Raw genomic sequence first — 72089 nt, forward strand, 5'->3', positions numbered from 1 at the left:
TTTTTATATTTTAAAAATAGGTTTATATTTTGGGTTATGCTAACTAGAAAAAATAAAATAAAAATCATAATGATAATAATAATAATCTAGCCAATATATATTTCAAATATATGCTGTCTATTAATTTTTTATATATTTAGACTTTCAAAAACCTTTACAATGTATATTACAAAATGTACTTTATGAAGCAAGAAAGAAAATAACTAAATATTTATTTATTTACTTTTATTTTTTAATCCAATCCCCATATGGGTTGTACAGATACAGAACCTGAGCACTACAGATGCTTATGAAATACCATTTGGACACGCTTGAACCAGCATCCTAGTAAACAGCCTTGACCTGAAATGATCCGAAGTGTAACTTAAAGGGTTACTGATAAACCTTATCAGTCATAGTGTATAATATTCCTGCTATTTTTAGGCCAATCTAATCTCTTTGTGTTATGGTAATCTCTGCTCTGCTCATCTAAGCAAGTCTTGTCCTAAAAAGCCACTAGGAACATTATGCGTTATTGCCACCTGCTAGTTACATAAACGCAGCTAATGCTGGCTGTGAGGCGCACACTCGCTCAGGTGTGTCACTCATACATGACATCCGCAGGAATGTGTCATGCACCGAGCTTTTCTTCTGGAAGCTCACAGTCACATGTTGTGACACTCCTGTTTTCAGCTCTCGCTCTCTCACGCAACACGTTGTCTGAAAACAAATAAAAGCAAACCAAAAAGACACAATGTGGGTGCTTAGGTCAGGCAAACACTGCCATTCGCAATCAGCAGGTCAAAAAGAAAAACATCCCTCCCATTGTTGTTTTGTAATTAGAAACATTTGTAAATCTAAAGGATTGTACGCATGTATGTTTGTTTTGTTTTGTTTTCCATATTGCTTGCCCTATAGGGTCTCATATTTTTTAATTAATAAATTATTTTATTTATTGTTTGTTTTAGTTTAGTTTAGTTTTTCCCAATCAATTGTCTTTTGTAGGGTCATGATTTTTTTAGTTTTTTTGTTTGTTTTGCTTTGTTTTGATACATTTTCCAAGTCGCTTGTCCTATGTAGGGTCATGGATTTTTTGTTTATTTATTTTTTGTCTTGTTTTTTTTTTTTTTTTAGTTTAGTCTTTGTAGGGTCACAAAATTTTGTTTAGTTTTATTTTGTTTTCCAAATTACTTGTCCTATGTGGGGTAGCAGAGATTATTTATTTATTGTTTGTTTGTTTGTTAAATTCCTTGTTTGTTTTCTTGTTGATTTTAGTTTTATTTAGTTTTATATTGTTATTTGTTGTTTCTTTTTCAAATCTCTCTCTTTCTCTTTTTTATTAAGCACTTTTTCATTTTTTTCTTGTCTATTAATGTATATGCAGGGGATTTTATGCAGTGACTTCACTCACATTCACTATTTATGAACAATAAGAATTTATTGATTATGTTTTACTTTTGTCAGGTGAAGATGAGGAACAAGTAGGGAAATAAATGGATCACTTAAATAAATTTGGACAAATGGAAAAAAAAAATGTTTTGTTTCAGTTTTCTGTTTTATGTAATTAAATAGCAGGGGAACCCCCAGATTAAATGGTTGTATATTTAATAATATGTTTTATTTTTTTCTACTCTGCTGTATTGTGAAAACAGTCACAAAACACTGAACTGTTAATATTACCTTTAGTAACATAAATAAAATCTCTTCTTTAAGAAATGAAAACCTCTGAATCATGAGAGGACCAAGTAAAAATGTTATTACATACTATGCCATAGTCAAACATTCTTCATTTGCACACAAAACAGCACTGCCTAAACATGTGGGATTTTGGCAACACTGTCAATTCATTCAGCTGAAACTCTTCGAAGACAGTTGCGCTCCGTAATCAAAAACAACCCATACCTGCCAAACACACTCAAGCACACACCTAACGTATGCCAAATATGACAATATGCAAATCACAAATACACAGGCATTCTTATTCAAACAGGTCTGTGTTTCAAGATCTTCATGCTACAGAACTCAATTACAGTCTACAGGTTAGAGTTCAAACGGCTCAGTCTGCTCCTCAAGAAGACCCCAGCCTACTCGAGGGGCCGTAATCTCTTTACACACTCTTTAGGTCAACAGAGAGGCCTCTGTCAGCAGGACTAAGACACCAGTTTAATGCCAACCGAGCATTAAGGAGGATTCTTGGTTCACAGAGATCATCTCCTCATCAGACTGCATGCTGTCTGCTGGTCATTCATCGGTTGAGTTTAAACAAACCAATTAGAGAAGAGTTCACATCAACCGACTCAAGATAAGGCTTGTTTGGCATTCAATCAAAACAAAGCTTTTTGCAATTAAAAGGTCACATGATTGTGGTTTATGAGCAATCACTGAAAGAGACACGAGAAACGGGTTTAAGATGGCATGTGTTGCTGTCTGGCTTCTGTGTGTGACCTTGCACTGCTTAAGACTTTAATAAGATAGATACACAAATCAAAAGAAAAAAGCAAATCACTGACTTCAGCCCTCTAATTACCAGTAAATCACACTGGGGTCACTAATTAGGCAGAGCTGGATCCAGAGAGCAGCCACCATATGGCACCGGTGCCAATTGTCGTCGGGCCCCTCGCGGCTCCCACAGACTCACAAGCAGCTAATTGTTTTCTTTCCCTGATCCCCCTCTTTTCATTCGAGGTCTTTGTTATCTTGAGAGGACACGTTTTATGGTAGGTTAAGCCGCTTAGCTGATTTGAAACGGGTGCTGGTGGACGCTCGTGGGGTGCAGGAGCGGACGGGACTCCTGGTGAGGACGGAGATGTGTGTTTGTGCTCTAGAAGTCAGAGAGAGTTCACATTTGTTGATCTGAGAGTAGATGTTTGGTCTGCGATGCATACAAATACAATCTGGTGAATAATGTATACGCTGTAGTATGACTCGTGAAGAGAAATGGTCAGATTTTTGCAGGGTGACATGCCATGCGGCATTTACAGTATGCATTTACTTATTTACTTAATAAATAAAATATTTCATATGCACAGTATAAAGAAATAAGAAATATAGAAAAGTACGAGAGATTATAACAATATATATATATATATATTCATTCTTGTACTTTTATATATTTCTTTTTTCTTTTATACACTTTATATGATATAATGTTTTAGAATAATACATATATTTTCCTTAAAATATAAAAAAATATATATATTTCTTGTGTAGGTATATTATTCATGATTATATATTAGTTGACATTAGTTGAGTAGATCATAAGTTAATTGAAATTAAAAGGAAAATAATGTAGTAAATAAAAAGGTAAAAAGTACACAAATATAAATGTAACTTTATTTAAAAATTTATTTAACTAAACGTTTAAGTTAAATGTAGCTATAAAGAATAATAATAAAAAACATATTAACACAACAAACACTAACAAAGTGCAAGTGCACATGAAAACAAACATATGTTATTTTATACTAATATTTTATCCCACATTTTTTTTTTCTAATTATTATTTACACATTTATGACCTTATATTAACTGAGAAATTATGAAATGGAATATTTGTATGTTGTTGTTTTTTGTTACACCAGGCTAAAATGTTATTAACTTTACATACACCTTTCAGAATCTGCAAAATGTTAATTATTTTACCAAAATAAGAGCCCCTCTCTTAATGCATGGCTTTTCCTTCAGGAGCATCAGTGAGCGTTTGAACTTTCTGTAATAGTTGTATATGAGTCCCTCAGTTGTCCTCAGTGTGGAAAGATGAATCTCAAAATCATACAGTCATTGTTGGAAAGGGTTCAAAAACACAAAAATGCTGGAAAACCCAATAAATTGTGGGACCTGAAGGATTTTTCTAAAGAACAGCAGGCAGTTTAACTGTTCAGGACAAACAAGGGACTCATGAACAACTATCACTAAACAAAAAAACACAGCTTTGGATCGTTCAGGTAACAACACAGTATTAAGAATCAAGGGGATGTAAACTTTTGAACGGGGTCATTTTTATAAATTCAACTATTATTTTCTCTTGTGGACTATATGTAAACATCTTTTATGTGAAATATCTTATTCAGGTCAGTACTAAATAAACAATAACATGCATTTTGTATGATCCCTCTTATTTTGGTAAAATAATTAACATTTTGCAGATTCTGAAAGGTGTATGTAAAGTTTTGACTTTAACTGTATATATATATATATATATATATATATATATGTATATATATATACACACACACACACACACACACACACATATACATACTTGGAAGTGGTAACCAATATCAGCACTAAAAACATACATTCCCTTAATATAAATTTTAACCTAAAACAGTTGAACAAACATCATGAAAACCTAAACATGTTATTTGAATTTCATTGTCCTCATAGGTAAACATGCCACAGACAATCATTGTTGGACACATTACTGGACATCATTTTTTGAGTAACGACAAGATTTATATCCAGCAGATTTGGCTAACTGGAGCCAGTAGAGATTAGCATTGCCTCATCATTACTGTTGGACAGTTGAGGATTAAACAATGATGAAATACCACAAAACTTTAGGGAAGAATCCCCTAGCAGATGTTCACTACAGCCTGTGTACTATACAAAAGAAATATGATTTTCATATGAAGAGACATAGTTACACATCAAAAATTGTAGATATAGATCAATGTTTGCATTCCTTCATATCTGGTGTTATGTGTAGTCAAAGGTAAGTAATGTCCTTATGGATCACTGATCATAACAGGAACATGTTAACCCATGAAATCAATATTGATTGCTGAAACTAAGAAACCACTTGTAACCAAGTCACCCAATAAAAAAATTAATAAATAAATCAATAGCTAGCCACTGTCAATTTTGGAGGTGTAATGTTAACCAAAGTCTTGAAGTCAAGCTATTTTGTGGGAAAACCTCAAAAGAGAAGAGATGAGAGCAAGAGAGAGATAGATGGACATTTATGACTCAACCCCAATCCTTTTGTTTGTTCATTCTCTCCACACTTGTTGTGGATGGAGCTAATGCTACTGAGTGTGACTGATTGATCCACCCCTAGATGGACAGTAAAGATTAAGAGGATGACAAATAGGCATTTGCTTACACAGCGCTTGCTACTAATCCCTTTGTCTTCCTTTAGGGAGCCCACGGTAGCCTCAGAGTCACTCACTGTCCGGCACCAGAAGGAGGTTACAGACCTCACTGCTCTTTACAAAAGCATCAGACAAGACCATCAGGATAGAGATTGAAGGACTTTGAAGAAACATCTAATATTCGTACAATTCTCAGGACTGGACGGATCTCTTGGAGGACCCTCTAGGATTCCAGTCAACCTACCTGGGAAAAATATTTTGGCCCAAAAGCCAAATTCTTCTAAGGGTACACTTCTACGCTACACTGAATGGAGGATCCAATGTCAGAAATGTCCATGATACCATTTGCATCACCAACAGAGTCTTCCAGGAGCAACTCTACGGATGGAAGCCAAGATGGTGAGTAACTGCTTCTTCAGTTTAGCTTGTAGTGGACATGCAAGAAGTGGTAAAGACTCTTGCAAGCAAGTACCCTTCGAACTTTTTGGTATTCTTGAATTTCAGTTTGAATATCTTATAGAAAGTCCTAAAATACAATACTCTCAAGCAAGGTTTACTTTAGCAAGTATGGCATGCCAAGTTAATGCTGTCTTGTGATTATCAACTCCTAATGACTGAATTGGGTATAAGCAATTGCGATCTGGAATAACAAATAGTTGTTTCCTGTGCTTTCCCAGGTAAAAGCCCCACTCCTGGCAAGATCCTGAACTCGGGACTTCTTTGTAGAGTGTGTTCTGACACCAGCAGTGGGAAACACTACGGGATATATGCTTGCAATGGTTGCAGTGGCTTTTTCAAGCGCAGTGTGAGGCGCAGACTCATCTACAGGTGAGAAAACACCTTGCATATTCACTCTCAGAAATAAAGGTACAAAAGCTCTCATTGGGACAGTACCCTTTCAAAAGCTACACCTTTGTACCTTCTTTACCCCTAAAGGGTGCATTATTGTACCTTAAAGGAACATAATTGTACTTAAAGTTTACATATTAGTACCTTTTGAAAAGGTGCAGCTTTTCCCCAGTGGTAGATTTTGTACCTTTTTTCTGAGAGTGTTCAAAGTTGGGAGCAGAAATGCTTGAAGGTAGAGACTACCATAACCTTCCTGATAATGAAATTTACAGATGTCAAGCTGGTACAGGCATGTGTCCTGTGGACAAAGCCCATCGGAATCAGTGCCAGGCCTGTCGCTTAAAGAAATGCCTTCAAGCTGGCATGAACAAGGATGGTGAGTCAACTTCTTAAAAGCATCCTCTTCTTCCTCGTTGTCTTCACTTTCTAAACCTTTCCGTCCATCTCCTCTCAGCTGTTCAGAATGAGCGTCAGCCCCGCAGCACCGCTCAAGTCAGATTAGACGCACTGGATATGGACAAGGACAAGGAGCACCTCGCCACCACCCTGGAGCCCACCTCCTCGTCCACCTGCTCTGTGATCAACCGCCCACTGCTGGGCTCCTCCATCAGCTCCAGCATCAGCTCCACAGATACTAGCCAGCACTCCAACAGCCCCAAGAACGGACATCGCTTCATGGCCAGCCTGATGACCGCCGAGACCTGCGCCAAGCTGGAACCAGAGGACGGTAAGGAGTGACACCACCTTGGTCAACCTAGAAAAGTTTTTTTGGGGGAATACCATGCCTTTGTCCAAAACTTTGGAGATCCGGTGGCAACAAGGTACATAAAATATTTTCCTAAGGCTTACTTTGAACTTTAAATTTGTTGTAGAGGTATTTATGATGTTATGGTGCCACAGAAGGCAAACTGAAACATCCCTACACTCAGAAACAATTTGCAAAAATTGCACATTTGGGGGTACAACTGCTTGTCACTGATGTGGTACCTTTTCAAAAGGTACACATTTGTACCTTATTTATCGCTATAAAGGGTGCATATTAGCAGTGTTGGGGAAAGTTACTTTTAAAATTAATACATTACAATATTGTGTTACACCATAAAAAAATTATAAATTGCTTACTTAGTTACTTTTAATGGAAAGTAATGCATTTCATTACTTTATGTTACTTTTTGTCACCTGAGCTGGGCTTGTTTATTTATTTTTAATAACAAACAAAATTGCAAATTGCAAAGGTCCTTTCATGCCAAAAGTGAAATTAATAAACCTCAGAAGGAATTGCCTCTGCACTTACTCCTGATTTCTTTCGACAAAGAACAGGAGAGGTGTCAGTGAATAAATGGGAAAACAAAGTAGCTTGTGTTACTTATTTAAAAAAAATGGACTTAGATATTTTCTTGTAAATTTAAAAGTAAGGCATTACTTTACTAGTTACTTGACAAAAGTAATCAGATTACATAACTCACATTACTTGTAATGCGCTACCCCCAACACTGCATATTAGTACCTAAATGGTGCATTTTCGTAATTACAAGGAGCAATTTAGTACCTTTTTAATATGTACTTAGTAATATGTAACTAATATGTAATTAGTACAATAGAGTGACAGCTTTTGTACCTAATAGGGTACCCTTAAAAGGGACAACTTTGTACCTTATTTGCCCCCAAATGTGCATATTAGTACCTTAAGAGTACATATCACTACTCTAAAGAACTTTGTACCTCATAGACATAATATAACTGTACCTTTAGGAGTACAACAACTACCTATATGCAAGTACCCTTAAAGGGACATCTTTGTATCTTAAATACCCCTAAAAGGCGTGGGGTATATAAGGTACAAATATATCCTTTTAAGGGTACTTTCCTCATAAAAGTTGTACTCCTAAAGGTACAGTTATATTCTGACAGTGTCTAAGCTATAGCGTATAAGTCATTGACTGACTTCATAGCGAGGCAATAGTGCCGTAGGTTTCGGACAGGGCTATGCTGGTCTATACTAGCCTGGAGCAGCAGGGATGTTTATGCTGGTCTAAGCTGGCCTTTTCAACTGTGTTTACAGTGGATGAGAACATCGATGTGACCAGTAATGAACCTGAAAGTTCTCCGGAGTACAGCAGTGCTCTCTACCCCTCACGTGGACCAGAGAGTGTATATGAAACCTCAGCCCGCCTGCTCTTCATGTCTGTTAAATGGGCAAAGAACTTGCCGGTGTTTTCCCATCTACCATTCAGAGACCAGGTGAGAGTCTATTACTTCTCACTCTACTACCACCAGATGAGTATTTTCTGATTTGTTAATCCAGAAACAGAGATTTCAAGCCAAAGAAACCATAGTTACGTTGTTGTTAGTTATACGGTATAATCTGCAAGTGCCGCTCAAAACAGCAAATATTGTTGATTAATTTGCCTAACTTCAATTTACCATAAATTTTAACCCAGCACTCTTTGTGAATTTAGGTGATTCTACTTGAGGAAGCATGGAGTGAGCTGTTTCTTCTGTGTGCAATTCAGTGGTCGCTACCTCTGGACAACTGCCCCCTGCTGTCTCTGCCAGACCTCTCACCCCCAGGACAGGGCAAGGGAAGCCCCTCGGCCTCGGACCTGAGGGTCCTGCAAGAAGTGTTTAGCCACTTCAAGCCTCTGCTAGTGGATCCGACTGAGTTTGCATGCTTGAAAGCCATTGTTTTGTTTAAACCAGGTAGGTTTTTCCCTCTTCTTGCCACAAGGGGGCATAACTGATAGCCTACATTACAAGAACTGAATTAGTAGGGTATAAATGTTGTTCTGGGTGAGTAATCTTTGCATTCTTTAACAGAAACACGAGGACTTAAAGACCCAGAACAGGTGGAGAACCTACAAGATCAGTCCCAAGTGCTGCTAGCTCAACATATCCACACTCTTTATCCCAATCAAGTCGCCAGGTGAGCAAATATACAAGCATGCATTTGCATAAAGAAGTTAAACTGTATTTTTGAGAGTGGACACAACTAATGAAAATTATTCTTATGAATCTCTTTCCTTAGGTTTGGCAGACTATTGCTTCTCCTTCCATCCCTTCACTTTCTGAGTTCGGAAAGAATCGAGCATCTTTTCTTCCAGAGAACCATCGGGAACACACCCATGGAGAAACTACTGTGTGACATGTTCAAAAACTGAGGAGCTCTTTCTGAAAGACTGTTTTTAGAGGAATGAAATCCTCAAGAATTTAGGTGCTTTGCTTTACTGCCATGCTAGTTACGATGCCAATGAATTTGCCTGAATACTAAAAAGAAAGTGCAAATGTATGTAAGCCACATAAGTCTTTTGCATAGGTTGCTTATTTTGTCTCATAATTTTATATGTCTCTTTTTATTTGTGTTACTGTAGTTTTTATACCTATAATATTGCTATGCATCTCCATTATTTGGAATCTCAGATATTTGGCACAGCCTGTTTATGTATATCATGTTGAGAATGCAAATTGCCTGTCAAGGCCATTATAATGCAAGATTATTTAGAATATGTTTAATGATCAGTTCAAAAGAAATTGTTAACAAATACCCCTTTTGAAGGGGGCACTTTTGTAAAAGTTGAAATATATGCCTCATATTTGTAGGACGTATAAATAAAATATATTATTAATCTTTCTGAATTTAATTTTTTAATGATGATATTACCTTTCCAACCGTGATGCATGTCACTTCCGGTCCTCTAGAGGGCGGCATTTCATTGGCCCTCAGCGCACGACGTCACGTTAGAGGTCGCAAAACGCGGAAGTGCTTTTTGTTTTTGGCATTTTCGACATGGATTGAGCTCAAAATAACAATAATATAAGTTCATAGGCATCACGGAGGGAGCGATCTCTTCTGACACGGCAGGACAATGTTCGGGAAGTCTTCGGGGTACGAGTATCAGTGTCTGTCGCAGAGAGATTCAGTGTACAGTGGCGCTCCTGGACTGTTTTCATCTCACAGTAATTATGATCAGAGAGGACATTCATTTGATTATGTGCCTAAAGTCTCTCAAAACGACTTCACAGGTATTCATTCCACGGTGACACACATTACGGTGCACATATTAAATAAGTAAATATAACTATAGCTTAGAATTATTAGCGTGTGTGTGTGATTCATACTTAACCAATGTAATACTATTATAATGCTATATTATAATGTTATGCTATGACATATTGTTTATCATATTTGTATTCTTTTGTTATTTATGTATATACAATATTTATATCTAAAATGTATAACGTTATATGTGGGTGTATTTATTAATATAATAATACATTTTAGTATTATATATATGTATAGCTATATTATAATAATATATACATATTTTTCTATATATTATTCAGTAGTTTCAATTTCTCTCTCACACACACACACACACACATATATATATATAGTAATATTTATACATTATATGACACAATAATCTTTGCTAATTAATAATTATTAATTTCATAACAGATAAATCTCAGGGATTGTTGTCCTGGATTTGCAACTTGATCGTAACGTTCCTGGTTTTTCTAGTTACCTTCCTAACTTTTCCCATATCTGGATGGTTTGTCCTAAAGGTTAGTTCGAAGCACATTTTTAGGAGAGTTTTAGCCTTTTTTAAGTGCTTCTTAAATGTATAGTACCATTTTCAGGTTGTACCGAACTATGAGAGGATTGTTGTTTTTCGTCTGGGCCGGATCCGTCCTCCTAAAGGTCCAGGAGTGGTTCTGGTTCTGCCTTTCATTGATCAGTGGCAGAAGGTTGATCTGCGGACCAGAGCCTTCAGCGTCCCACCATGCAAGGTATAAAAAAAAAAAAGAGATTTTTTTTATTCTTTTTTTAATTCAATTACATTTAAAAACTCATCTTTCTACAAACCAAGTATTTTGAGATTCCCACAATTTACCCTGCCAAAAGGTCACCACCAAAGATGGTGGTCTGGTGTCGGTGGGAGCGGATATCCAGTTCCGGATCTGGAATCCGGTGATGTCCGTGGTGGCGGTGCAGGATCTGAACGCCTCCACCCGCCTCACCGCACAGAACGCCATGATGCAGACCCTGAGCAAAAAGACCCTGCGAGAGATACAGACCGAGAGGATCAAGCTTGGAGAACATCTCGGGGTGAGCGATAAATACCAAATATTACACATTCATTTATTGGTGAACTATCCCTTTAGCTTTGAAGTGCCTGTGTGCTGCAGATGGACATGAATGAGATGACGAAGCCTTGGGGGCTGGAGGTGGACCGTGTGGAGCTGATCCTGGAGGGGGTGCTCCGGGAACCGGATGGGGGTCACGCGGGGCCTGTCATTATGCCCCCCTCTGTCCCTGGGCTGGAAGGACTCACTGGACCCATACAGCAGCTCGCAATGCACTTCCTGAGCCAGACGTCTGCGTCCCAATCCAGTCAAGGTGATGTTAGGCTACTTGAATCTGTAATAGGGGTATAACGGTACACAAACATGATGGTTCAGGGTGGTTTCGGTACAGCAGGAAGAAAAACCAGCATGATAAACAGAATCTCATTTTGTGGTTTCTCCAGATTCAGTAAGTTTCGCGGATGAGCTGTGCTCAGCAGCAGCTGTGAGTGGCAGTCGTGTGGATGGACTGATGGACGCGGTCCGGTCAGTGCTGTCAGAGCAGCTGGTTCATCAGGTGCAAGCCTGTTACCGCTTTCAGATCACCACCGACTCTGGACAGAACAACTACTACTATGTGGACCTGACACAAGGTAAGACTGAGAGCATTAAAAACACTCTTGACCATAAAAGTTTGCATTACTTGAAATAAAATAAACAGTAACTGAAATAAAATGCAATATACAAAACTGTTTTTCAGGGCAACATTTCTCATTTTCATTTAGTTGAACCTGATGTACTAAAATATCTACAACTAAACAGAATCAAAATGAATAAAAGTTATATAGACATATTTAAAAAAAAAAATGAAAAAATGGAAAGTATGACGTTTAAAATAAATAACATTTTAATAAAACTATAATAGTATCTGAATGACACTAAATAACACTGGTGTATTGCCTGCTATTGATATAGAGTGCATTAATGCGGGCCACCCACTTTTTCAGTGGTGCTGGTTCTGAAACGTCTTCTACGTTTATGATTTGAATTGATTTGAACGAAAACAGCGTATCCGTGTGGCGCAGCTGACACAGAACAACATATGCAGTTTGCGTTCAGTGGATACTCTCCAAAATGGCGCTACGCTGACACAGAGACGAAGTCGTTATTTTTATTTTCTTTACGTACAAAAAGTATTCTCGTAGCTTCATAAAGTTCAGATTGAACCACTGATGGCAGATGGACTATTTTGATGATGCCTTTCATACTTTTCTGGGCCTTGACAGTGTTATTTACTTGGCAGTCAATGGGACAGTCACAAGCCTCCAAAATATCTTAAATTGTGTTCCAAAGATGAACGAAGCTTTTATGGGTTTGGAACCACATGGGGGTAAATGATTAATGACAACATTTTCATTTTGGGGTGGAGTAACCCTTTAAGAAAAGTCTTCGTTAAAGTGCTATAAGCCATGAACCAAATCAATCAGCTAGGAGGAGAATCACAACTGTACAAACTTTGATTTGAAGCATTAAATATTTAAAAAAATCGGACAAAAGTACAAAACCGTGTGCTTAACGACTTTAATGAGGGAAGGAACTACAATCCCATGAAGCATTGTGAATGACATAATCAAATGAAAAACAATGGAGAAATATAAAACTATCCTTTTAAAGTTGTTGAGTGTATGTATAGAAACAATATATTTTAAGTTTATTGCAAAATATGCATATATATTTAAATATTTAAGTGTTTTGAGACCTTGATTGTGTCACTTGCGCTGCTTCATGGGAGTGGGCGGAACTCAGTGCTCGTTTGGCACTCACTGCGGCTCTGATTGGTGGAATTTTCTGTACAGCATCATGAGTAATGTAGTTTTTAACCAGAGTTTCTGTTGTAAAAAAAATAATTAAAGCACAAGTTGAAACTGATGGCTTCAACAAAAGCAGGTCTGTTTTTAAAGGTTTAGGTCTTTGCACACCTTTCGTCCGAAATCTTCGCACGATAAAAAATAAATACAACCTCTTGTTGTGTCAATCATGTTTACACACTGCCTCCGAAAATTTCGTCCGAAAAAAAAAAAAATGGGGTCGGTTTCGATTTTCTGCGTTTTCGCATCCGTAACAAACATTTTGATAGGAAAGGATGATGAATATGAAAAAAAAAACTTTTTTTAAACGCATATGAAAATATTTGACTTAGTGTGCAAGGATCTTTACTGTTAAAAATTTCCCTATGGAGAAAATTAATGGCATTTTCACTTCCAGAACTGGACTGTTGGGCTGTTTTCTGAACCTATATAGGGAAAATATCACATCAGAGACGTGGCTTAGTGATAGTGCTCATTCAGGTGATTTGGGTTCGAGTCAGGCTGGCAACATCTCTGAAACCCTTTCTACTTTAACCTCCTGATGTTACTCTACAATTAGTCAGTAAAGTGATGAAAAAAGCCAAAAATAAGTCAGAAGCAGATGTGTTAATGAATGAAACAGTGGGTAAGATTTATGAATGCAGAATATCTGGTTGCCTAGAAAAGAGCATACAAAATGCATTTTGATGCAGTGCTTTAATCTACAGTAAAAAAACAAAAACAAACACGCTATAAAATGGAAGAACTCCATAATCTCATATGGCCAGCTTTTCAAACATTGTGGTTACATGCCCAAAAACGTTGGGTTGATTTGCCAGTTTAGGGACAGTTTTGTGTGAAATGCTCTGAATGCTGTGTCTGTGTGGAGGTGCTGGAGCGTGTGGAGCGGGCGTCTCGCCGCGGGAGCCAGATGTTTCTCTGTGCATGAGCGAGCAGGATCTGTTGGCCATGTTTGAGGGGAGCCTGCGACCGTTCGCCGCCTACAGCAGCAGCAGACTGATAGTTCAGGGAGATCTGAACACCGCCATGAAGTTGGAGACATTAATCAAACTCCTCAAGACCACATAATGTCATTCATAACACTTTCGTTTGCAGTGGTTTAATTTCAATTTAATCAAAGCACTTTGTAAAATATTTAAGGTTTACACTGTGAATGTTTAATACAGGACTTATATTATTGTGCATGGATAGAATTTAATTTGCTGCTGTGTCAGTGTTGTTTATTTATAACAGTGTGGCGTGTCGTGACCCAAGCATTTCCATTCATGCATGTATGAATTTTTCAAAATCTGTTTATGACTGACTTGTCTTGACATAACATAACATAAATATGTTTTCTAATAAATGTGTATTTTAATACAGTGAGTCTTGGATTACTGCACACACACATGTAGCAACATCCTTGAGGTTTGTTTGTTCACTTGAGAAAACAGTACTCTTAATACACACTTCTAAAGAGAAAAAAGTGAATAAAGATTTCCTCACGTTTATAGTTTGTGTGTATATATATATATATATAATTTTCATATTTTTATAGAAATCTCTAATGCTTACGAACAGTTTAAAAATACAGCAAAAACAGTAATATAGTGGCTATATATAGATCAAACTGTCTGAAAATATTATTGCAATTTAAAGTAAGTTTTCTATTTGAATATATTTTAAAATGTAATTTATTTCTGTGATCAAAGCTGAGTTTTCAGCATCATTACTCCAGTCTTCAGTCACATGATCCTTCAGAAATCATTTAATATGCTGATTTGGTGAACAATTATCAATTATTATTGGTGCTCGATTAATAATAATGGTTCTTCTTATAAAACAGTTGTGCTGCTTAATATTTTTATGGAAACTGATACTTTTTTTCAGGATTATTTGAAACATAAATCTTTTGTAACATTATAAATGTCATTGCTGCTGATCAGTTTTGATCGAATAATGCATTCTTGCTAAATAAAAATATTGATCGCATTTTTCTTTTTTTAATCTTACCCCAAACTTTTGATGGTATTGGCTTTCACAAAAAAAAAAAATAATTTAATCAGCACAACGGTTTTTAACATTGATAATAATAATAAATGTTTCTTGAGCAGCAAATCAGCATATTAGAATGATTTGTGAAGGATCATGTGACACTGAAGACTGGAGTAATGATGCTGAAAATTCAGCTTTGATCACAGGAATATATTACATTTTAAAACATATTAAAATACAAAATAGTTCTTTTAAATTGTAAAAATATTTCATAATATTTCTGTTTTTACTGTATCTTTGATCAAATAAATGCAGCCTTGGTGAGCAGAGAGACTTCTTTCAAAACATTAAAATCTTACAACTCAAATTATTTGTTTTCAGACAGTTTGATATATATATATATCAAGTTTGAGTAAGAAGGTCCCAATAAATTTGGGGTTGTCTCTTTGCAAATGTCCTCGAGACACTTCATCATCATCCTTGTCGTGTGGAGTGGGGAGTGATATATAAACACAAGGCTGCTGATGCTGAGTGTGCTGGAGAGGAGCGTCAGACCGGGACAACGAGAGAGGCGATGTCCCACTGCAGTCTGAGGGCCCATCTGGCGCCGTGTCTGTCCGGACAGGTCAGAGCCACTCGCACGGGACAGGTGCCTGCCGTCAGAAAGGACAACTCTGCCGTACAACCCTTCAATGAGATTCCCGGACAATGGAGGAACAGCGTGGCCAATCTCTATACGCTCTGGAGAATGGACGGCCTCAGGAATATCCACCGCATCATGCTGCACAATTTCAATGTGTTTTTTACCTATATATTTTTATACCACCGCAGAAACATTGAAAAAACACTTTTAATTTAGATTAAATTGTATTTTAAACAACTTAAGAATTAATACATTTATATATTTTATTTTATATTTCTATATAATTATTTTTATTTACATTTAATTTACTATTTACATTTTGCAAATACTACTACTAATAATAATAATAATAAAGAGAGTGTGAGGCCAGTGACCCTTGTACCAAAACAAAACAAAACATACATTATGGTTGTAAAGTACCTGTACAATCAATGTGGACAGGGAAAAGGTTGGGTACTATGAGAGTGTGAACATCATCAAGCCTGAAGATGCTGCTGTCCTGTTCAAAGCTGAGGGTCATTATCCCAAGAGACTCAGGGTGGAAGCGTGGACCTCCTACAGGGACTACAGGAACCGCAAATATGGCGTCTTGCTCAAGTAGGCACCATCTATCCATATCTGTTAGAAGCACACTTACTGGAACAGTAACACATATTGATTTGTTCCTGCAGAGACGGAGAGGACTGGAAATCCAACAGGATCGTTCTGAACAAGGAGGTGATTTCTCCAAAGGTGCAGAAGGTTCAAATGCTCACTGATGCTCCAGAAGGAAAACCATGCTTTAAAAATTTGAAGATCAGGGTAAGTTTAACTTATTTTGCCTTCTGGCAATCATGTAACTATCTTCTGTAGCCTCTGAAGGGCAGTACTAAATGAAAAAAATATGATATTTAGGCAAAATAAGAAAAATGTACACATCTCCACTGTTAAAAAGTTTTCACCCCCCAGCTCTTAATGCATGGCTTTTCCTTCTGGAGCATCAGTGAGTGTTTGAACTTTCTGTAATAGTTGTATATGAGTCCCTCAGTTGTCCTCAGTGTGAAAATATGGATCTCAGAATCATACAGTCATTGTTGGAAAGGGTTCAAATACACAAAAATGCTGGAAAACCAAAGAATTTGTGGGACCTGAAGGATTTTTCTAAAGAACAGCAGGCAGTTTAACTGTTCAGGACAAACAAGGGACTCATGAACAACTATCACTAAACAAAAAAACACAGCTTTGGATCGTTCAGGTAACAACACAGTATTAAGAATCAAGGGGATGTAAACTTTTGAACGGGGTCATTTTTATAAATTCAACTATTATTTTCTCTTGTGGACTATATGTAAACATCTTTTATGTGAAATAACTTATTCAGGTCAGTACTAAATAAAAAATAACATGCATTTTGTATGATCCCTCTTATTTTTGGAAATAATTAACATTTTGCAGATTCTGAAAGAGGGATGAAAACTTTTGACCTCAACTGTAAGTCAATGGCTACCGCTAACTATTTGGTTATCAACATTCTTCAAAATATCTTCTGTGTTCAGCTGAAGAAACAAAAACTCGTGCACCTGTCAGGAAGACCAAATGAAAATTGACATCATAGCTTTTCTGAAGAAAACGGACGGTTCTTTTAAAAGATACATTCATATAAAAACACCCGCGCAGCATTTTATTTTTGAAACGCGCAGTGCTCAGTTTATTCAACGAAGTATAAGCCTTTTGTAAAATCTATTTGTAGCGGTCAGTTTTGATATTGTGACAAGCCGCCACAAATAAATGTATACACTGGGCACTGCTATACGACAAATTGCCATAATATAAGTGATAGCAAAACAAAATAAAAATATTAGCGGTGAAATGTCGCCCGATTACGTCAAACGTCATACGCTCACTGGATGTCATCATAGATATATATACTGACTAGATGTCGCCTTGGGCCTCTAAGCATACGTCATCGCCGCCATCTTGGGTCGGGGATCTGAAGGAAGCGCCAAAGTTTCCCTGCATTCAGATCAACTCTGAAGATGCCGGACTTGTGCCGTGCTGTAGTAGATATTTTCATGAACTGGATGTTTTCAAAGTATATATATCTATGGGATGTCATGATGACAACAAATGTCATGAAAGAAAAGTTTCAATATCTCGCCTGCACTTTCGGACCTTCTCCAAAAAGACATAAAAAAATAAGAATAAATAAACAAATGATTTACAAGTTTAACGTGCGTTTATCAAAGTAGGAAATATAATTAGTGTTCTTGAAATATGAAATAGAAGCGGGTCCGGATCCGTACCGGGGTCCGGACTTTGAGAAGCACTGTTTTAGATACTTGCTAGATATGTAAAGGAATAGTTCAAACAACCATTCCTTTAAATTATCAAGCACATGCAAACATTTTTTCATGAACCCTATAAGTGAGCAAAGCAGAAGTAAATATATTTAGTGAAAAATATATATTTTTTTATTATATTTATTATTATTATTTTTATTACTGAAAGCTGTCATATAGCTTCAGAGGACAACCATTTGAGTTGCATTAATTTCAAGCAACCTGTATGTTTTTTAAGAGTTTGAATGTTTTGGACCCCTTTGACTTTCATTATATGATTATATTCATTATCTTCTTTATATTTCATAAAGCAAATATCTATTTTTTTTTCTTAGTAGAACGTCATGAAGGTTTTGGAATGCAGTGTTCTAAACTAAAACAATTAAAAAACAAATAAATGAAATAAAATAGAAATATTAGATGAAAAAAAAAACTATATATAGCAAAAATATATAATAAATGTTTCCTTGGCAACTAACTACATTTTTAACTAAGTTCCAAAATGACTAAAACTGAAATACAGAAATACTCAAATCTAAAAATGACGAACGAAATTACTACAACTAACATTAAAACTGAATATATATAAAGGTGAATTCAAAATACCAATAAATATTATATAATAGCATATAAATAATCAAAAAATAACACCATTGAATTACATAGGAATGAGAGAATATTATTTTTTTGGGTGAATTATTGTTTTTACCCAAACTCGTGAAATTGGCTGCTCTGATCGGAACGCTCAAACAAACGGAGAAGTGTATTCATGGCTTGATTGTTTGGTAAAAACAACAACATGTTGTACAGAACAGCTAAATACCTTTTCTTGTTGGCGAACTGTATCCTCCAGTGCAGATATTTTACCACTCCGGGCCTGATATTTCTTTAGCACAGCCTGCTGCTGTTGATGTGCTCTTTGCAGCTGGACAAACTCTTTCTCAATATCTTTCTTCTGCAATAATTCAAATAAAGAGCTAAAACTCTGCACACAGGCCTAATGAGTTCATGCAGTGGGTTAACTCAATTGACAGGGGTCTATTGAGACTAATGCTTGCCTTTATTTTTCAGCTTTGTATCAAATGCAACAAGCAATATGCCATGCGGTCTGGAGACAAATTCAATGATCTGATCCAATCAATGATCTTGGGAGGAAGCCATTAATGCATTTGATACAGCATTTCCTTACTGCCAGCAAACATCACAAATGCATGCCAGTCAATGGACCCCTTGAGCTTCAAAAAGGAAACACACGGTCTCTGAGCACTGCTGCTGCTGTTATTAAAAACTTTTAATGATCTGAGGGAAAGCGCCCTTGATTGACCCACCCTGATGAGCTCGTTTTGAAGCTGTTGGATTCTGTCCTTCTGGGCGGCTGCTTTGCTGCTTTCACTGGACAGCTTGAACTTCAGAGAAGCTGCAAAAAAGTACCATAGAAAATTAATGAGCACTTAATGAACCAGCAAACAATAAAAACACATTTATAATAAAATAAAAAATATATTTAAGATCTAAAATATATATATTTCAACCAGCAAACAATAAAAACACAGTTATGAGAGTATACACACACACACACACACACACACACACACACACACACATATATATATATATATATATATATATATATACACAGGGGGGTTATTTTATCCCCTGCTGATTTTGTACGTTTCCCCACTGACAAAGAAATTATCAGTCTATAATTATGGTAGGTTTATTTGAACAGTGAGAGACAGAATAACAACAAAAAAATCCAGAAAAACGCATTTAAAAAAAGTTATAAATTGATTTGCATTTTAATGAGTTAAATAAGTATTTGACTCCTTCCCAAATCATGACTTAGTACTTGGTGGCAAAACCCTTGTTGGCAATCACAGAGGTCAGACGTTTCTCGTAGTTGGCCACCAGGTTTGCACACATCTCAGGAGGGATTTTGTCCCACTCCTCTTTGCTGATCCTCTCCAAGTCATTAAGGTTTCGAGGCTGATGTTTGGCAACTCGAACCTTCAGCTCCCTCCACAGATTTTCTATGGGATTCAGGTCTGGAGACTAGCTAGTCCACTCCAGGACCTTAATGTGCTTCTTCTTGAGCCTCTTCTTTGCTCCCTTGGCCATATGTTTTGGGTCTTTGTCATGCTGGAATACCGACTAGGGCTGCACGATTATGACAAAAATCATATTTGTTGACTATTCCCTTGGAATTGGAATTGCGATTATTATTTACGATCATCACAATTTACATTGAATGATGTTTATACCATTGTTTGAAGTAACCGCATGCCATATTTTTAGATGAAAATAAACAAGCTGAAAACACTCTAACTGAAAAACTTCTATAGTGTTAAGCCTCAAATGTGGACTATACTGTATATTGGATTGGTTTCTTTAAATAAAAAAGTAAAAATATGCATGGTATTATAATGTTATACTAAAATTAAAACAATACAAAAACCCTTAAGATAACTTGTAGAAAGAAAAGAAAACATCTTAAGTACACAGAATAACATAAGTGGATTTTGAACGATTAATTGCTGCTTTGAACGATTACATAATTGTGGCAGTTGTCCTGTCCCCTTAACAGAAAAACACCCCCAAAGCATAATGTTTCCACCTCCACGTTTGACGGTGGGGATGGTGTTCTTGGGGTCATAGGCAGTATTCCTCCTCCTCTAAACACGGCGAGTTGAGTTGATGCCAAAGGGCTTGATTTTGGTCTCATCTGACCACAACACTTTCACCCAGTTCTCCTCTGAATCACTGGCAAACTTCAGACGGGCTGTACATGTGCTTTCTTGAGCAGGGGAACCTTGCGGGCGCTGCAGGATTTCAGTCCTTCACGGCGTAGTGTGTTACCAATTGTTTTCTTGGTGACTATGGTCCCAGTTGCCTTGAGATCATTGACAAGATCCTCCCGTGTAGTTCTGGGCTGATTCCTCACCGTTCTCAAGATCATTGAAACTCCACGAGGTGAGATCTTGTATGGAGCCCCAGTTCGAGCGAGATTGACAGTTATTTTGTGTTTCTTCCATTTGCGAATAATCGCACCAACTGTTGTCACCTTCTCACCAAGCTGCTTGGCGATGGTCTTGTAGCCCATTCCATGCCTTGTGTAGGTCTACAATCTTGTCCCTGACATCCTTGGACAGCTCTTTGGTCTTGGCCATGGTGGAGAGTTTGGAATCTGATTGATTGATTGCTTCTGTGGACAGATGTCTTTTAAACAGATAACAAACTGAGATTAAGACTCCCTTTAAGAGAGTGCTACTAATCTCAGCTCCTTACCTGTATAAAAGACACCTGGGAGCCAGAAATCATGCCAACTGATAGGGGATCAAATACTTATTTGACTCATTAAAATGCAAATCAATTTATAACTTTTTTGAAACGCGATTTTTTTATTTATTTGTTATTCTGTCTCTCACTGTTCAAATAAACCTACCATTAAAATTATAGACTGATCATTTCTTTGTCAGTGGGAAAACGTACAAAATCAGCAGGGGATCAAATATTTTTTTCCCACTGTATGTGTGTATATATATATATATATATATATATATATATTTTTTTTTTTTTTTAAATATATAATATGTTTTAATCTATTAATATATATATATATATATATATATATATATATATATATATAATCTATTCATATTAACATTAATAAAATTTATATTCATTGTTATTGTCTTGTTTTCCCCTCCTCTCGTGTCTCTATTTTGCCTTCCTGTTCCTGTCCTCGCTCCCTATGATCATTATTAATTAGTCCCAAGCCCCGTTTGATTTAGTCCGCACCTGTTCCTGTTCTTCCTCTGTGATTTTCCCCATGTTCATAAGCCCTGTGTTTCCCTGCCTCTGTGTCCGGTCTGAACGTCGTCAATGTTCGTCTCTCCCCAAGCTCCTCGTTTATCTGTGGATTCCATATAAATTCCAATAAAGAACTGTTTGGGAATCTCCTTGTCTCCGCGCTCCCTGTGTTCCGAGAGGGTTCTGACAGTTATATTGTAATATTTTATATTAAAATGTTCTTATTGAAATATATTAATACAAAAGTTAATATAAAAGATGAATGATGAATTCTGAGCTCAGCTTACAGTCAAAATCTGATTTAAAAGCTTTCTGAAGACTGCAAAAACACCAACCAATAGTGTGACCATGACACTGTGGAGCTATTTTTGGAGAAAACATTCCCGACATTATCTAAACCCCTGAAAGCCAAGCAATGCACTCGCCATAGAAAGAAAATTAAGGCCTGCATTTGCTTTGAAGGCCTCAAAGGTCTTTGACGTGTCCTTTAAGCGGAGTCTTGTGTTTGTGTGTGTGAGACGCAAACTGTCCTTCAGCAGATAAGGCAGTAAGTGCTTATCAGATTCCCTTAGCTAAATGAGAAGTCTTATCAATCCTCAACACGGCTCAGTGAGGACATGACACCGGTGCAAATCACGCTCACAACTTTTAACTTCTGAAATGTGATACTCCAATAGTTACTTCCCAAAGTGAGCATAACTTTTGTCTGATGGCCTTTAATTATTTCTGCATGTACATATGTACATCCATAATATCAGTATGAGAAACAGTGGTGTCCCAAGCGAGCTAACTACTGCTTATATGTACTTTTACGTAGTAATCTTTAGCACGTATTTTGTTAGCTTGTAATACCCACATGAATAATACAAAATTATGTGCTGGAAACCATTCAGAGCACCTTAGCGAACACATCAGTGGTGTTTGCTAAGCTATTTCAATTTCTAATACTATTAAGAACCAATCAGAGTGTAACTTGTGTTAAGGAAACTAATGATAGGCTACTTTAAACAATGTGCTAAAAACCACTCAGAACACCTTTTTGCCATATTTGCCAAGTAAACTTTTGCTAATACTTACCATTAAGTATTAATCTTTAGAGTGTAATTTGCTAGCTTGTGCTATAGACATGAATTATACCTAAAATCTCGCCTTAGCAGAGTTTGCTAAGTAAGCTAACTAGCTTGTAATTTCTACATTCATGTTGCAGACATGAAAACCTCAACTCACACATTAAAAATCATTAACAACTTAGCTAAAATTGCTAAGAAAGCTAACTATTGATACGGTTTAACATTATCATTAATCTTCAGAGCGTAATTTGTTTGTTTGTCGTACATGATACCTCAAATCATGCGCTAAAAACCACTAACCCTAAGTTTTGCTAAGCAATATGGCTAATACAGTCATGGCCAAAAATATCAGCACCCTTGGTAAATATGATCAAAGAAGGCTGTGAAAATTAATCTGCATTGTTAATCCTTTTGATCTTTTATTTAAAAATTCACAAAAATCTAACCTTTCATTGGATAATAAGAATTTAAAATGGGGGGAAATATCATTATGAAATAAATGTTTTTCTCTAATACACATTGGACACAATTAACGGCACCCTTTTATTCAATAATTTTTGAAACCTCCATTTGCCAGTTTAACAGCTCTAAATTTTCTCCTATAATGCCTGATGAGGTTAGAGAACACCTGACAAGAGATCAGAGACCATTCCTTCATCCAGAATCACTCCAGATCCTTCAGATTCACAGCTCCATGACGGTGCTTCTTCTCTTCAGTTCACCTCACTCATTTTCTACAGGGTTCAGGTCAGAGGACTGGAATGGCCAGCAGAAGCTTGGTTTTGTGCTCAGTGACCCATTTTTTTGTTGTTTTTGAGGTTTGTGTTTGGATTATTGTACGGTTGGAAGATCCAAACATGGCCCATTATAAGATTTCTAACAGAATCAGTCAATTACTGATTTTTTATCTGTTGGTATTTGATAGAATCCATGATGTCATGTGTCTAAACAAGATGTCCAGGACCTCCAGCAGAAATATAGGCCCACAACATCAAAAATAGAGCAGTATATTTCATTGTACACATGGGGCACTTTTTATCCCTGTGTTCACCAAACCCATCTTGAGTGTTTGCTGCTAAAAAGGAAATTTTTTAGTTTCATCTGACCATAGAAGCCAGTCCCATTTGAAGTGCCAGCAGTGTTGGGGAAGCTACTCTGAAACTGTAGTTTGACAAGCTACAAGCTACTCGTAAGTTAAAGTAGTTAAACTACAGTCAAGCTACCCTTTTGGAAAAGTAGTTAGCTACACTACAAGTTACTATCAAAAAGTAGCTAGCTACATTGAAACTACTTTTGATTTTTTTGAATAACTGAATAAGTGTCTGAGGAATGTTTTAAGTAAAATATTTAGTGTTTAAAACAATGCAATACAATTATGATTTCAAAGAGTATTGTTTTATTACACACAACACTCAAATATCTCAGACTGTTACAAAAAGTGTAACCTTTACTTGTCGTTTCTTTGAGAGACATGAACTTGGACAAATAAGGCCATGGGTAATTAACGTTAGTTGTTTCTCCATCCTCCAAATCTGCCGCCACGTCTTGCTCCATCATGGATAATATGGGTGTGTCAACCCACTTCTGTACGTCAGTGAACCGTTAGCCGCAAGATGCGTGATTAAACAACAGGTGGCGGTAATGGCAAAAAATGAGTTTGTAATCAAACAAGAAGAATATCCTTGCATCGCGCTGATTCGCGCAGGCTCGACAAAACGCAATGTAGCTTTTGCTCGCGCTACACCGCTACTTGCTGCAAAAAGTAGTTAGCTACTGGAAAAGCTACACTGTTTAAAAAGCAACTGAGCTACTGCCAAGCTACTGAAAAATGTAGTTAAGTTAGTAGCGTCGCTACTTGTAGTTAACTACTCCCCAACACTGAGTGCCAGTCATGTCTGATAACTGAATATGCTGTAGTTTGTTTATGGATGAGCGAGGATAATTTTTCTTGAAACCCTCCCAAACAACATGTGGTGATGTAGGGGCTGTTTGACAATTTTTTTAAGGTTTTCTGACTCCGAGACTCAACTATTTTCTGTAATTCTCCAGCTGTGGTCCTTGGAGAGTCTTTAGCCACTCACTCTCCTTCTCACCGTGCATTAGGACGATATAGACTCACGTCCTCTTCCATGCAGTTTCGTAACATTTTACGTTGATTGGAAATTTTTAATTATTGCCCTGATGGTGGAAATGGGAATTTTCACTGCTCTAGCTCTTTTCTTAAAGCCACTTCACTAATTTGTGAAGCTCAATTATCTTTTGCTGCACTTCAGAAATATATTCATTGTTTTTTCTCATTGTGATGGTTGATTAAGGGAATTTGGGCTTTGTTCTCCCTCCTATTTATATTTCTGTGAAACAGGAAGCCATGGCTGGATAATTTCATGTTCATATTCACCCTGGAGTGCTCGAAATGGTGAATATGAATGGGAATATACTTCAGAGATATTTTACTCATAAGAATTTCTAGGGGTGCCAATAATTGTGTCCAAAGTGTATTTGAGAAAAACATTTATTTCATAATGATATTTCCCCCCATTTTAAATTCTTATTATCCAATGAAAGGTTAGATTTTTGTGAATTTTTAAATAAAAGATCAAAAGGATTAACAATGCAGATTCATTTTCACAGCCTTCTTTGATCATATTTACAAAGGGTGCCGATATTTTTGGCAATGACTGTACTTACCATTAGGCCTTAGTACTGGTCTTCGGAGCATCATTTGTTTGTTGTGTTGCAGATATGAATGATCCCTCAAATTATTAGCTAAAAATCATAGCACCTTAGCAGTGTGCTATGATAGCACGTAGCCTACTCAAGGCGTTATTTAGTTTGTGATACATAAATAATGCATATATGCATTAAAACAATGCCTTGACTAATCTTTATGTGCTTAAATGAGATAACAGTGGGAGGTATTATACCAATCCGGTCAGCCATCTCGCTCTTGGTCATGACGTCAGTGTCGGTGTCGTCCAGCAGGCTGCGGCCCAGGTCCTGATGTAGAGACAGATCCCGCCGCAGCTGACTGTTCTCAGACTCCAGCGAGCTCACCTGAGAGCGCAGCGCCAGGATGTAATCTGCCATCTTATGCATCGCCGCACGATAGTTTTCCAGCTCCTGCAGGAGAAATAAAAATGGATTTGTACAGACAATATGACCTACAAATATGGATTTCAATTACTTTCCATTTATGAGTTTCCAATAAGTAGGCTATAGCTATACAAATCTAGCTCTAAAAAATATGATTGTATTAGATGGAGATAGCATGGTACTTTGGTATAGGCCTATACCACAGTTGTTGTTTTTTTCTAATCAGTTTTGTACTGCAAGATGGATCAAAGAATACCACTGTACTATCTTGTTATTTGGTGTTTATCTTAACATTGATTTTTATAAAGATTAGGACAATATATGTTGTAATCATCATCAATTATTAATTCAACCTGACAATGTATGAAAGCATTTATACTCAAAATTCATTAATAAAAAGCCACAAGTGGTACTAAGCGTCTGCATAAAATAAAAATATAATAATAATAATACATAAATAAAATAAAATATATATGGATCTCAAAAGTTATTTTAAATATTTTAATAATTTAATCATTATAATAAGAATAATAAGAATGACTGTATTCTTTTAATAAATTTTATAAAAAGGACATAGTTTCCTTAATATTTTAACAATTTATTACAATGTCAATTTAAAAGCCAGTTATTTCATTTTGGAAACATTTATTTTTTACATTTATCTTTCACGCACAAGAATATGATGGTGTAAGCTGGTCTCCCAGCTAAAGAAGTGGTCAAAACTCCTCTAAACCAACAAGCTAAACCAGCAAGGACTAGTCTGGAAGCTAAAACCAGCCTAAACTGGTTGGCTAGTTTTAGCTTCCAGACCAGTCATTGCTGGTTTAGCTTTTGTTTTTGTTTTCAGTTTTGTTTTTTTGTTTTTTAGCAGACCCCTAGCACCACTTGTGTCTCTCTCCAGCAGGGGGACTATACATGGATTTGTATAGGCCTACATGAAATATAGCTGTTTTTATATCTTGGTAGGGTGCAGGAACACAAGGAGATCATCGTATTTAAGGGTCATTGGCATCAACAAGTTTAAAGATCCATCCTGTATTCGTTTGACCATTAATAGACCTTAATCAGGCTTGGTTAGGGTTAAGGTCTATGCAAAGAATGACAGTTGTAGTTTGCTGCCACAAGGTGGAACCAAAGTCACATGTGTTCAGTCGGGATGCTGAGGGCTTCACTGCGCCAAAACAGGCTTGACATCTGTCTGTGTGTATGCGACTTTTGTCTGAACTCGACTAATTAACATTCATTTTAATGCTTTGCTTAAACCACTTAATCATTTTAAAAGCCAAGACAAATAAACAGTTACTTTTAAAGTGTGGTTGACTTGAAACAGTCGCTGTCGCACATTCAGTCAGTCTGAAAAGGTACAAAGTAATCAATCCTCGGGCTGTAGTTTCTGGCAGATAAAGAAACCTCAGTGAGGAGTACACCGAGGATACATACAGGGATTACTATTAAATCCACCAAGTGAAAGGTATTTTCTTCCAGAATCCCTTTTCTGAAACTGTTGGACATTGATCAAAACGTGCAGGCGGCAGACAGTGTCACCTAAAATAAAGCTATGGACAGAGCTAAAATTATACCGTCACAGTCATATATCCTTGTGGAAAAAAAAAGTAATGTACTGTATTCAATAATTGTACTGAATGTGTACTTGAAGTGTATCTCAACCCTTACGAAAAATAGCCATGGTTTTACAAAAAACAAAAAAAAAACAAAAGCATGGTTACTGTAGATCAGGGTTCCTCAAAATCTTTCCTTGGAGGGCCAATCTGCCGCAGAGTTTAGCTCCAACCCTGATCAATCTCACCTACCTGTGATTTTCTAATGATCTTGAAGACTCTGATTAGCATGCTCAGGTGTGTTTGATTAGGATTAGAGCTAAACTCTGCAGGAGTGGGCCAGATATGAGGATGCCTGCTGTAGATAAACCATGGTAACCACAAATTAACTGTGGTTTTGCTACACTAACTACAGTTTAACCATGGTATTTGTTGTAAAACTGTGGTTATACAAATGTTAATCAATATGCCAAAAAAAACATACTACACTTTTAATAAAAGCATGGTTCATTTTCATGAGGGAAATCTTAAAAGTATATTTTTAAAAACTGTAATTGCATACAGAAAGCCACTTAAGTGTGCTTTAAGAGACACACTTTTGCAGCACACTTAAGTATGCTTCCTAACACACTTAAGTACACTTTTAAAATTTACAAAGTGCACTTTGTAAATTTTACTTATCTTTTATGAACTTTTATTGTGCTTTAAAGAAGTAAACTTATTTTGATTGGTTTACTAACATACTAAAGCACATTTATAATCATTTTTAATGTTATTTTAAATTATAATTTTAAGTGTTATATACATGACACATTTGAATAGAAATGACATGAAAGTATAATTTCGTTTACTATATATGTTTGTCAGTACATTCGGCAGTACACTTTAACAATATTTCTAAGACAATAAAGTAAATATGTACTTATGTCCTACTTAAGTATGTCAAAAAAAGTTTAAATATTTGCATTTAATATACATTTTTATTTCTAATACATATCATGAAATTAAGTGTCTGAAAACATTACATTCAGTTCCCACTTAAGTATATTCTTTAAGTATAGTATTTCCATAATAAGTACTCTTTTTAAAAGTAAGTATTTTCTTTTTCACAAGGGTACTTACACAATTAGGCCGAATGGGTCACTCTGGCATGTCTAAATTTGTCGACATGTCTTTATTTTGAATAGCTCATTCTATAGCGCTGAACAATGGCATTGAGACATTAGCATAGTACTAAACAGACAGCAGACCAGGGGCATTGTGGGATGTACCACACTTCCAGGCCTCCTTTTGTGCCATTGTGTTAGTCGTATGTCGCACATCACGTAACATGCCACGAGGCGTCTGCTTTTCGCTCAGGGTCACTGTGTGGAGGAAAGGGGTCCATCGGAGAGTCACATGGGGGTTTTGGGTGTGCAGAAACAGGAGGGGTGGGAGAGGGACCGATTGGGCGATTCCAATCTGGGCCAGTGTGCTTGTAGCCCCCTGGGGTCGTCTGAAAGAAATTGAGCGCTTAATTGAAAGGGCACACATGCAAGGTGAGAATGATGATCGGTGATGAGATGGGGCCCGCGGAGGGGACGAGATGGAGGGAATCATCTCAACCCAATGAAAGAGTGAATGGAGAGAGAGAGATTGGTCCCCGCAGACCATCCGTAGTCTGTACTGTTGCTCCAAACAATCACATTAAAAAAGCACATATGGCCGGCCTCTCTCTCTTTGTTTCTCTGCGGGATGATTTGCAGTGATTCAGTCATGATGAGAAAAGAAAAGCCAATACAGTTTTTCCATTTCAACAGACCTTCATACAGTAGAATGAACATTGCAGACATATAATGGTCACCTTGAGATGGTCCTCGGGGATTTTATTTGAATTTATGTGGTGTGAATGTTCATAAAGAACAACAACAGAATAAAGTATACTTTGTTTTATGTGTACGCTCGGATGTGTCATAAATATCATCATCAGCACAGTACATTTTTCTAACCACGCATACTCTTTATGCTTAGCTCTCTTATGCACCTTGTGCCGATTGATTTGTCCACAAGGTGGCAATACATCAAAAAAGCAATGAAAGAGATGGAACAACAATAACAAACTGACGGCTGAAGGTCTGGAATAGATGGCAGCTTTCACTGGCCAAGGCCCGCCCATTAGGCGAGATGCAGATGCAACAACAATAGATGCCCACTTTGATGAACGACTGTGAGAATCAGTTGAGAGATTATTTTTATTCTCTAATTTAAATGAGTACAAAGACATTTTTATCACTCCTAACTTCTGAATAACGCAAACACTGAGCGAGAATTAAACTTTCTAATGTGCACATGTCGAGCACTTGTGTTTACACACATTATCGAATGGAGTATACTTTGAAGGGCTATGCATTTACCTTTCACATCAAAAATGAAGGATAATTTGGTTCGTCAAAAATCATCTACATCAAATATGTAGATGAGTTTGTTTCTTCACAGAAACAGATTTTGAGAAATTTAGCAGTACATCACTTGTTCACCAATGGATCCTCTGCAGTGAATGGGTGCCGTCAGAATGACAGTCCAAACAGCTGATAAAAACATCACAATAATTCACAAGTAATTCACACCACTCCTGTCCATCAATTAACAACTTGTGAAACCAAAATCTGCATGTCTGTAATCAACAAATCCATTATAAAGACACTTTTAACTTCAAACCGTTGCTTCTGGCCAAAATCTGAATCAGGAGAGAAATCTGCAAAGCACTGTTTACAAGTGAAACCAGTCCAAAACTGTAGATTTTGATTTGATGGACATTTTCACTGGAGGAGCGTTATTTTAGATTATGGACTTTTGGCCAAAAGGGATGATTTGAAGTTAAAAATGCCTTAATGGTGGATTTTGTTTTCTTACAAACACAGCATTTCACTTCACAAGATGTAAACTGATGGACTGGAGTGGTGTGGATTACTTGTGGATTATTGTGATGTTTTTATCAGCTGTTTGGACTCTCATTCTGACGGCACCCATTCACTGCAGAGGATCCATTGGTGAACAAGTGATGTACTGCTAAATTTCTCCAAATCTGTTCTGATTAAGAAACAAACTGATCTACATCTTAGATGGTCTGAGGGTTAGTACATTTTCAGTCAATTTTCATTTTTAGGTGAACTATTCCTATAAGAAAGTAAATAAAAAATGAAAGTCTTTTTGAGAAAACGCAAAACTTCTGGGAAGTTTCTTTAGCACTAACACACATAACAGAAATCTACAGTTTAGTTACTCACTTTAGTTTGATGAGGGTCATCTTCGAAATCAGGCATTGGTGGACTGAAAAGGAAGTATTTACAGCAAAAAAATAAAGTAATTATAGGTTCAAACCAAAGCCAAAAATTGTTGATAACTGTAGCAAACATCAAGTGATACTCATTTACCTTTTGAGTGGTGATTGAACATCAAATGTTCGGTTGAGCTGAGACTTTGACTTTTTCTGTGGAACAGATTCTGCCCTGGTCTGAGTTTTAGGTTTTTTGAGGAGGTGAAGATACTCCGGCAGGATCTTTGAGAGAGCGTCATGGGACGGCAAATCCCTTTCCATCTGAGAAACAGACAAACAGTATGATTAATAGCAGATCCTGAGAAAAAGCAGTAGTGACAGCTGTATATCAGGCCATTTCAACAATATGTTGGTATACAGGTTACCTGTGTGCTCGTAGGTTCATTCGGTGGTTTCTCTGAGTTCTGCATGAGGCTGGACAGTTCACAGATCTTGATAGGACTATTAAACAGCTGAATGAAGTGACAGCTCTGACTATGTTAGCAACCTGGCCTTGGGTTTCCACAACATAAATCCTGCCTGGCAACTATAGTTGCTAAACAGAAAGAATTTATGCAGATAGGTGTCAGTATAAAGTCAAACACTATTTGTATTGCATTCAAATTTTAAGTGTTTGTATTTTAATTTGCTTTCTAGCTGTTTTGTGCTAAAAGAGCACCATCCTGTTTCCTGAAAGGCCGTGATAGATCGATACTGCAGATGCAAAGGCTCTGGTCTGGTCTGAGATTGATGAGCAGCGAGTGCTAATGGATTGTGCTCATGCTGTGAGGAGCTTGTTTCTTATTCTGCGAGTGACTGTCAGCTCAGCACGACACCTGTATGCCTCCAAATACAATGTGTTCCTCTCCCCACGCCAAAGGTTACTGCGTATTAATATTCATTAAGCAGTGCCATGAATCCTTAGACAATCATCTGACACCACTGAACTCTGAATATTGTTTTGCTTTAAAGAACATAACTGAAATAAGTGTTTTCTGATACTATTGTAGGCTTCAAACGCAGGTTAATCAGGATGTGATGTCAGAGGAAATTAACATACTGTATGGTTAGCCAGTCATAACGTAGGTCATTTACATATAGAGGTTTTAAAGTCTCTAAAAGGTGGCAAAAAGGGGAGCTGGGGGCTTAGTCATGTAAAAATTCTGGGTTAACATTTAAAATGGCAAATAAATAAATACATAAAAATATATTTTTAATTAATTAGAATTATTATAGTATTATATATTATGTATTTTATTATTATAGCCTCTGTATTTATATATATAGTATTATATTTGATCTATATTATTTTAACTGTTTTCAATTTGAATATATTTTAAAATGTAATTTATTCCTGTGACACAAAGCTGTTATGTTTTCATATTTTGGAAAATATTTCTTTTAAATATTTAATTATTGATATTATTGGCATTTTACTTTATATATATTTTTATATAATTTTTTTATATAAATTATTACATAAAACACTTTTAATTTTTTTATTTTTAGAAGAGTAAAAAAAATGATCTTATTAACATATTTCTTATTATTATCAACATTGAAAACACTTGTGCTGCTCAATATTTTGGGGGAAACCAGAACATACATATATACTGTATGGATATATATATAATTCATATAAAATGTATTTCAATTGAAATGATACATTTGAAATGATAAACTTATAAAATTTAATTTTATATGATATTTTCCATTTTGTATATATATATATATAAAGAAAAAATTCAATAAATGCTGACATTAAATATAATACAATCAAAGGCTTTACCTTAAGGCTATGTGAGTGTGAGAGTGTGTGTCTGTCAATCACGTCCAAATGAGTGTGTTTATCAGCGCTAGAGACACATAACTCTCATGAGACAAAAAAGCAATACTGCGGCAAACAGCCACGCTGAGACAATATGCAATTAGTTTACAACCAAAACGGCTTTGTTTTGGGGAAAGAAAAACAATTTTTGAGGCAATAATTGCTATTGTTCCGATTTTTCATATTTTTAAACGACTTCCATTTAAAAAAAAAAATGAATTAATCAAAATGATTGGTCCCTCTAACTCATATTGCTATGGCAACACGGCAGGCCAAAGCCCATCAGGAACGCTGTGGAGAATTCCTCAACCACACAAACAATCGACCGCATGAAATCTGTTGCCAGTCAGATGAAGAAAACAATAATAGACCAAATGCAACAAAACTAATCCAAAAATAAGCCTTATTCTATTCATAAGCAATGTGCTTTTTTTTATTTTTAATTAATAAGAATAATTACGTCAATTTGTGGAAGTCTGAGCAAGTATTTGGGTGCATTTTAGACCTCAGATGTTCCTCTAAGGCTTAAAATATTAAACATCATAAGCAAGATCTAATAAAGTAAATATTACTCCTCTAAAGCGACTGCTTTAATTCCTAATGAATTATTCAGCCTGTCCTTGCAGCTATGTGCTCTGAAAGAGATGAAGAGACTGGTTCAGAAAGCCTTCATTTCACAATCAGACCAGCAGAACTGCAGATCTGACCCGTTTCCATTAGTCCGGGGTGGATCGGGACGAAGATGTGAGAGAGACTGACAGACGGGTGAGAGGCCTGTGACTCCAGACTGGCCAGTGATTGCGGTGAGCTGAACGCTCGGCGCTGTCTTTTTTATCCCGGCATCAGTATTCAGCGCACAACCTACTAAACACAGCAAATGGGGCTTCAGAAGACTGACAGGACTGAGTCTGCCACCACACGGAGCTCAATTACCCTCAGAACGAGGCGACGTCTCCAGAGTCTTCTTCACCGACACGCTCTCTCTGTCTCCTTCACTTCATCGGTGTCCTTTCCCGCATCCTTTTTGGCTCACTTTTTCTGTTTTTAAAATATAAGACATTCTTTGATTTAATAATGTAATAGCTTTTAAAACATGTATAATGAGAAAGTAACACAGTACAATCTAAATTAAGCTAAAAGCTATTTGGAAAAATAACGTTGGAAACGTTTGGAAAAATAATGTTGTTTCCAAACAGGTTGCCCTGTCTGTCATTGGTTGAACAAACTTATAGTCCCGCCCAAAACTCATGTTCATTGGTCGAGCCAGAAAATGTCATACTAGACCTTTTAAGATTTTAAAATGTTAATTTTATTTGAATTCGAATAACTGTGGTCAATGTTTCTCATCATAGTTTAGCTTTACATGACTTTTTTCCTCAGATTTAAATCAGCTTTTGATGCTGTGCCTTTAAGAGTTACATATGGAAATAAGCTCTACTATGATTGGCTAACATCTTCAAGTTAACAAGTAACCCTAAGTCTGTTGAATATGCATATTCAAAATCCTGTAAAATAATATAAGGCCCTATGAAATCAGTACACCCCCATTTTCCTTGTGTTTACTTTTTCCCAAATCTCATTTTATTTCCCTCAACCCCAGATTCTGTGTTTCTTTTATTCATTTTTTTTTTAATTTTTGGATTACATTTAATAATGAAAAAAATAATAGTTTATTTAAAAACAGAAAGAATATGCAATCAGCTGAATTCATAAAACTTAACAATGTAATAATTTATTAAAGTTTGTGCCGAATGAAATAGATTTCATTTATTTATTTATTTTCAGAAATTCTGTGTTGTCTGTTCTGGATTCTGTTGTCTATTCTGTTATTAAATCTAATAAAATGTATTATTATTTTTATTGTACAATACAAGAGTATATATTTCTGTCAGAAATTCTTCAAGTTAAACCAAACTTTTATTTTGATGGGTAGTTGTGAAGAGTGTATCAGTATCTGAGGATAGTTTTCTCAAATAAAACCGTTAAATGGTGAAGTGACTCTCAGAGCAGGTCTGGAGATGAAGGTGTTTATGTTTATGTCTGGATTTCGCGATCCTGTCTGCATTTTCCGTATCACAGAAATCACAGGGCCCTATAAATAACAAACTTCTACAAATGAATCAGTTGAATTAGGTTTCGTTCACCATTCATTCACTCCTTTTCAGTCTGGACTGGAAGACCTCTTGTATTTTAAAAGCATTTTTTCTCTCTCACACTCTTCCTGTCGACTCTCGCCCTCCTAGTGACAGATGGCTGGATGTGTTAATGGAGGTAAGGGTGTGTGTGTGTGTGTGTGTGTGTGTGTGTGAGAGAGAGAGAGAGTGTGAGTGTGTGAGAGATACAAAGACGAGTGTGTGTGAAGAGAAATGAAAGGATGGATTTATACACCTGCTGTTTTTGAGTTTCTTAAAGGAACAGTATCATAAAACTTCCATCTAACTATATCCTACTGCAGTAGCTGTGAAGAACAGGCTGACATTTCATTGTTCCATCACAGAAAACTTGACGCACATACACTCTCATTACATTTAAGGCAACAACAAATAGAAACAACAAATATGCACATTTATTTGCCTGCATAAATAAAAGTCCCATCAATGTCCATGGGAGCACACGGATATAAGACTCCGAGAAAAAGAAATCTGTTCCAAAGTGTCTCATTCATATTAATGTTCGATATAAAGAATCACAGGCGATTCAGATGAGGGTCTGAAACAGTCAAACACCAGCATGTTTTTCTTTTCTCTCTCTCTGTGTGTGTGTGTGTGTGTGTGCGTGCGGTCTGAAAGCCAGATTAATTTTTAATGCATCGGTCAAATCCACATCCTCTTCCTTCAACAGGAAGCAGAGATCAACTTCTTTCATTAATACTGCTTGTAAAGTTCCTCTCCTCTTAGAAAATATAAAATGTGTGTATATATATGTAATTTATATATTATGGATTAAGATGATATGGATATAATATCTAAAAAATTTAAATATGTAAAAATATATAATTATATTCTTATATATAACGTATATTATATATTCCACTAACATGTATTATTTTTATTTTTATTACAATATATAAAATATGACTACAGTACATTATATAACTAATTTACTTTATGTCTTAACTTTATACACACGCACACACACAGACACACACACACGTAAATATTTCTTAAATATATACATGCATGTGTTATATTATATATGTTAAAATAATATTTTTATTATAATATATAAAATATAACTACATTTAAATTATAATTTATAAATTATGCATTAAGATGCTATTATGTAATATATAAAATATATAAACATTTTAAAGTTAAAAATATATTAATGTACTTCAAATAAAATATATAATATATATAACCATATTACATAAGTATTATTATATTATATTCCAATAACATATATTTAAATATATAAAATGTATATGAAATTTAAATTTAACAATATATATAAATGCCTTTTTATTAACTGTATTACATAAGTATATTTATTATAATATATTATATTTTTCCACTAGCGTTTGACAACTAGAATATGCCACTTGGTTTAATACTGTATTCTACAATCAATGTATGCACATGTTGTATACAGTGTATTAATATAAAATATAAATAATATAAAATTTTACATTGCAGTGCTGATAATCTTGTTTGTTTGGTGAAATCACGTTTATTAGATGTGATCATGCACATATGAGCTTCAATGACTGATCCTAATTCATATCTAATACTCTAAAACGTCATTATCACTGCTTAAATCCATCTACATTTCGTTGTTTGCCCTGGACACGGCACACGGCGCAATGTGAATTAAATCAATTGATTCCCAAGTGGGCTGGACGGACTGGCCATGATCTTAGTAATGCCTCGTCAGCAAAGAGAATGTGCTTGAGTGAAGTGTGTGTGTGTGTGTGTGTGTGTGTGTGTGTCAAGGACAGCAGCTTTTGTTGAAGGACACGTCGACTCCCTTTAAGCGATTCCCACTCAATCAGACGAGCTCAGAAAAAAACAAATATGACATTTAAAAACGGAAAATACCATAACCAGAGGAAACCCAAAACATGCCAATTTGATTTAAATACTAACAGTACTAACAGATATAGGACTGTAATACACGCATTTGTACACATTCAGATCACTAACTACCCACAATCCAATGCAAATCTCTCAAATCCCCAACAAGCGGCACTTCACCATGTTTAAAAGCAACTGTTGCAGTCTGCATTACCCACAAGGCTCCAGTGACCTTTCCACAGCTCAAAACATGCAGTACTTAATGGTGTACAGAAAATCTGACATTTACACATGCCTGACTGCTGTTAAAAAAAAAAGCTCAACAGGGAAGGGTTTCATTCGGAGAATGGCTTTGAAAGGTGCTTTTTACAGAAAACTTTTATTTTCAGTATCTAGATATCAATCTTTTTGAACCGAGTATAGCTTTCACAACCCAAACTGTTTGTGAGCCCACTTGCATGACAAATTCAGGCATTTTTTTGCATATTTGAGCTGAAAAACGGATCTAGACAGATGTCTAGATCAGTAAATCAGTGTAGTCTTAACATAAAAAGTAAGCTGGACACCTGGGGTGAAGCCAGGGAGGAGGCGCTGGGAGTATGGGAGATTGATGGGGAGGTAAAAGTATGATGTGATTCATGTTTGATAGTTTGGCAGGTCTGCGGCCGTGTATCAGATTCAGATCAGAGCTCTCTCAAAGCCTGTGGCTGTAATGATACACGTCTTTATTAGAAAATGCATTAGCGGGCACCTCCATTAAAGCAGTAGATATCTCATCATTCACTATCAATGCTGATGCTGACTGGATGCACGGTCATGTCAGAGTCTTGCAAAATTCAAATCAGATGTCACAATTTCAATGTACTATGCCTGAATGAAGTCATGCATTAGTGCAATTGGTTTGTGAGATTTCATTTCCATTCATGTGCAGAAAATGCACGTAATATTGAATTTTACAATATTGAATTCATTATTTATTATACAACAGTTGGTCATCTTATTTAATCTCAATCTCTGATTAACTTATTTGTTCATAAACACAGAATCATTGAGGAATGAAACAAGTGATTGTCTTTAGGAGCATGTCACAGATTCAGTCATTCAACCGATTCATTTACAAACACTGATTTATTCAGTAAGGGAGTCACTGAATCGTTGACACAACCGATTTGTTCATAAACACTAATTAAAGGGATAGTTCACCCAAAAATTCAAATTTGATGTTTATCTGCTTACCCCCAGGCCAGGGCATCCAAGATGTAGGTGACTTTGTTTCTTCAGTAGAACACAAACGAAGATTTTTAACTCAAACCGTTGCAGTTTGTCAGTCATATAATGGCAGTCAATGGGACCCATGGCTTTAAGAGTCCAAAACAACATACGCAGACAAAACCAAATTAAACCCTACGGCTCGTGACGATACATTGAGGTCTTAAGACACGAAACAATCGGTCTGTGCAAGAAACCGAACAGCATTTATATCATTTTTTACCTCTGATCCACCGCAATGTCCAACTGTCCTGAGCGCGTTCACAACAGCCTGTGCGTGACGCGTCAACGTGCCCTGGCATAGTAGATGCGCGGAAGCGATCTGTCACGCGTATATGTCACTCATTGTTTAGATCACTTCCACGCATGCGTCCACTATGCCTGAGCACGTTTGTGTTCTACTGAAGAAATAAAAGTCACCTAAATCTTGTATGCCCTGGGGGAAAGCAGATTAACATCAAATTTTAATTTTTGGGTGAACTATCCCTTTAAGAAACAAAACAAGGGAATGTCTTTATGAATGAGTTATTAAATCATTCATTCAACCAATTCATTTAAAACACTGATTCATTCAGGAATTAAACAAATTATCCTTTTTATGAATGAGTCATGATATCATTCACTCAACCAATTTGTTCAAAAACAAGATTCACTGAATCAACGTATACCACACTTACATCTGTACTAATACTCTTTTTTTTCCAGAGGCTTTTCTTGATTATTTATATTACATAAAACAGAAGCCCTGAAGTGTGACGTCCTGTTGCAGTGTCTGATAATATTTTGCATATTTGATGTCTAATCTGCCCCTCTTTTAAGTGGCCATGTGAGGTTAGTGAAACCTACCAGCACAGACACACTTACTAGAATTGGTTTAAAATGAATGACTGTGCAGGAGTTCATTACACTGATTGCTGCTTCTTTTTACTGACTCAATACCACATGGTCCAGCATGTCTGAATCAATGTTGCATTGTGCTGTAGTGCTTCCTCAGCCGTTTACATACAGATATGCATCTAAACTCTACAGAGAATGGTGTACACATTCAATTGAGTAAGTGATTACAATCAAACTCTATCTGAGACTGCAGACATGGAGTCCATGGATGGAAATTGAATTTTCGAGATTTAGAGTGACAAAACGAACTCCTGGTAGCATAAAACGGAGGGAACAAAATGCAGATTAAAAAAGGATCATTGTAGGAGGGAAGCGGGTGACCTCTGACCCCACTATTATTCAGCCCGTGTTCAACCCCATGATTTATATAATGACAGCTCAGTGTAAGGTCTTTTAGGTTGGGGGAGATAGACAGCGCCATTAGTGAGCTCTGAGAGAATAAAACATCAGAGATTGAAGAAACAGAGCCATCACATTAGAATTTAAATGGTTAGTTTTAAAAAGTAAAATTACTCATCCTCATGTTAAAGCCTCTTTCTTCCCTCTAAGAAAGGAAGATATTTTTGATATTATTAATTGTATGGATAAAAACATTTGAAACATTTTTAAAAGTATCATTTGTGTTAAGCAGAAGAAAGTACATTATTGGTTGGAGTTAGTAAGATTTTTTAATGTTTTTGAAAGAAGTCTCTTCTGTTCACCAAGGCTGCATTTATTTGATCAAAAATACAGTAAAATCTGTAATATTGTGAAATATTATTACAATTTAAAATAACTGCTTTCTGTTTGAATATGTGTTAAAATATAATTTATTCCTGTAATGCAAAGCTGAATTTTCAACATCATTACTCCAGTCTTTAGTGTCAGATTATCCTTCAGAAATCATTCTAATATGCTGATTTGATGATCAAAAAAACATTTATTATTATTATAAATGTTGAAAACAGTTGTGCTCCTTAATATTTTTGTGGAAACTGTGATTTTGTCCTCTTCAGGATTCTTTAATGAAAAGCAAGTTCAAAAGAACAGCCTTTATTTGAATTTATTATTTTTTTATCCATTTAAGCAATGGGCTGAGAAAACACAAAAAGTCTCAGAATGTCTCATGCAAAAATATTGCTTTATCTGACAGTGTCCAGAACAAAAGAATCAAGAATGTAATATTTGCTTATCTTTTTTAAGATCTTTTGAATTGCACTGGTTCAATGAGAAACCAAACTTCTATTCCACTCATTTCTTTCCCTGTCTGCCGTATCACTCTCTCTCGTGCGCCGAGCTGCTGTAAACAGATACAGCTCCATCCCCAGTGTTCAACGCTGCCTGGCAGAGCCTGTTTACCCAAAACGCCTCCCTTCTTTCCGTCCTTCTCTTCTCCTCAGTGAGCCACTGGAGTCTCTTATCAGAGCTCAGCAGGAGCATCGTTGAGTCCGTAGAGCTCAGAAACGCAGTAAATAACCGCTGATAGCGCAGGTGCTAATGAAGCTGTCTCGGTCTGCGGAAATTGAGATGGTCACAGTTTATATTGTGTATGCAGGTCCAAAAACAGGCATGACGAGCCAAAAACGTGACCTTGTGCGGGACACAAATGTTTTTACACTCGGCAAACGCTCAAGAGACAAGAATGGTGTTGACTTTCATTAGTATTCCATTCAAATGCTACAAATTAACAAAAACGCAGCCTTGAATGCTTCAAAGCACCTGTTGTCGGGGGAAAACGACCTTGAGTGGCTGAATTCGCAAAACATCTCTCATAAATCAAAAAGATTGTCTATCTCAAGTATCCACCCACACGCCGCCTACATAAACGGATACGCCATCCAATCCCGACAGCCAGACTCTGCCTTTGTCTGTCAAGGCTGGCGGAGCGGTGTATATGCCTGCTGTGGTGGTCAACAGGTTGGAATAAGCTGTTGAAATCCAGGGCTGGCGGACTGCGGAGGCTGTTATTCATGACCTTGGCAGTGCAGTGAAGCAAGTCAAAGAAAAGGCATCTATATGAAAATGGGGTCAGAGTGAGAGTTGTCGCCTATAGCTGGAGAGAGAGTGTGGCAGTATGCATTCAGTCTAGCTCAAGCATGAAGCAAACAAGAACATTCAATATAAGCACTAAGAAACTTTTTTTATTTTTGGCATTTTTGCCCTTATTGTGATAGGACACTATATATAGACAGGAAGCAAAGTGGGAGAGAAATATCAGGATCGAGAAAGGTCTGGAACTAGAACTTTGTATAAAAACCTACACCGACTGGGCTTTTTGTCTTTTATTTAATGAGAAATACAGAAATACAATGCAGACCAGATTCAAAATTATACAGTGGTGGCCAAAATTATTAGAACACTTGGCATATTTAAGAGGTTGTTTTTGTTGAGTTGGCCATTACTGTCACAATCTACACTGGGGAGCAAGGAGGCGAGGAGAACATTCAAACTACTTTTAATGACACAATCAAAGGAGTACATGGAGCATGGGGGAAGACAAACAATACCGGACATCAGACACGGGGAAAACCAAGGCTTAAGTATACCAGGGAATCAAACGAGGAGAACTGAAACAGGTGAGGAGTAATCAAACACAGACGGAGACTAATGAACTAATGATCACACAGAATGAGGACAGGAACAGGAAACACCAAATATGGACATAAGAGGGAGGGAAACACAGGACATGGGGACACAAGGGACATGGGGACTGACAATTACAATACTCATAAAACAAACTATTGCCGGAAGTATCTGCGACGGAAGGAATCTGCTGGAACATTGAAAATTATGGACTGGCCCCCTCAAAGTCTGGACCTTAACCCCATCGATCAAATTTGGGGCAAGTTGGAAAATAAACTGGACAGATCTATTGTTAATTCAAAGGAAATCCTTTGGCTTGAGTTGCTTGCAGAAATGCATAAGATAACATTAGTGTTGAAGTTCTCAGGAAATATACTGACACTATGCCAGAGAGATGTGCTGCTTATAATTGCTGCAAAAGGTGGACATACCAATACGATTTTTACTGGCAAATGATAAAATGGGTGAAATAAGGAGTGTAAGCATAGTGTGAACACGTTACTTGGGCCAGTAAACAACTACCTAGCAACCACCCAGAACACCCTATCAACCATTTATCAACACTGAGAACCATAAAAAAAAAAATGTCTGGAAGATTATAATGGATAGAAAAATAGATCATAGTGTGAACGTTTTTGACTTGGGCAAGTGAACCACCAAGAACACCCTCAACCATATAGAAACACCCTGGCAATCACCCAGAAAACCCCAGCAACCACCTAACAAAACCCTGATAATCTTTCAGAATTTTTGTCTGTTGGATGATAGAGTGGGCCAAAACAAAATATCAATCATAATGGGAGCCAACTTGGGCCAGTAAACAACCACCACCCAAAACACCCTATCAGCCAAACAGAAACTATTCAAAACACAATAGTAATCATATAGCAATTCCAGTAACCACCCTAAACACCCCAGCAACCATCTAGCAAAACTCAGACAGCCAAAAGCTTTTATCTGGCGGCCAAAAAAAAAAAAAAAGGAAAACATGTATATGCCATAATGTGAACACATTTTGACTTGAGCCAGTAAATAACCGCTTTAGACATTTTCTCGGAACACCCTAGCAATCATATAAAAATGCACTGGAAATCATCCAAAATACCCTAGCAACACCCTAGCAACCATTCAAAATACCCTTTCAACCAGCTAGCAACACCCTAACAACCACTCAAAATACCCTAGCTACATTTTTCCATGGGCAAACACTGTAAGGTAGGATTCGGCTTGCAACATTTGCCAAAGCTCTTCCTCCCCTTTAGTTCTTAACTGTTTCTGTTCTCTTTATACTATAAGATTAATAAAAAAGCATAAAATAAACAAAAACAAAAAAGAATAAAAAAAATGCACAAAAATGGCATAAAAAACAGCATAAAAAACCAAACAAAACAAAAATGCACTAAAGCAAAAAAGCACATAAATATATACACTAATACAAGAAAGCACAAAACAAAAATGCACCAAAACAAAAAAGCACATAAATATATACACTAATACAAGAAAGCACAAAACAAAAATGCACCAAAACAAAAAAGTATACTAAAACAAAACAAAAATCACAAAACAAAAATGCACTAAAACAACAAAGAACAAAACAAAAATGCACTAAAATAAAAAACCACAATATACACTAAAACAAAAAGCACAAAACAAAAATGCACTAAAACAAAAATCACAAAACAAAAATGCACAAAACTAAAGTGCACTAAAGCAAAAAAGCACAATATACACTAAAACAAAAAGTACAAAACAAAAATGCACTAAAACAAGAAGCACAAAACAAAAATGCACTAAAACAAAAATCACAAAACAAAAAAGCACAAAACAAAAATGCACTAAAGCAAAAAAGTATACTAAAACAAAACAAAAAGCACAAAACAAAAATGCACTAAAACAAAAAAGTATACTAAAACAAAATAAAAAGGAAAAAACAAAAATGCACTAAAACAAAAATCACAAAACAAAAATGCACAAAACTAAAGTGCACTAAAGCAAAAAAGCACAATATACACTAAAATTAAAAGCACAAAACAAAAATGCACTAAAGCAAAAAAGCACAATATACACTCAAACAAAAAGCACAAAACAAAAATGCACTAAAACAAAAAAGTATACTAAAACAAAACAAAAAGCACAAAACAAAAATGCACTAAAACAAAAAAGTATACTAAAACAAAACAAAAAGCACAAAACAAAAATGCACAAAACTAAAGTGCACTAAAGCAAAAAAGCACAATATACACTAAAATTAAAAGCACAAAACAAAAATGCACTAAAGCAAAAAAGTATACTAAAACAAAATAAAAAGGAAAAAACAAAAATGCACTAAAACAAAAATCACAAAACAAAAATGCACAAAACTAAAGTGCACTAAAGCAAAAAAGCACAATATACACTAAAATTAAAAGCACAAAACAAAAATGCACTAAAGCAAAAAAGTATACTAAAACAAAACAAAAAGCACAAAACAAAAATGCACTAAAACAAAAAAGTATACTAAAACAAAATAAAAAGGAAAAAACAAAAATGCACTAAAACAAAAATCACAAAACAAAAATGCACAAAACTAAAGTGCACTAAAGCAAAAAAGCACAATATACACTAAAATTAAAAGCACAAAACAAAAATGCACTAAAGCAAAAAAGCACAATATACACTCAAACAAAAAGCACAAAACAAAAATGCACTAAAACAAAAAAGTATACTAAAACAAAACAAAAAGCACAAAACAAAAATGCACTAAAACAAAAAAGTATACTAAAACAAAACAAAAAGGAAAAAACAAAAATGCACTAAAACAAAAATCACAAAACAAAAATGCACAAAACTAAAGTGCACTAAAGCAAAAAAGCACAATATACACTCAAATTAAAAGCACAAAACAAAAATGCACTAAAACAAAAAAGTATACTAAAACAAAACAAAAAGCACAAAACAAAAATGCACTAAAACAAAAAAGTATACTAAAACAAAACAAAAAGCACAAAACAAAAATGCACTAAAACAAAAATCACAAAACAAAAATGCACAAAACTAAAGTGCACTAAAGCAAAAAAGCACAATATACACTAAAATTAAAAGCACAAAACAAAAATGCACTAAAGCAAAAAAGTATACTAAAACAAAATAAAAAGGAAAAAACAAAAATGCACTAAAACAAAAATCACAAAACAAAAATGCACAAAACTAAAGTGCACTAAAGCAAAAAAGCACAATATACACTAAAATTAAAAGCACAAAACAAAAATGCACTAAAGCAAAAAAGCACAATATACACTCAAACAAAAAGCACAAAACAAAAATGCACTAAAACAAAAAAGTATACTAAAACAAAACAAAAAGCACAAAACAAAAATGCACTAAAACAAAAAAGTATACTAAAACAAAACAAAAAGCACAAAACAAAAATGCACTAAAACAAAAAAGTATACTAAAACAAAACAAAAAGCACAAAACAAAAATGCACTAAAACAAAAAAGCACAATATACACTAAAACTAAAAGCACAAAACAAAAATGCACTAAAACCAAAAAAAGCACATAAACTGAAAAAAATCATATAATTTTTTTTAAGGTAAGTGGTTGCAATCAATTTATTTTAGCTACATTTAAATAAACAAATGTTGTTGAAAGTTAGTGAACTAAATTTGTTTATTTAATTGTAGCTAAAGTAAATTGATCGCAACCACTTACCTTAAATCATTTTTTTTCAGTGTAGTAAATATACACTAAAACAAAAAGGCACAAAACAAATATACACTAAAACAAAAAGGCACAAAACAAATATACACTAAAACAAAACGATTATACACTATAAATAAAGATATAAAGGGACTCTAAATCAGAAAAACACCCAACATATACATGCACACACACACACACACACACACACACAGAAAACTGTATAAACACAGACTCTGTCCTCCACTAGGTGTCACTGTGGGCCCACTCTGCTGCGCGACCCAATCGTGGCCCAATCGAAGACTTTCCCTTGTGGACCGCCATCCTGAATAATGGAGAAGCTCACACTAGCACAGAGCATCCTGTTATTCTGCCCAACAGCTCAGGTGCCGGCGTTCAGAGTCTGTCTCTGAAAACCCCCACCATCACAAAACACACACCAGAGCCCATGGCATGTCCGCATGTGTGTGTGAATCACAGGACATTCCTGAGCTGCTGGAGCAAGACTGCATACATTATTTTATAAGTGAACCTGAGGCATCTCCTGATGTGAATAAAACCAGCCAATACATAAAACAGTGTTTTCATACAGGAAGGTGGAGTTATGAGCCTTAAGATTGACATAAGACTGATACCGAACTGAAGGAGACTGGTGTAAACTGCTTATATTTAAAACAATGTGTAAGTGTTTTAATTTGTATATTATATATATTATATACAATAAAAATGAATACACATAATACAATACTACTTAAGCATCATAATAAATATAGTATAATATATATATATATTTAATTTTTTAACCATATTATAATAAAGCAATAATAATAATAATAATAATAAAACTAGTGATTTTTGAGTTTATTGATTTTGCTAATCTAACTAACAGCACAGCAGAATCAAAAGACAAATATGTTTCATCCATGATATTTGGCTTATTTCCCATCATGCTTTATCCAATGTCTTACATTGGCTTCAATAATGTAAAACTATTTGTGATCAAAGTGCAGAACATATCGAACAGCATGATTTATTTGCTAACAAAGATAAAAGAACTTCAGAAACCAGGTCAGAAGTTGAAACTGAGTTCACTACAAAAAATGCTTTCAAGCATAAGTAGTCAGGAGATCACGGGGGAAATATAGTACTTTTAAACAAGCAGGAATCTCATAAAGTGCTTTATCCTGCTATGTATTTACTGTATATTTATCGTCCTATAACTGAGTTTCTCCAGTGACAAAATAATATAAAGGAATTCAATTGGAATAGCAGCACGAGCTTTGACTTTTAACTATTCTGTTACATGTGGTTTTTCACAGTTCTATTGATTGCAAGCTATATTAGATTGTTTTTAATAATTTAATATGTTTTTAAAGAAATTATGGGAATAGTCCCTCTATATTTACAGTAAATGTCTTCATTTACCGTATTTCTCTCTAAAAAGACATCTAAAAGTTAGAGAGTCATTTTCTTACGACGGTCCCTGATTGTTTTAGACTGCTGGTAAAGGGTAATCAGATTCTTTTCAAGGCATCCAGAGGAAAAAAATCAATGGTATATAAGCAGACTTGATGAATTAGAAATGTGTACTCAGTGTGAATATTGATCATCTTCAATCTGGCGGGTTTTGACAGCTCATGTGCAAAAAAAAAAAAATCAATACTGAAACTGAATTTGTTCCATTTTTAAGGAATTGTCATACTGTATATTGCCAAGCAAAAAAAAAAAAAAAGATACCCGTTTGTGATTGAGGATTTGGAAAAGAGACGTTCCTAACATTTTAGATACGCACACATTTCAGGTTTGACATGAGAAACAGATGTAAAAATAAAGGTAGAGGAAAGAAACAGGAAGTGCCTCAGATGGGTGTGATCTGGGTGTTGAGGGGACGTCTTCTGGGTGAAGCTCTCAGGTCTGATCATCTATAAGGATGAAAGTCCTTCATTCAGACACTGAAGAGCTACACAAAGATGGATACTGCAAGTCAATCTCGGTTAGGATGGAATCTGGGCACGGTATTTACAAAACCATTTTAGAGTGTTATTTGGAAGAAAATACTATTTCAGTCTTTCTACTTCAAAATTAGGTTTAATTCAATGTGTTACTTGTCATTTCTTAGAGATTGCTAGTAAATCTCACAGATAATTACAGAGTGAAAATTGTTTTAAAGCCTTTTTTCAGTGATAAACTCAGTCGATAAAGCACTTTGCACAACTGTTGTGCCAGAATACAAATGACTTTGACTCCTTTGAAGCATCGGGAATCCTGTTTTTCAACAGGTTTTAGTTTATATCTACCCAACAGGTTTAAAAAGTGTGAAAAAATATATATCTAAAATGAATAGATTTTCTCTTAAAATGTAAAAACAACAGATCTTCCAACCAGATTTATTATTGTTAACTAAAACTATTAAAAATGGCTTACATTAATAGGGATAAAATAAAATGTCTCACTTTACCTATATTCACTGTATCTGTTTTGTTTTGCTTTTTTGCATTTGTTTTGAGATTTATCTTATTATATTGTGTTGTTTTGCTTTGCTTTTTGTTTGGTTGTGTTTTGCATTGCTTTGTATTTTACTTTGTTGTTTTGACGTGCCTTGTTGTGCTTTGCTTTGTTCATTTTATTGTTTTGCTTTGCCATGTGCTTTGCTTTACTTTGTCTTTTCTTTGCTTTGCCTTGTTTTTACTTTGTTGTTTTGATTTGCCTTGTTGTATTTTGCTTTGCTTTATTTTCTTTTGCTTTGTCGTTTTGTTTGACTTATTTTTTTTTGTATTGCTTTAAAAAAAATAAGAAGAATTTAAATAAAATAAATGTAAATGAATAAAAAATAATAAAAATCTAAATAAAAAAAAAATATCAGATGACATTTTGCCTTGGCAACTATAACTAAAATCAGTACACACACACATATATATATATATATATATATATATATATATATATATATATATATATATATATATAATATATGTATGTATTCTAATAAAAATGCTAAATACACATCTCTGAAGGCATGTTCTTGAATGTTTTTTGTAATGTTTAATGACCTTTTAAGCAATCAAGACGTACCTTCATTGCCACACAAATGCATGTTAGAGGAATTCTAATCCATGTTATTACTTGCATGACTGATTCAAAGCAAGAGTGTGAGAGAGAAAACAACAAGCAATCAGAGAGGTCGGCCCAAGATAACCTTGAAATATAAGCTTTTTAGAGGCTTGGGTCATGGTTTTTCAATTGACACATGAGGGGGCTGGAGGAAGAATTATTTCCTGGGAGAGGAGATGCTGCCCGGTCCAGCTGAAAAAAGGCCAATGGACAGTCTCCATCAGCCGGCACTCCCCACTCCTGTAGACTATTTGAGAGCCGGTGTGAGCTGGAAATGGCTCACCAGACTCCAAACTAATGCCATTAGCAGTGGATACGCATCAGCAGGACTAATCCAGATGTTCCGCACAATTACATTACATTACATTTGGGCTTCTCGTCTGATCTGACATGAGTCCACGGCATAGAGGGGTGGAGCTACAGACAGACACGATGAGCACTTCCTGTATGTGAATTCTTAATCCATTTAGTTAGGAAATTCAGTAGTAAAAGTCGGTTGACTTCAGGTAAAATCTGGCAAACTGATGCAACACTTACATTTTTGTATTTTATTTTTTATACAACATATAACATTTTAGCTGTTTAAATGTATTTGTGTAAGGGGCTAAGCTATTTGGCATGGTATGATATTGAAACAATAATGATCTGAATGTGTGCCACGTTACCTGTATTCACCGTATCTGTTTTGTTTGTGTTTATCTTTATAAATAGTGTTGTTTTGCAAAAAATAAAACAAAATAAAATAAAATACATTGGCAATGAACTGTAATAAAATAAGATTAAGTACTAAAATTGCTCAAACTAAAAATGAAATGAATAGAAATTAAAGATAAATATAAAGAGCACACAACAGAATTACTGCAACTTAAACTAAAATGCTTTGCTTTGTTTATTTTTTTGCTTTGTTTTTTCATTTAGTTGTTTTGTTTTGCTTTTTTATTGTTTCACTTTGGTTTGTTTTTGTCTGTTTTGTTTTGTTTTTGTTGTTTTACTTTGCCTTGTTTTTGACTGTTTGTTTGTTAATTGTTTTGTTTGTTAAAAGATACAAGAGAGATACAACATAATTCAATGGTGGTCCGAATAGAATTCATATCTGAAAACAAGAAATAATAATGACAATGGAGACTAAATTGCTGTTACAGAAAATATGCATTCTGCTAATTACTGTTCAGATGTTTGCATTGCAATGTCTTTTTCATTAAACCCAGCGAATCTAATCACAGCCATTTAAGAGTCCGTTCTATCTCTCTCCCTACAATTTAAATGTCTGGCGTGCTTATCTCCGCCCATGGCCAGGAACACGACTCTGAGATCGCTGGGGTAATGAGCGAGGCGAGACAGAGCACGCTAAGATATGCACAGTCACACACACAGTCTCCCTTTACTTAAGATTTGATCAGTCCTAATGCATCCGCCCTCCTCCACCTGAGCGCTTCTCCCCAAAAACACACAATTGACCTTCGGCACCAGAGCTGTCAAAAACAAACTGCCGTGCCGCAAAATAATTTATTACAGTCTGGTTGGTCATGCGCTCAGATATCCCTATCAACACCAAACGTGGGCGGCAGTGACATGTAGTTATGCAGCTTCTCACTTTATCCTTCATTTCCATCCTCCCACACACATATCTCCTGATATAACTACCACAAACGCACACACACACACGGTTATCGCCCGTATAATGACCAGAGTGCCTCTTTTCAGTGAAGGCAGGCAACCAGTTGCAGTGTTTCTGGGAGCTGGCCGTGGTGCTGAGACCCAACAAAAGCATCAAAGCCGGGCTGGACGGCTATGGAAGGGTGTGGGGAGGAGGCACCATGTGTACTTGATTCAATTAGCGGGTTCTAGTGGTCTCCCATGGGACGTGAGTGCAGAAGTGGGGGACGGTGGAGACGAGGTCTAACAAAGACAAGATCCAACCCCCTCCATGCCCTGACCGGGTCCACATCATTAGTCGAGCAAGTGGGTGTGCGTTAAACATATGCTGCACAGAGGAGCAAGAGTACATGCTTGTATGTATCCGTGAACTGAATGCATATACTGTATAAGAGTACAGTGTGTGCATACATAATAAAACATATGTACAAGACACTAAGGCATTGGCCATGACATTTCTGGTGACGTTCAACAAAAATAGTCTCTAAAGCTCACTGGAACGGCATTATACTGAATTCTAAACCATTCGAAACATCTCAGCAATGTCAGATTCACAGGTTGAGCTCTACAGAAGAAGCATATGATGATTTGAGACCTTTTAAGTGAAGTCACATTTAAAGCTAAACACTTTTGCTTTGGAAAAAAGCCTCTGCTAAGTGTCTTAATTGTAAACGTGAAGTGTCAAACACCTCAAAGCTACAAGGATTATCAAAATACACATTTGATTTATAAACAAACCAAGAAATATTTTAAGAATGTCTATATACTTTTTATTTATATTTAAAAAAAATATATATTTTATAATTATATTTTTTCTTCTGATGTTTGCTTATTAGTTGCTCTGGATAAGTGTCGTTATTGTAACTAAAACTAAAGTAATTAAAAAATAAAATAGAAATATTAGATGAAAACTTAAACTTTAAAAATGTAAACAAAAAACAGAAATGTTGCCTTGGCCAAAAGTAATCAAATTAAAACTGAGAAAGAAAAATCTAAAATAAAAATGTAAAAACTAATAAAAATGGCAAAAGCACATAAACTAGCTGAAATTAAAATGAAAGCTGTAAAAATAAATATAACACCTAATGCAAAATATTAATATTTTATATAATAGTAAATAAATTATAAGAATATCTGCTAAATAGTGTAAATTTTAATGTTGTCCATTAATAACTTCGTATGTACAATATAGAGTCTAGAGTTTTTGTACTAATCAGTTTTAGTCCGTAATCAGAGCTGAGTGAGAGTGACATTTTGTTGATCAGTTTCTATTTCGGTGGCATCATTTGGTAGCCCCACCCACAGTGAAATCTCATTGGTCTAAAATCCCTGACCTCATACATCAAACATTTTCTGATTGGCCAGCAGCGTGGACAAACAAATCATGTTTGTTGTAATTTGGTGTCAGCCATATACATCAGTCTTACTCACATATTATTGTAGCACAGTTTGTGCTGAACACACACAAAAAAAATACATGTTGGCCAATAGTATGTTATAAGTAGCTGAAATAAGCACAAATGTCAGGGCATGTCAAAATATCTCAAGGGCCCCAAAATCAGGGTTAATGTAAACTTTGAACACTTCAAAGCTTATGGTTTGTTTGTATTATATTATTTGCAAGCCTGTCAAGAAAACAGACTTTTATTTTAAGTTTCATTATTTTGGAGTAGTATTTGATATTTATATTTATACAAAGCTTTTTGTACATCTTCAAATACACAACTGAGCATATAAAACTCTGGGGTGGGGGGGGGGGAGCATGGAGGATTGTAGCTTTGAAAAATGGTTAATTTAGTTGTAAAAGCGACTGCAGGTGAACATCACACAGAGGAACATCTGAGCCTGTGCACCGTATCGCACGACCAGCACCTGTTCATAGCCTGACATCTGTTCCAGTTGCTGAGTCCCTATCGCTCCCACCTCCACTATCTCAAACCCCTCAGACCAATCCCCTGACTGCATTTCTGTCCCACTGTATCTCTATTTCAAACTGAGTTATATGCAGTGTAAATCCTGACTGGTGCTTCACCGGACCATGTGGATGCAGACTTGATATCTGCTGGCTGACTACATTCACATTCAAGCCTCACCCTGCTGGCTACTCCACACACAGCAGATGTCTGTGTTTCTGCATTTGTCGGGCTGTCTGGATCGGTTTGGAAATGACGGCTGAATTTCAGAAGGCATGGGAGCATCTGTTCAGCCACTGCAGCATGGCGTTATGCTGAGACAATTAAGATTCAGCACCTACTGAGCTAAAATACATATTTTACTTTTTATACGTATAATATTAAGTGGTAAATTTAGATGAGACTACTTTCTTAAAACCAGTGTTGCTTAAAGTAACAGTTCAGAGAAAAATGTATAAGAGATTTATTTATCAGACAGTGTAGACAGCTTCACTGATTATAATGGGAGTGTTTTTGAAGTGCATAAACTCAAGCGCGACTGAAGTCAATGTTCTTTGGTTGAACATTTGGCTTCTTTTAACGTTGCACTGGATTTGGTTCACTTTCCTGATAATGAAACTAAGTAAATAAATAATTAAATAAATTAGCAGGATAATATTGTGTATCTCACAGGCTGACAATAAGACGATATGACAATTGAGCATATCGCCCAACACTGATCCTCTGCAGTGAATGGGTGCCGTCAGAATGAGAGTCCAAACAGCTGATAAAAACATCACAATAATCCACACCACTCCAGCCCATCAATGAATGTCTTGTGAAGTGAAAAGCTGTGTGCTTGTAAGAAACAAATACATTATAAAGATGTTTCTAATTTCAAACTGTTGCTTGTAGCTAAAATATCCATAACATTGATTTCTCCAGTAGAAAATGTTGTCTCGTCTGAATCAGGAAAGAAATCTGCACAGATCAAACACCGTTTACAAGCCAAAATAGTGCAAAACAGTTCTAAACAAATGTGTCGGTACATTTTGATGAGAGATGACAACAGATGATGGACTTCTTCACTGGAGAAAGCGTTATTACGGATTATGGACTTGTATTTTGGCCAGAATTGACGTTTAAAGTTAAAAATCATCTTAATAATGGATTTGCTTCTTACAAACATGCAGCTTTTTGCTTCACAATATGTTTACTGATGGACAGGAGTGGTGTGGATTACTTATGGATTATTGTGATGTTTTATCAGCTGTTTGGATCTCATTCTGACGGCACCCATTCACTGCAGAGGATCCATTGGTGAGCAAGTGTTGCAATGCAATTTCTCCAAACCTGTTCACATGAAGAACAAACTCATTTACATCTTGGATAGCCTGAGGGTGAGTAAATTTTCAGCAAATTATAAAAAAAAAATTAAGCTATTAAAAAAAACAAAAACAAAAAACAATGACAATTTTAAAAGTGCATGAGGTGCGTCTGATTAAATACAGATGTGCATTTAAAACATCTGGACGGTCCTCAGCAGGGTGATGTACGATTATTGGTCTCTATGGAGGACGCGCGGTGCCATAACTGAATTTCTCATCAAGCCATGAATCCATCAGCTACAATTTTAGTTTTAATGAAATGCTGGTTTTGATTTGTGAGAGGTCTGTAGAGCTTGAAATAATTTGTGAAGCGGGTGCGCACACACGCACACCTGCCCTTCCCTGGTCTCCTGGCCCTCGCCGGCAATCACAGCGACAGCAGTTGCCAAAGAGATAATTACATAGCAACTGAAGCACAGCGGTTTGTTCTACACTGGATGTGAGAGGAAAAAAAATGTTATTACAGCGCAACAAGCCTCTTTATTTCAGCAACCAACTGGAAAAAAGGTTTCTGGACAAAAAAAAAAAAAAAAGTTTTGCATTTTCAGGCCCTCACTTCTGAATAATGGATCTCCCGTCCCCCATAATTCTCAGCGCTCTGTGGGTAGAGCCACGAGTATCGATTCACTGTGGGCAGGTGCACGATTTTCACCCCCTTTCAAATGCTACAATATACATACATAAACATTACAGAAGAAAATTGTGTAAAAATAAATAAATAAATAAAACACTGAACACAAGAGTTTTGTTTAAAAATCATATCATAAAATAACTTGTATGTATTCTAATATAATGTTATACTTATAGTATAATTATATAATTATTATAATAAAAATAATATATTTAAAAAATTTAATTATTTCTAAAACGTTATATAGTAATTATATTTAAATATACACTACTTGTTATGCAATATATATTATGTATTATCATAATAAAGTCAATTAAAAGTAATAAAATTAATTATTATACAAAATGTATTATGTGATGATTATCTTGATAAAATTATATATATATATATATATATATATATATATATATATATAATTATTTATCTAAACTGTATCATTTATATAAAAAAATGAATTTTCGATTTTGAGCTAAAATAAACTGAAATATATATATATATTATCAAATATAAATATAATTGAAAATATAATTATAATTAAAATGTTATTATAACACTACGTATTATGCAATATGTATTATGTATTATCAAATAAAATCAATTAAATGTAATAAAATTAAGTTAAAGGTTTATATATATATATATATATATATATATACACTATATATAATAATAATAATATATAATATAGAATAATAATAATATATAATATATAATAATAATGATATACTATAATATATACATATTTATATTTATTTACATATGTGACCCTGGACCACAAAACCAGTCTTAAGTCACTGGGGTATATTTGTAGCAATAGCCAAAAAATACATTGTATGGGACAAAATTATCGGTATTTTTTAAATGCCAAAAACATTAGAATATTAAGTAAAGATCATATTCCATGAAGATATTTTGTAAATTTCCTACCATAAATATATTAAAACTTAACTTTTGATTAGTAATATGCAATGCTAAGAACTTCATTTGTACAACTTTAAAGATTTTTTTGCACCCTCGGATTCCAGATTTCCAAATAGCTGTATCTCGGACAAATATTGTCCGATCCTAACAAACCATACATCAATGGAAAGCTTATTCATTCAAATCTCAGTTTAAAAAAATTTACACTTATGAGTGGTTTTGTGGTCCAGGGTCACATAAAACTAATTATTATAAACATTTATTATGTATTATCTTGATAAAATTCAACACACACACGTTGTTTTCCCCTTTCTTTTTCTTATTTAGCTAGGCTTCTGTTTACACATTTTCTAATGCACTGCATTCCTATATAAAATTCAATTTTTTTCTCTCATTGTCTGGAATCCTGTCAGACATCTTAAAATTCAGAAATTTGCATGTTTCCATTCTCTCTAATCTTCCTGCCCCAACTTCACTAATGATGAAACACATAAGTCAGTGATCCCCGCCCTTGTCTCTCAAACAGCAGTGAAGGCCTGAAGTCTCCATATGATCATCTGTGTGATATCAGAGCCAGAACTCACACGCAATTAACACCCGGCACCCAAACGCACCCTGACTCCCCCACACACTGTCCTGCTGGCAGACTTCCCCATTCACCCACTGCACTTGGGGGTGCTTGTTATTTTTATGCAAATCACAACAATAATGGTATAAAAAGAAAGAAAGCACTGCTAATTTGAAGGGCGTTTCTCTGCATTGAGCTGCTAATTAAGAGAATTCACTAAACACCTACTTCATGATAATAATAAGAATGAGAACTACATTTTATATTTTCTTTTGGGTGGTTGCTAGGCAGTTGCTATAGTGCTCTGGGTAGTTGCTAAGAAGTTGCTACTGTGTTCTTGAGGGGTTTAACTCTCAAGAACACAGTAGTCATAAAAAGAACACAACTTATGTAGTAGTCATAAAAAGAACACTTAACTTACGCCTTGTTCTTTTTATGACCACTGACAGAAAATACAAATTATTTGCAATGATCGCTTTGATGCGTCTGGTGTAGACAGTGTCTAGATGCTGGCTCAGAGGTGAGTGATGATTAGCAGCCAATAAATCTCATTGGTTCTTACAGAATCTCAAATGTGCTGCGTAACACGAGAATAAATCTCATTGGTTCTTACAGAATCTCAAATGTGCTGCGTAACACGAGAATAAATCTCATTGGTTCTTACGGAAGCTCAAATGTGCTGCGTAACACGAGAATAAATCTCATTGGTTCTTACGGAAGCTCAAATGTGCTGCGTAACACGAGAATAAATCTCATTGGCTCTTACATAATCTCAAATGTGCTGCGTAACACGAGAATAAATCTCATTGGTTTTTACGGAAGCTCAAATGTGCTGCGTAACACGAGAATAAATCTCATTGGTTCTTACGGAAGCTCAAATGTGCTGCGTAACACGAGAATAAATCTCATTGGCTCTTACATAATCTCAAATGTGCTGCGTAACACGAGAATAAATCTCATTGGCTCTTACAGAATCTCAAATGTGCTGCGTAACACGAGAATAAATCTCATTGGTTCTTACGGAAGCTCAAATGTGCTGCGTAACACGAGAATAAATCTCATTGGCTCTTACATAATATCAAATGTGCTGCGTAACACGAGAATAAATCTCATTGGCTCTTACATAATCTCAAATGTGCTGCGTAACACGAGAATAAATCTCATTGGATTTTACGGAAGCTCAAATGTGCTGTGTAACACGAGAATAAATCTCATTGGCTCTTACATAATCTCAAATGTGCTGTGTAACACAATAATAAATCTCATTGGTTCTTACGGAAGCTCAAATGTGCTGCGTAACACGAGAATAAATCTCATTGGATTTTACGGAAACTCAAATGTGCTGTGTAACACGAGAATAAATCTCATGGCTCTTACATAATCTCAAATGTGCTGCGTAACACGAGAATAAATCTCATTGGTTCTTATGGAAGCTCAAATGTGCTGCGTAACACGAGAATAAATCTCATTGGTTCTTATGGAAGCTCAAATGTGCTGCGTAACACGAGAATAAATCTCATTGGTTCTTACGGAAACTCAAATGTGCTGTGTAACACGAGAATAAATCTCATGGCTCTTACATAATCTCAAATGTGCTGCGTAACACAAGAATAAATCTCATTGGTTCTTACGGAAACTCAAATGTGCTGCGTAACACGAGAATAAATCTCATTGGTTCTTATGGAAGCTCAAATGTGCTGCGTAACACGAGAATAAATCTCATTGGTTCTTACGGAAGCTCAAATGTGCTGCGTAACACGAGAATAAATCTCATTGGTTCTTACGGAAACTCAAATGTGCTGTGTAACACGAGAATAAATCTCATTGGTTCTTATGGAAGCTCAAATGTGCTGCGTAACACGAGAATAAATCTCATTGGTTCTTATGGAAGCTCAAATGTGCTGCGTAACACGAGAATAAATCTCATTGGTTCTTATGGAAACTCAAATGTGCTGCGTAACACGAGAATAAATCTCATTGGTTCTTATGGAAGCTCAAATGTGCTGCGTAACACGAGAATAAATCTCATTGGTTCTTACGGAATCTCAAATGTGCTGTGTAACACGAGAATAAATCTCATGGCTCTTACATAATCTCAAATGTGCTGCGTAACACAAGAATAAATCTCATTGGTTCTTACGGAAACTCAAATGTGCTGCGTAACACGAGAATAAATCTCATTGGTTCTCACGGAAGCTCAAATGCATTTTTCTGTGAACTATCCCTATAATTTCACACAAATCCCCAAACTCAAAGTATAAGCAATAGTAATAAGGCAAGCAACACATAACCATCCTTTAAAACTGTTTCCATCTAGAACATGATTTAAATTTGCTCAGTTTAAAGCACAATGAATTTCAAATACATATTTTATGCTTTATTAGAGAAATGCTGTATCATTGCATAAAGTAATGCACATAATGATTAGATTGTGCAAAAATATGGTCATGTGACAGACCGTATTTGAGAATTTAAACCATAAAGCCGTAACCACTTCCAGCTTGTTAGAAATCATCACTCAGACAGAGGAGAGGGATGAGAGGAGGGAGGGAATGACAGACAGATGGAGATGGATACTGCAGCTATGAGTGCTCCAGAGAGAGCTAGTAAACCATTCCCTGTCCCCTTCAGCCAATAAAAACGGCTGCATTAAGATAATAACGCTGTATAGCAATTATTAAAGGGCAATAAAACCGCTTTAGAGCCTCTCCAGGCTATGAAGTGTATGTGTGTGCATGAGTGTGTGAGTGTGCTGGGCTTCAGCTATGAGGACGAGATGGATTTTCTAACATACTAAGATATTTTGTAATCCAATAACTGCTTTAGGAAATCTTGTTATCCTGAGGACTGGAGCTTTTATAAACCAGCTAGAGATCCTACTCCTAATCCATTAGGCATGACTAAGAGTGAAATATGCTTGAATATTGCATATGGGTCAGTAAAAAGGACTTTAGTGTCATAATGAGCTTATACAATGGTATGTTAATTCTTGCTATTCTGGTCTTGTCATAAGTGCAACAAGTTGCAAATCCTTTATTTCTTGACTTTTCTGCAGTGCGTGAAAAAAATATCAAACACGCATATAGACTTTCAGGAGGAAAAAAGGAATCAAATAGAGCCGTTCACTGATTGGTGAAGGCTGCTAATCATCACTCACCTCTAAGCCAATGAGAGGAATCCCCAGGCTGACAGTGGGCGGAGTCTCTGAGGTGGTCAGGAATGAGGAGTCCTGAGCAACAAAGCGTGTAGACTGCATCAATACAGCGTATTTAGTATTGAAGTGTAATTTTCAAGTGTTGTGAGCTGCTTATGAAAAAGTAAAAAGTTTTCAGTGAAAACAGTTTTATATTAGTAAAGGCACAGATGTACATTTAACCATTACAAACCACAAACAAAATGTAATTTCACTCTGTATCTATAATTGCACTGAAATTGCTTCTTTCTTCCTGACAGTAACCTGTAGTGTCCTGTACTGGACAGTAACCGTTTCACTATAGTCCTCTCCTTTACAGTGACTGACCCAGAACTGGACAGGCCAGCATCCTATATTCAGTTCTAAAGGGCATAAGAAAAGGCAACTTTTCAACCAAACATGTTGGTTTTTACAGTAAACATCTAACACAAATAGGGCAAACTGCTTTTTAAAGTCATTGAAATGACTGGAGTGTTAATTACACACGAATGTCCATCATTATAACCATATTTGTCATAAGTGTTGAACTTTTTGAATTATGAAATGTGATTCTATTGTTCTGTACCAGTTGTTGTGGGGTAAAACCCCAAAACAAGTGCTACGCTGCCAGTAAAGTGGCACAGTTTCAACTCAGGGAAAGGAAACTGTGATTCCACACGATGTTCCTCGGGAAATCCTGATGTTCCTCCTGATGTTTCTCAGGAAACCTAGACATCCTGCTTTATGTAGAACTTTTAATTTACAGTGAATTTTATAAATCACCAATGAAATGTATGAAAATGTAAAATCAAATGCATTGTGAAATGAAATATAATATGATGGTAATAATAATAATTGTTATTATTATTAATATTAAATAATTCCTTTTTAATAAAAGATACAATGTACTATGTAGACAAAAAGCTAAATAAAATAAAAAACTATATATACAATCAAATAAATATAAACAACAAAACAAAAACATAACAAAATCTACAATAAATTAAAACAAAACGCAAAACAAAATATACAAAACAAAAACAAAACAATCGATAACAAAATAAAACACAAAAACACAATACAATAAAAACAAAACAATAGATGCAATAAAGTAAAACAAAATATACAATAAAACCAACAATAAAACAAAATATACGACAGAGAAGACAGATAGAAAAAAAAACAAACCAAAATACACAATAGGAAAAATAATGTTGAGATAGAAAAATATTAACGCATTGTGGGATTGACTCTTCTGCAAAGAACGCATGCAATGCAGCCTTAAAATTATAAGCTATTTTATATAATATGGACATGTGGAACAACTTTTTTGTCAAAAGAGTGGGTATGATGCCTTAAAATACTATCTAGGTAGGCATCTCCCTAGGTATTGGGACAGAGCTGTATTAGTTGCTGATGTAAAGAAGTCATATTTGCACAGTATTAAAGTCAAATCATTTGAATCTGCATGCATTTCCATAATTTAGAACGTTAGTTGACTGTGTAATTGTAGCATGTTATGGCTCTGTAGACTGAACCGATGCAGACGTGAGGAATCTCTGTCACTATTGACCTTTGTGTGCACTGAGGGACCAAAGTGCCAATGACATTTTAGGGCTGAGCGTCTCAGGGGAGCAGCGCTCATCTGTGACTGCCATCCGTTCCCTCCTGCTGTCTGCAAGCCAATTTCAGCTGCTCGCGGAAGAACTAGCATGCAACACTCGCAAGAATTAAAATGCGTTTTGCAGAACAGTTTCAATCCTTTATGAGTAACTTAATTTGTTCATGCATGTAAAGAATGATTATTTATTTAGTTGATTAGTTGATACCTTTGTAAGATTGTAGTTTGTCTTTATTAATTTTGGTTTGGCTGTTGTTGTTTTTTTTTTATTACTTTTATTGTCATTTCATACCCTTTGACCCAGCTATTCCTCATCCGCTCTCATAACCCATAACCAGCTTTGGTTCATCTTCAGGGTGTTCTGCCAGGTTTTCTGAGTGTCCTCAGGGTTCGGCCATCTGCTAACAGTGCCAATCCCACCCGTGGAGCAGCGGGCAGGTGCTGCACACACTCACACCTCAGCCCTTATGAACAACACTGCCCTCAACAGCCACGCCAACTGTTGATGACCGCAGTCTCTGTACGCACAGAGCGTTTAATTTAGTTGTAGATACAGACAGGCTTGAAAAAAAGCCATGTTTTGTGTTTGCCGTACTTTTATTTTGTATATTTTGAATTTGTTTGACATTTTCTTCTGTTTGTTTTAAGAATTTGTATATTGTTTTGTTTTGTGTTTTTACAGGGGTTTTTTGTGTGTGTTGATTTTATTGTATTTTTTTAGTTTTGTGTTTTTATTTTATTATATATTTTGTTTTAGGTTTTATTCTCGCTCACTAATGCATCTTACTGTTTCAAAACTTAAGACTACTTGTCTACATGGAATATATAAGGATAAAATGCATGCACTAAATGTGTATATATGATTTTGAATGCACATATATATATGCATATATAGTATACATATAAAATTTATATAAATATACAACTTAAATTAAATGTTAAAATTAATTCAGTTGAAAGTTATTTCAAGAAATGCAAATTATTAAATGTATTCTTTGAATTTTATTAAGTATACATAAAAAAATAGTTTGATAAGTGAAAAAATAATATCTTATCAACTATTTGTGTGTGCTATAAACTTTTATGCTTATTAGAGTATATATATATATATATATAGTGCCTTGCGAATGTATTCATACCCCTTCATTTTTTCACATTAATTTGTAAATTAATTACAAATAAAAAAACTGAAATAAAGTACATTGCATACGTACTCATACCCTTAACTAAATATTTAGTTCAGTTCTGAAGCCACCAAAGACAGATTCACAAATAACCTGCCTGATTTCTCTCAACTGCTCTGTGTACCCATAAATACACATGAACTAGACGAAATGACTAGCAACATGGGCACTATCTTCTCTAATACATTAGAAGCTGTTGCCCCCCTTAAATTGAAAAAGGTTAGAGAAAAATGTACTGTGCCATGGTACAACAGTTATACCCATTCTCTCAAGAAAGAAACTCGTAATCTTGAGCGCAAATGGAGAAAAACTAACTTGGAAGTTTTTAGAATTGCGTGGAAAAACAGTATGTCCAGCTATAGACAGGCTCTAAAAGCTGCCAGAGGAGAGCATATCCGCAAACTCATAGATAATAACCAAAACAATCCAAGGTTCTTATTTAGCACAGTGGCTAGATTAACAAATAAACAGACACCGCCCGATCTAAATATTCCCTCACAGTTTAATAGTAATGACTTTATGAATTTCTTTACTGATAAAATAGATAACATCAGAAATACAATAACAAATGCATATTCTACTGTGTCTAGTATTTCAGCTTCATTCATCGCACCCAAAGAAAAACTGCAGTGCTTTACAACTATAGGACAGGAAGAGCTAAATAAACTTATCAGTGCATCTAAACCAACAACGTGTTTATTAGATCCTGTACCCACTAAACTACTGAAAGAGTTGTTACCTGTAGCAGAAGAACCGCTTCTCAATATTATTAACTCATCGTTATCTTTAGGTCACATCCCAAAACCAAAAAAGTTGGTCTGCTCAATTGTGCTCCTTCTTGCAAAAAAATTACCTCTATGAAGAATTTCAGTCAGGTTTCAGGCCTCACCATAGCACAGAAACTGCACTTGTTAAAATTACAAATGACTTGCTTCTTGCTTCAGACCAAGGCTGCATCTCATTGCTAGTATTACTTGATCTTAGTGCTGCGTTCGACACTATAGACCATGACATACTCATAGATCGATTACAAAACTATACTGGTATTCAAGGGCAGGCTTTAAGATGGTTTAGATCCTACCTGTCCGATCGCTACCACTTTGTTCATTTAAATGGGGAGTGAAGTGTTTCCTGCCATAACTGATACGCAATTTCCTGATCAATCCCCAGCCGGGAGCAGTAAGAAACGGTCAGATAAGATAGAAATTGATTTGAATTATCTTTTAGCACAGGGACTTCAGCATCTCCAGGATAAGAAGGCCAAGAGGCAGGAGAAGAAGGAACGAAGGAAACAGACCTAGAAGTGAACTGGAGGACCAAAAGATCTTCTTCAAAATGAGAGCAATCCTGAGGTTAATGAGGAAACAAGAATTGATGAATAAAAGAATAATGAAGTTAATGAGGGAAATACTTTTTTCAGCTGAATTGCAAATGTTAACAAATGATTTAGAAACAATAGAACTTCAAACTCCCATCATAGACATATAAATGTCAAATGCTATATTAAAAGTATGTGCTGTATATTTTAAGAGCACGGGTATTGATTGCTTTGTGGTTACAATTGTTGTGGTTATTTTGCTTACTTTGTAAAAGAGCGGTCGAAACTAGGAGATGCATTTTGCAACCTGTGTGCAGAATGGAACTTCTAATCGAAGCCGAGACTTAAGGTGTTGTTCGCACCTGCTAGAGGTGTGATATGGTGGTTCAGACAAGTGTATACAAGATTTGCATATGTTTTGTAAGGTGTTGCAATTTTCCTTATAGTTTAAAATGGCAATGGGCGCGCTTGCTAGCTAGAGATGTTATAATTTTTGTCTTGTGTAGCTTCTGTGGCAAAGGTTACATTTCCTGCCTGCACGAGAAGAGGAGGCAGACACAGACAGGGGCAGAAGAGGGGAAAATGATGGGAGGTTTTGTTATGTGATTAATGCAAATGATATTCAAGGCTATAAAATGCTTATACAACAGATGTACGAGGCCAGCATTCGTGGTAAAGGTTCTTTATTCGCTGTTATTTTTGTTATTTGTTTATGAGTTATTGTTTTTAATAAAACGAAGCCATTGTATTGGTGATTCGTTAACCTTTTTAAACAAGTCTCTGAGTGATTAATAAATAATAACTAGTTATCAGAACCTGAATAAAACCTTGTTTCGAGCTCCAAGAGGTCTGAACTCGGCTGAGTCAGGACGGACACCGGGGGAAAGGACAGGAAACTTCTGCTAATATCAACTCAGCTGAAAGGTAACTATATATCTGCTGATTATGAACCATTCATGAGTGTGATAGATGAGAAACAAAGGTTTTAGCCCTTTAATCCGGTACATCAAATACAATAGGAGTCATCTCAATTATCACCAAAGTATGGAGTACCACAAGGATCTCTCCTAGGTCCTCTGCTATTTTTGAATATACATGTTGCCCCTTGGTAATATTATTAGAAAATACGGGATTAGTTTTCATTGTTATGCTGATGATACTCAACTATATATCTCAACAAGACCAGATGAAACTTCTAAACTAAGCTAATAGATTGTATAAAAAAATTAAAAAGATTGGATGACCAATAATTTCCTCCTATTAAATTCAGATAAGACAGAGATATTACTTATTGGACCAAAAAAAGAGTACACAGAATCTTGGATTACAATTTGCAACTAGACGGATGTACTGTTACGTCCTCTAAAGTCAAAAATATGGGTGTTATATGAGACAGCAACTTAACATCCTGTGGTAACTAGGAATTACAGAAGCTTCAGTCTGGATCCAACCCTTAAATATCTGAGATGGCCAAACACCTGAGAAGAGATGATGCCAACCCCTCAGAGGACCTCAGAGGATGCCAACGCTCAGACAACATACAGAATTACCAAATTTTGCCATAACTTAAATATAATATATTGTGGAAACTTAATTTCCTGTAGAGCTGCTTTGCCATGATTTGTATCGTAAAAGCGCTATGCAAATAAACTTGAACTTGAACTTGAAGCTCTGGACTGGGTTTTCATTAAGGCTATCTCAATATTTTGGTGCATTGAGCTTTTCTTCTACTCTGACGAGTCCCTCAGTCCCTACCGCTGAAAAACAGCCCCACAGCATGAGGCTGCTACCAGCACACTTTACTTTTGGGATGGTACTCTACAGGTGATGAGCAGAGCTAGTTCCCTTCAAACATGATGCTTAGAATTGAGGTTCATCAGACCAGAGAATCTTGTTTCTCACAGTCTAGAGACTACATGCTTCTGTGACCCTTCAATGAAGCAGATTTTTTTTCTGAACTCTTCCCCAGATGTGTGGCTTGATGCAAACCTGTTTCTGAGCTGAGAAACTGTTTCTAGCTAGCTTAGCTAGCCAAGGCAACATTTCTCAATTTCATTCAATTTTTATTTGAAATATAATAATTTAAACCAAACAACCTAAAACTAAAATTAATAGATACAAAAGCTAAACAGACATTTAAAAAACTAATAAAATATTAGCAAAACGATAAAATTATATCAATGATACTGTTAGTATTAGAGATTGACCGATTAAGAATTTTTCCACATTCAGATATCGGTTTTGTCATATCGGATCCACCATCAAAATGTAGCACACCGCCATTACAGTACTCTATCCGAGTGGAGAGGATAATGTAATGTAACTTGCTGTTTTATCTCATAGTTGGTATATTTATATAAACGTTGTATTGTATGAACTACAGTATATATGCATACATATGTGCATTAAATTCATATATACATATTAAGTTTAGACTAAGAATATAACATGTTTAGAAACATCTAGATATATTAGTGAGTGGATCTCTTTATGTAATCTGGTGCACTGTATGACTATCTATAGAGTGCTGCAGATGGAGAAATGCCACCACACTGACTGGGCACAGATGGCACCATGACTGAGCTTTCTGCTCACCTCCACATGCACATGGATACACACACGCTGCACAAACGCACACAAGCATGTAAATACTGTGCAAACACAGGAGTCCTAGGATGCATGTTTATATGGTTAACCAAGAACATCATGTAAAAAAGCAGAAAAAAAGAGAAATAGGCAGAGACTACAAATGCATCGAAGGAAAAAGTGTGTATTGGCAAGAAAGAGGATGGATGGGTGGAAAGGTGTGATCGATACGGTCAGAGCATCCCTGGGTCTCGGTGGGATACGCTTTAGCTACGAATGACTGAAGGAGATGACGAACCTCCATTTAGACCAGTCTGAGAGCTCCGTGTGTGTGTGTGTGTGTGTGTGTGTGTGTGTGAGAAGGCAGAGAGAGAGCATGTGAAAAAGTGCGTTGGCAAAGACTCATGGGATGTGACAGCAGAAGCCTCTCCACAGCCAAGAAAAGCAGGAAAATGACAGTTACACACATGGGCAAACACTCCACTGTCATCTAAAAGATGCCAAGCCCTGCTTCACTGGAGCCTCTGTGGCTTTACCTGACGTTTGCTTGTCTATCTGACTGTTTGTGTGTGTCTTTATTTCATTGAGTACTGAAATAAGCTTTAATTAGTCCATTTTGTAATACAGTTCTGTTTGATAAGTTGAGAAGGGTCTGGCTGCAGACTTGCACTCTCAGACTTGCACTCTCAGACACTTGTGCTTCCACGGGTGAGTAACTTGCAGTCTTTTTTATTTTTTTATTTTGTTCTATTTATTGATTATTTTTTGTTTGAATCTCTCAACATTTTACAACAGTAGCCAGGTGGTGAAGATAAGAATAAAGAAATTAAATTACAATGTCACTTGCAATCGCCGCTTGCACTCTCCGCCACCTGAGACGTCACTTGCATTTGACACAAATCGTGTGCGTTGCCAATGGAGGCAAGAAGCTGTGGTGGTTAAATGATTAAAACTAATTTAATACAATAACGAACAGGGTCCTGCAAGTCATCTGTAGGAGAAAAAGAAAAGACCCGCAAATCCGTGGCTACAGAACAGCAGAATATGAACGCAATGCGCAAAGTTTCTCGTTAAGCGTTTTCCTGCCGTCTCAAGTCTGAGAGTGCAAGTGCAAGTCTGCAGCCAGCCGCTATTGGATAAGTTGATCATTATCTTCACGTAATGACTGATATTAAAATTCAATACTATTGTGTCAAAGCAAAACGTCTAAGTTACGTATGTAACCCTCGTTCCCTGAAGAAGGGAACGGAGACGTCACGTCGGTGACCGACGAATTGGGATCTCGCTTAGAGAGACCAATCCCCTACGAGAGTATCTAAACAAGCCAATGGATATTGGCATGCGATTACTGCATCCAGCTGCCGCTAATCACAGCGTGAGTATAAGTAGGCAGCGGGTGCAGCGCATATTCAGGTTTTCGCTGAGGAGCCGAGGCGGTGACCCAGCCGCTCAGCGGTGGTACAGCAGCCGTGGCGACGGGACGTGACGTCTCCGTTCCCTTCTTCAGGGAACGAGGGTTACATACGTAACCGAGATGTTCCCTATCAGTCGGTCACTCCGAGTCACGTCGGTGACCGACGAATTGGGATCCCTACCAAAGGGCCACGGGTACTGCCCCTTCCAGTGTCCTGTGGAAGCCTCCTGAGCCCCTATTTTTTGGCGCAGGTCAGGGCTACCACAGAAGACCAACTACTGTTGCCATGGCACTCAATAAGACTGGATAACACTGGGAAAACATACCCGTTCCAGTTGGAACCGGACGCTACGGAAGCTCGCCCTTCCCGCAGGAGGTTCGGAGCAATTACGCATATGATCAACCTTAGGCGCATATGGAAAATTAGAGGAAATTGTACCTCATGGAGATTGGCAGAAGACCTGCCGGGGAAACACGGGCTCTCAGGCTATACCGTGGACTATACACATATGGGATCCAACTAGGCCTTTCATATGGAACCCAGCCCTCTACCGGTTCTAATGGATTCAGCGAGTGAGGGCCTGGCTTCAGACGCTCTGCCACGTCTGACTGCCGAGGGGACGGAGGAACTCGACAGGGTCTACAGTACGGACTCTCTGGAGCAGTTTTAGCAAGCCGACCCGAAACCGGGGCCTCTCAGTGCTTCTACCCGTTTGAGGTGAGAACACAGGAGAAAACCGGTTCCACACGAAGGCTATAGAACCTAGCGAACGTGTTAGGGGTTGCCCAGCCCGCAGCTCTACAAATGTCTGCCAGCGAGGCGCCACGAGCCAACGCCCAGGCGGATGCAACAGCTCTCGTAGAGTGAGCTCTCAACCTGAACGGGCAGGGCACACCCTGTACCTGATAAGCCAGGGTGATGGCGTCCACTATCCAGTGGGCCATCCTCTGCTTGGAGACGGCCTTCCCCTTCTGCCGGCCTCCGTGACAAACAAAGAGCTGGTCTGAGGTCCTGAAGCTTTGTGTCCTGTCAACGTAGCATCTCAAGGCCCGGACGGGACAAAGCAAAGCTAGGGCTGGGTCTGCCTCCTCCGAGGGCAGCGCTTGCAGGCTCACCACTTGGTCCCTGAAGGGAGTAGTAGGAACCTTGGGCACATAGCCAGGCCGGGGCCTCAGGATTACCTGGGAGTCAGCCGGCCCAAACTCTAGGCACGAATCGTCGACCGAAAATGCGTGCAGGTCCCCTACCCTCTTGATGGAGGCCAATGCAAGCAGGAGCAGAGGCTTCATTGAAAGAAACTGCAGCTCAACTGACTGCAAAGGCTCGAATGGGGCCTGCTGTAGTGCTTCGAGCACTAGAGACAGGTCCCAAGAGGGTATAGAGGGGGGGCCGAGGAGGATTTAACCTTCTTGCCCCCCCTAAGGAACCTGATGACCAAGTCATGCTTACCCACCGACTTCCCTTCCACGGGGTCGTGGTTGGCAGCAATCGCAGCCACATAGACTTTAAGGGTGGAGGGAGAAAGCCTTCGCTCCACCCCCTGCTGCAAAAAGGAAAGCACGACTCTGATCGGGCACTTTCGGGGGTCTTCTCGGTGAGAAGAGCACCACTCGATGAACAGGTTCCATTTCAAGGCGTAGGCCTGCCTCGTGGACGGCGCTCTAGCCGAAGTGATGGTGTCAACTACCCCTTGGGGTAGGTCACCTAGAACCTCCGCGTCCCATCCAGGGACCCGACATGGAGTTTCCAGAGGTCTGGACGTGGGTGCCATAAGGTGCCCCGTCTCTGAGTCAGTAGATCCTTCCTCAGAGGAATCTGCCAGGGAGGGGCTGTCACGAGGACCTCCCTGATCTTGCACAGTGTCTGTGCGAGAAGGCTCACTGGGGGAAACGCATACATGCGAAGGCCCCGCGGCCAGCTGTGTGCCAGTGCATCCGTGCCGAGTGTTCCCTCGGTCAGGGAGTAAAACAACTGGCAATGAGAGGTTTCTAGAGACGCAAACAGGTCTACCTGAGCGGGTCCGAAACGTCTCCAAATCAGCTGGACCGTCTGGGGATGGAGTCTCCACTCTCCGGGGAGCGCAGCTCGTGACAGCTCGTCGGCTGCCCGGTTGAGCAAGCCCGGAAAATAAATGAATGGCACGAAGCGACCTCAGATGCTTCTGACTCCAGAGGAGGAGGTGGCGGGCGAGTTGCGATATGCGACGGGAGCGCAGACCACCTTGTCGGTTAATGTACGCAACGGTCGCAGTGTTGTCCGTGTGGACCAGTGCATGGTTGCCTCGTAAGCGCCTTCTGAGACGGATCAAGGCCAGACGTACCGCTAGCAACTCTAGTCAATTGACATGCCAGTGCAGTTGGGGGCCCGTCCAAACCCCCAACACTGCAAGCCCGTCGAACGTGGCGCCCCAGCCGGTGGTGGAGGCATCTGTGAAAACCACAGCACGCCTGGAGACCTGTTCCAGGGGCACTCCTGCCCGCAGAAATGAAAGGTCTGACCACGGGGTGAGGGTTCGGCGGCAGTCCGGTGAGACTTGGACCCGGTGAGTGCTGCGCTGCCACGTCCACCTCGGGACTCGGCCATAGAGCCAGTGTTGAAGCGGTCTCATATGACGCAGCCCCAGCGGCGTGACTGCCGCTGCAGCTGCCATATGCCCCAGGAGCCTCTGAAATAGTTTCAGTGGGACCGCTGTCCTGCTCTTGAACGTATTCAAGCAGTTCAACACCGACTGAGCACGTTCCTGCGTGAGGCGTGCTGTCTGACTGACCGAATCCAACTCCATACCGAGAAAAGAGATCCTCTGCGTCGGGGAGAGTTTGCTCTTTTCCCAGTTGACCCGAAGGCCCAACTGGCTGAGGTGTGAGAGCACCAAATCCCTGTGTTCGCACAACTGGTCCTGAGACCGAGCCAGTATGAGCCAGTCGTCAAGGTATTTGAGAATACGAACGCCGCGTTCTCTCATGGGAACTAGGGCTGCCTCCGCAACTTTTGAGAAGACACGGGGCGACAGGGACAGCCCGAAGGGCAGGACCTTGTACTGATATGCCCGTCCTTCGAATGCAAACCGCAGGAATGGCCTGTGGTGCGGAAGGATCGACACATGGAAGTACGCGTCCTTCAGGTCGATCGCTGCAAACCAATCTCGGGGACGGACGCACCCGAAGATGCGTTTCTGCGTGAGCATCTTGAACGAAAGCCTGTGAAGGGCTCGGTACAAGACGCGCAGATCCAAGATTGGTCGTAACCCACCGCTTTCTTGGGCACAATGAAGTAAGGGTTGCAAGCCCTGGAAAATAAAACATGCACATCCTCATTAAGATCCTTAGCCCAAACAGTAATAATAGATAAAGGTTTGTATGAACAGCGCAAAGGGTGAACAGGCAGTTGAGAGTTCCAAGGCCTGTAGGGCCGATCTAATGCGCAAATACATAAAAAAGGAGGTGCCTGGCAGATTATATTGAGTTTTAAGATTATGGAAGGATTTTAAACCACTATCATCATAGATATCTCCCAGAGTGTTTACTTTATTATGAGTCCATTGCGGACAATGAAATGAAGTACTGCCTGACAAAAGGTTATTATTGTGGAAAATAGGCGAATGCCTATGACATTTTGTAACTAGTTGTGAACGTCTTTCAACATCCCTCCATGTGGAGAGGAGATGGGTTACAATGGGACCAAACTGACATTTACACTGCCTAAGCGGAACTCCCCGAAAAAACAAGATGCTTCAATTTATACGGATAAACGATAGATTCCTCAATTGCTCTCCAAGACACAGAAGCATCAGGATAAAACCAAACTGCTAAAGGGCGAAGGGAAAAGGCTTGAGCAGACAGTCTAAAATTAGGGAAAGACAGACCTCCATGTAATCTACATCATTGTAAGGTAGTCAGTTTAATACGAGGACGTTTCCCCATCCCATGTATACCGTGAAACACATGCATCTAGTTTGTTCCAATAGCCAACTGGTGGAGCGAGAGGAATCATGGAAGAAAAGAAATTAATGCGTGGGAGAACATTCATTTTAATCACCGATATACGGGCCTGAAAAGAAGTAGGAAGACGAGACCAATTTTCCAAATCTGAGGATACTTTGGCTAGAATAACATTATAGTTTTTTGAGACGATTTCCTGCAAGGAAGGAAAAACATCTATCCCCAAGTACTTAAAGTTTTGAACCAATGGAATAGATATAGAAAGCGACATGGAATCAATTTTAGAATTGAGGGGAAGTAAACATGACTTACTCCAATTCATTTTAAACCCAGAGAGAGATCCAAAATGGTCAAATAAATTAAACACATGAGGAATAGAATGTGACGGCTTCTCCAAAAACAATAAGATATCATCAGCAAAAAAAGAAATTTGATGATGAGTATTCCGTATATTTATGGGAGAAATGGTTTCAGATTGTCAGATCGCTTGAGCTAAGCGTTCCAAGGATAGAGCAAATAACAGAGGAGACAGTGGGCAACCCTGACGAGTACCTCGATGTATAAAGAATGGGTTAGAGTGAACAGCACCTGTGAGAACAGTGGCTGCTGGATTGGCATACAGAACTTTTATCATATTTATTAAACTCGATCCCAGACCCAGATGCTGTAGAACCGCCCATAAATAGTTCCATTCTAGCTGGTCGAAAGCTTTCATCGCATCTAGAGATAATACTGTGCAAGGGGAGGACAAACTATTATTTGAATTAATATGATATAACCTGCATAAGTTATCCGAAGCTGAGCGAGATTGAATGAATCCTGTTTGGTCGTGATGAACTAGCCTATTCATAAATTTCTCTAGACGACGAGATAGTACTTTAGCATATAATTTAACATCAGTCCCTGACAAAGAAAGTGGCCGGTAACTAGAACAGGAAGTCGGATCTTTCTCTTTTTTTAACAAGAGAGAAATAACAGCTACATTAATAGATGGGTGAAATGAGCCTTGAGTAACTGAAAAATGTATCATATCTAACATGAGGGGGCCTAAATCCGACCAAAAAGTAGTATACAATTAGATTGGAATGCCATCTATGCATGGGGATTTCCCCTTGTTCAGAGATCGAATTGCTGACTCCAGCTCCTGAAGAGTGATCGGTTCAGCCAGGTATTCCGAATCTGAATCTGACTGCCTAGGTAAATCAAGGTTGGCCAGAAAAGATGCAAAAGAGTCAGGGTCACCATCAGCAGAAGTATAGAGGTTAGAGTAAAAAGAGTGAAAGGCGATATTAATGTCTTTTGGGTCTGTCATAATGAGCCCAGATTGGGATTTCACAGCTGAAATATTAGCAAACTTTTCTCTTTTGCGTAATCTTAGGGCTAAAAGGTGGCTTGGTCTACTCCCTTGAAAATAATAATTCTGCCTGGATCTTTGGATCAGGAATTCTACCCTGGATCTCAGTAATGAATTGAGTTCGGACCTAACCGCCATGATTTTACTGAGTGTATTGTCTGAGAAACAATGCTGATTATCTCTAGTCAGATTCTGGAGCTGTGATTCCAGTTCAACTATCTTTTTGTGTCGGTTTTTCTGAAGGAAAGAGGCATATGAATTTGAGTTATTCCTTATAAACCCTTTAACTGCATTCCAAAGTGTTCGAGGATCATCCACTGAACCTTGGTTGATTTCAATAAACTCAGCAAATTTATTTCTGAACTGACTGCAAAATTTTTCATCCTGTAACAATTTAGGGTTAAATCGCCATCTAGTGGCACGAGATGGCCGAGGGATCAAAGACAATCTGCACACATTTCCATCATGAT

The 72089-nt window shown here is 36.9% G+C and overlaps 2 protein-coding genes across 3 annotated transcripts; both read left to right on the forward strand.

The window, feature by feature from the left end:
* The first annotated feature begins 5137 nt into the window (after positions 1 to 5137).
* Positions 5138 to 9686, forward strand: LOC306866305 (photoreceptor-specific nuclear receptor-like). The gene is made up of 8 exons (XM_079411404.1): positions 5138 to 5471; positions 5750 to 5900; positions 6194 to 6297; positions 6376 to 6648; positions 7984 to 8162; positions 8381 to 8621; positions 8739 to 8844; positions 8947 to 9686. Exons 1-8 carry the CDS (start codon positions 5381 to 5383, stop codon positions 9077 to 9079), a joined length of 1278 nt encoding a protein of 425 aa, XP_079267530.1. The 5' UTR covers positions 5138 to 5380; the 3' UTR covers positions 9080 to 9686.
* LOC306866306 (stomatin-like protein 1) lies at positions 9641 to 14215 on the forward strand. Of its 2 annotated transcripts, XM_079411405.1 has the most exons (7): positions 9654 to 9941; positions 10378 to 10484; positions 10560 to 10709; positions 10825 to 11028; positions 11109 to 11319; positions 11450 to 11638; positions 13722 to 14213. In XM_079411405.1, exons 1-7 carry the CDS (start codon positions 9785 to 9787, stop codon positions 13919 to 13921), a joined length of 1218 nt encoding a protein of 405 aa, XP_079267531.1. In that variant the 5' UTR covers positions 9654 to 9784; the 3' UTR covers positions 13922 to 14213. The 2 variants fall into 2 exon arrangements, with proteins under 2 accessions (XP_079267532.1, XP_079267531.1); XM_079411406.1 differs by lacking the exon at positions 10378 to 10484 and having other exon boundaries at positions 9641 to 9941; positions 13722 to 14215.
* Positions 14216 to 72089: the final 57874 nt, after the last annotated feature.

This window comes from Barbus barbus, assembly GCF_936440315.1.
Source record: "Barbus barbus genome assembly, chromosome: 48".
NCBI lineage: Eukaryota > Metazoa > Chordata > Actinopteri > Cypriniformes > Cyprinidae > Barbus > Barbus barbus.

What these genes read in the sequence shown, in the direction of transcription:
- LOC306866305 (XM_079411404.1), top strand. Translation starts at nt 5,381, where the DNA reads ATGGAGGATCCAATGTCAGAAATGTCCATGATACCATTTGCATCACCA. An exon ending in ATCTACCATTCAGAGACCAG is followed by an intron (nt 8,163 to 8,380) that starts GTGAGAGTCTAT and finishes TTGTGAATTTAG; the next exon opens with GTGATTCTACTTGAGGAAGC. An exon ending in CATTGTTTTGTTTAAACCAG is followed by an intron (nt 8,622 to 8,738) that starts GTAGGTTTTTCC and finishes ATTCTTTAACAG; the next exon opens with AAACACGAGGACTTAAAGAC.
- LOC306866306 (XM_079411405.1), top strand. Translation starts at nt 9,785, where the DNA reads ATGTTCGGGAAGTCTTCGGGGTACGAGTATCAGTGTCTGTCGCAGAGA. An exon ending in TGCGTCCCAATCCAGTCAAG is followed by an intron (nt 11,320 to 11,449) that starts GTGATGTTAGGC and finishes TGGTTTCTCCAG; the next exon opens with ATTCAGTAAGTTTCGCGGAT. An exon ending in CTATGTGGACCTGACACAAG is followed by an intron (nt 11,639 to 13,721) that starts GTAAGACTGAGA and finishes GTCTGTGTGGAG; the next exon opens with GTGCTGGAGCGTGTGGAGCG.